Source organism: Peromyscus californicus, unplaced genomic scaffold, assembly GCF_007827085.1.
Source record: "Peromyscus californicus insignis strain IS unplaced genomic scaffold, ASM782708v3 Scaffold_14__1_contigs__length_90479793_seg_2, whole genome shotgun sequence".
NCBI lineage: Eukaryota > Metazoa > Chordata > Mammalia > Rodentia > Cricetidae > Peromyscus > Peromyscus californicus.
Genome location: NW_026294436.1, coordinates 50,156,138 through 50,228,226, shown reverse-complemented (window position 1 = coordinate 50,228,226; position 72,089 = coordinate 50,156,138). Strand labels below are relative to the sequence as shown.

General features: G+C 43.5%; 1 protein-coding gene across 1 annotated transcript; it reads right to left on the bottom strand.

Moving 5' to 3' along the window:
* Positions 1-16,987: 16,987 nt before the first annotated feature.
* Dpt (dermatopontin) lies at positions 16,988-45,634 on the bottom strand. The gene is made up of 4 exons (XM_052736607.1): positions 45,330-45,634; positions 33,834-33,959; positions 21,676-21,783; positions 16,988-17,776 (listed from the first exon to the last, which is right to left on the bottom strand). Exons 1-4 carry the CDS (start codon positions 45,632-45,634, stop codon positions 17,710-17,712), a joined length of 606 nt encoding a protein of 201 aa, XP_052592567.1. The 3' UTR covers positions 16,988-17,709.
* Between the last annotated feature and the right edge of the window lie 26,455 nt (positions 45,635-72,089).

Here is a 72,089-nt window from a genome sequence, read left to right as displayed (position 1 = left end):
AGCTGTAAGAACAGTTAGCAAGAAGCCTGCCACAGCCATACAGTTTGTAACCAATATAAGTCTCTGTGTTTACTTGGTCGGGTCTGTGAGGCTTGGGACTGGTGGGTGAGAGAGATTTGTCCTGACTGTGGGCCAGGCAGGAAAACTCAAGCAACAATGATGATGTTAGTGCTTTTGCTGTTCTTATATTCATTGTCTAAACTCTAGGAAACATGATTAGAACAGTCAGAATATTAAAAAATTAAACTAGCATTATCTCAGTAAAACACTGTAGTTAATTCACAGGCCACGCAAGAGTAGGCTGCTAATGTTCTTGATGATGGTGCATTTATGTTGTGTGTTTACATCTTACTGTTTACAGGAACACATGGTGAATGATCTACTATTGTGAACTGCATTTAATGGTTGTTAACATCAGTTAGATGTCAGCATGATGGGAAGTCATTGAAGATGGAGTCTGTCTTCAAAATCAGTAACTTGTAAAATCAGAAAATAAAACTGTGGGACTTTGATTATACCAGTCAAGAGAATGGAATCCGGTTCCTATTTCTAACCCTGGGTAGACATACAGCATTTTATACAAAGATCATAAAATTATATCCAGCAGGAGGATTTCTGGCAAAGGACAAAGACATACTACAATGTCATCCCATAAGACATAATCCAAATGGGATGTCAAGAGGAAAATGCCCCCTTCCCAAAAACCATCTGATCTAGAAATGCTAAGAAACAGTGCAAAGGCTACGTGGATGCGCGGGTTGGCACAATGGCCTCATTTCTACTCTCATCCTGTGTGAGTGTTTTTCTTCAAGTGGAGTCTTTTTCTTTTCTCTCTCTGGCCCTTGGGAGTTCCTTAACCATTTCTGTAATGAGCTCTGTCTACTCTACATTATTCTCTATGTGTCTTGTTTCCTGTAATTTGACAGAGATCATAGAGACCAGGGAACTGAGGGAGAGAGAGTAGGAGCAAGGTCCCAGGGACAATGGAACCAGCACATACCTCCATGACCATTACAGAGGGCAGGTAACCTATGTCCACTCAGTTGTCATTTTCTAAAACATTACTGGAAGGGTGTTGTGCCCTTTCACATACTGATTTTGAATAACTATTGTTATAAGGACTTTCTGAATCCCAGGGAAGAGCTCTGGAGAAGTGAAACTTTCAGTGCTCAAACTGAAAAAAATCCCCAAGTAAACTGAGATGATTGGCCATCTGGCATTAAAAAGAGGTCCTTGTACTTCAAGGGGATTGGTTCCGTTTCTTGGCAGATGAGTGTGCATTGAGAGACAGCCCCGCATTCTTAGTTACCAACTTTGCATAACTATCCTTATTCATGAAGATTCTGTGATGGAACCCTAGGGGATGCCTTTCTGTCTGCTCTGTTCCTCCCTTTGCCTCGCTAAAGCTTTTCCTATAGACAGACTTTTCTTTTTGGGCCGCCAGCTCACAAACAATCACATGGAGACTTATTAATTATGAAAGCTCAGTCTAAGCTTAGGCTTGTTTCTAATCAGCTCTTATAACTCAAATTAACCCATGTTTTTTTAATCTCTGTTCTTCCATGTGCTCGTTACCTTATCTCCATTATGCTCATCCTAATTATTCTGAGTCTGGCTGGCGACTCTGCCTTTCTTCTTCCTAGAGCTCTCTCTGTCCAGAAGTCCCACCTATACCTCCCCCTAGTTATTGGTTATTTAGTTTTTATTAAACCAACCACAATGACTTATCTTCACACAGTGTAAAGGAATATTCCACAGCACCTCCCTCCCCCTCACTGGGGCATATGTAAGCCTGGCTTTTCATCCTAGGAGCAAAAGTAGGGGAAAAAGTGCTTTCTGGTCCCCAGCTTCACAGCACAGAGGCAGACTGTGAGTGTCATCTGGAAAGCCTAGGCAAAGATGCCCATGGTCACTGTCAGTTTGAATGTAACAGAAACATGTGAGTCTTGGATAATCTGCTCACCACCTCCTTCCACACATACCTGTGTAAGATGGTGATGGCCTTGTGAGCCATGGGACTCCAGAAAATGCACCAGTTGAGGCCAACAAGGAAAAGAGGCAAATCCAGGCATCTTCCTCTGAAGTGTTTGAAGGTAAGAGGCCCTGGTAGATCCCTAAGAATCATCTTTATTTGCAATTTTGAATTTTTTTAAGGGTTTTCTTATTTCTCAAAGATTTCCCAAGGAGTGCTCATCTATGCTTGAGCTCCCCTTTAGTTTGTTAATGGCGGGGTACAAATCCTCTCCCTCCACAGGGCCAAAATCAGAGTGGATCAACAGTTTGAGCATGTGCATGGTTTGCCTAGACCGCTATTACACATGTCCCACCAGCTTCTACCAGCTTTCCCTTGGTCTACATCCACTTTTTTTTACCTGTGGTGATTGTCACCCTTCTCCACTTGACACCCCCCCCCTCTTGTCACAGGTTCACAATCAGCAGATGACATCAGAGCATAGCTTCTCCCCACCCAGTTGAGAAGCAAAGAGAGAGACCAGGGGAGGAGTCTATTGTGACACTCTGGACTCATATTTGGACAACACCTTCTATTTCTTTATATTGCATGTAGCAATGCAGTTTCCTGTTAACTAATTAAAGTTTTGACTTTAAGTGTTTGTATGTTTTAGGACACATATACAGAGACAAATTCTTCAGCTGAATACATCCGAAGAATGAATTGCTTAATTTATTAAAAGTTTTTTTTTAACCTTCTTAGAATAATGAAATTTATATGACTTGTAATCCTAATTAGGGGTAAGCTGTTTGCATTTGAAAATACTGGTAATGTTTTTCATAAGGGATATTTGCATTGGGTTATAGTAATTATATCATAAGCTTAGAAGTCAGGCCAAGGTGGAAAACAGCCAGCAGATGCAGGTGAACTTTGTGGCAACCACAGCCTAGCAATGACCTAAGGACAAGATGGCATCTCTGGGTTGCATGCTGGGAATCTCGGGAGGTCCCTCTTGCTGTGATACTTTTAAACTATTCTCATGAGCAGTACTTTGAGAAACTACGCTATATTCCTTGTCTTCTGAGGACATCACAGGAGGTATAGGTGCTGGATGGAAGCTAAAGTTTGCCTCCCAAAGCCTTTGAAAGATTCTCTTCATAGTGATTCAGGTTAATAACATAAGATACAATTAGTGCTGTAAGAAAGTAGAGAACTCTGGATGCTTAATGGGCATGATGCTCAAATCATAACAAAAACACTACACCCAGTAACTCAATATAACTGAGAAAAATATTGTATATGAGTGTGGACATATAAAGGAAGCTAGAAGAGACTCATGAATATTTCTGACTCATGTAAACAAATTTAATTAGAACATCTGATGGGCAAAATGCAGTTTTAATGAGGACATAATGTTTACAATCAGGAATCCGGCATTTTAAATATGATAACACTAAGGATGAGGTAATGTAAGCTGTGCTAAGACTCTGGCTTTGCCTCACTCCTAGTAGCCTAAATAATGTGTTTAAGTCCTCTGACTAAATGACTCAGTTGCATCATTTGTATCCTTATTGTTCTGATATGTGTGGCTTCATAGGACGAGTCAGCCCTGGCTGAATTGATGGTGCCAGCAGAGACCAGAGAGGGTGGTGTCCTTTTCAGATTAGAAGAGGTGTTACAGATTTTCAATGTGTCCAACCAAATGTGCCTTACCAGAGGTAGTCTGTAGAATTCCTGATGGAGGGAATTTGGAAGGATTAACAGTTTGGGGGGGGAAATGACATTGCTTGTTTAAAGGGACTAGAAAGCTGAGGTTTTAGTTTCCATAGGCTTGAGTTTGAGTCTTGCTCCTGTTTCATAAAGCTTTGTAAACCTGAGCACCAGAATTTCTGGATAACTAATTTGTTTGTAAAGTAGGTTGACAACAGACACCACACAAGTCTGTGGAAGAATTAGATGACTGTTGTGTTTGGGTTCGTTGGTACTAATCATGTAAGGGCATGCTGTACAGGGACCAAATGGGCTTTTGGAGAAGGAGATGAGTTTGCATTGAACTCTCAATTTTAATGCATGTTTGGTAAATGAATAAAACATAGACTTTGACACAATTCAGTAAAATCCATCTATTGTCGGCTGTTCAAGTCCTTTCCTGAGTCCTACTGTCTCCGGTTAACCTTCCTCTCATCAGGTGTGTGTGTGTGTGTGTGTGTGTGTGTGTGTGTGTGTGTGTGTGTGTGTGTGTGTGTGTGTGATTAGTTTTCCAGTTTTGTGTTTAAGTATTATCTTTTATTGCCCTTGATGTTCTCTTGGCTCTGCCTAAACAGATTGTGAGCTGTTTGAGTGTCAAAAATCTCATTTCATTATCTCCCTACTGCAGCCAGTATTGTAGTGTCCTCCCAAGACATGTTTAAGAAATATTATTGATCAGTTGGCTAGAACTTGGCCATTCAGTAGAAGCATCTCATGGTGGCTGATGTGCTGGAAAGCAATGAGTTGCTGTGTGCTATACCAAAAAAAAAATGCAATGATGTCATTGTTGTATATCATTGGTTCAGGAAATGTACACTGAAAAGTTGCTTTGTGAGGTTAGGTGCATTTATGAGCTCTTTACATTTTTATTATTATCTTTTATGATATCATCAGATTTTTGGGTTGTACTACACAGTACTGGAATATTGTCTTCAGTTGAGAACTTTTTTTATTCGTCTCTCAGACATTACATCCCGACCTCAGTTTCCCCTCCTTCCATTCCTCCTAGTCTCCCTCTGCTGCCCCTTCCCCCCAGATTCACTCTTCCTCTGTTTCCCTTCAGAAAAGAGCAGGCCTCCCAGGGAACCAACCAAACATGGCATAGTAAGTTACCATAAGGCTAGGCACAAACCCTCATATCAAGGCTGGATAAGGCAACCCGGTAGGAGGAAAAAGGTCCCAAAGGCAGGCAAAAGAGTCAGAGACACCCCTCACTTCCGCTATTAGGAGTCCCACAAGAACACAAAGTTACATAACCATAATATACGTGCAGAGGACCTAGCTCTGACCCATGCAGGCTCTATGATTGTCGCCCCAATCTCTGTGAGACCCTGTGAGTCCCTCTTGGTTGATTCTGTGGATGTGTTCTCCTAGTACCCTTGACTTCTCTGGCTCCTACAATCCTTCCTCCCTCTCTTCTGAGGGCTTCTCTGAGCTCCACCTAATGTTTGGCCATAGGTCTCAGCATCTGTTCCCATCAGTTGTGGGATAACAGTTGAGAACTTCTAATAAGAAATGCTAAGGGCCAATGAGACAGCTCATCAAGTAAAGGCACTTGATGCCAAGCCTGATACTCTGAGTTTGGTCCTTAGAACCTGCATGGTGGAAGAAGAGAACCAACTCCAACAAGCTGTCCCCTCATGTCTATAACACATCACGGTGTGTATGCACACATACACAAACACACACACCGTAAAACGTATAAATAAATACAAAAATAAAATGTTAAGTGCTTTAACATTCTGGAATACAATGAGCCTAAAGGACTGAACGTCTTGATTTTTATCTGAAAGTCTGTTTTCCTTTGCAACACTTTGAAGTATTTTTTTTCATGCCTATTCAGTATTATATTGTTAGATACTATTAGTACAATGGGTATTAAGGAGCACTCATTAGGAACTATGTAGACTATCAGGGATACAAAGGTATGTCTGACATGGTATTTCTCCATAGCAAACTCACTGTCTGGTGATTAGATTTGAAAGACATTAGCAAGAACAGAGATAGACGACTAGACGGAAAGCTATTGCCATAGTCTGGGGCAAAGAATTGATGGGCCTTCGTTGTTATTTTCCATGATGCCACAGACTCTCATTGCTCATTTTTAAAATATTTGCTAGTTAATGAGTACCCACTATATTCTGAGTACTGGGTACAAAGGGACAAACAAAGAGAACATTTAATCCCTTTCCAAACAGGAAAATGAAAGGGGTGTGACAAGTGTTATGAAGTTGATATAACCAGGTGTTTGGCAGGACACGTGAGGGACTTTTAATTTGCCTCAGAAACCAGCAAATGTAGCCCTGAGAATCATGCAGAAAAGGTGTGAGCAGAGAGACAGCCAGGCATGAAGAATAGCCCAGGAAAAGTGTGGCTCTTTCTCCAGCACTTGGATAGATTTCTTGGAGATGAGAACTAAGGAGCCTGGGAAGCAATGAAAGGCAGTAAAAGGCTCCACTGAAGGAATTCCTTAGCAGGTGAAGGCGGTAATTATGGACAGCACAACACCAGAACACACACAGATGCATACAGAATGCACTCAAGAGGATTCCAGGGCAAGGCAGGGTTCAGCTGCAGCGAGGAGGTTAAGCATGAGTCTGTGAAAAGATGGAAGATGGATGCTGCTAGATTTCTTTCCAGCCCTGTGATAGAAGCTATAAGGGCACATGCTTGGGAACATGAAGATAAAAAAACAACAGTGTACACTTACAGATTGAAAGAATACAAATAAGGAATATGAGAAATACTAGATTAGTAAAGTGGTTGTACCCTAGAGTCCAGTCAACTAGGTGATTCATTCCTCAATACCAGTGTGGGGTGGGGTGGGGGGTGGGAGGGTATGTCCAGAGAAGAACTACTAGCTCTGATGTTTTAAATGAGCATTGAAGCTGAATCGATTTGATGTTCAGATGCTGGAGACACAGTCCCCAAGGAGCCAATGGCATGACCTACAGAAGGCGGCACACCACAGTCTATACTGGAGTGTGAGGACAGAACATGATAAAATAGAATATTGTGCCTCCTACTCATCCAGGCCTGAGTCTGAATTCTGTTCCAATGTATAGGGTATCTATTCCTGAGAAAGAAACTCTCATTCTTGGTTTCCTTGTTTATATAATGGGGCTGATGGTAGCCATCTTTAAAGTGTGAGTATCCAGATGAGATTCATTTAAGTACAAAATCAGTTCATTATTGTCATCATTATTATTTGCTACATACATCTAGAGCCACAGGAGAGAAACCTGCTCTGAGTTCACTGAGGCCAGTGTGGACAAAGTTGCCCATGAAGTCAGGGTAACTTCATCAATGGCCACAGAAAATGGCTCCATGGGAAAGGATCTTGAGGTTGTGTTATCATAAATTTCCTTACCTTTTCATATTTAGTAAGAGAATTGTTCACAGTGACTAATAGAACAATAGTGTGCCATGTCTCTTCTTTAGGTTAGGAGGCCAAGTTCTTCTACTGAAAATTAAAGGTGATAAAAATAACTTACACATCTAGAATCTTTTATAATACCAAATACAAGAGATCAATATAGTTTACAATGTAGGTAATCTGTACGCTCAAGGAAAGCTTGAGAACACATCGTGGAATGAGACGTGGTGGAGCTTTGATTGTCAGAATAGCACATTCCTGACAATGGACTGAGTGTCTTGGGGTCTCAGCAGCTGAGAGGACAGGGAGTCTCTTGAGTGTGCAGATTCTCTAGGCAGAAAGCTTCACAGAGTACACACTGCAAAGAAGAACAAGGCCGTGAGTCTGCACGGAGGGCTCCGGAGTCAAGCAAGGGCAATCGTTGTCTTGGTTGCCACAGCCGTTCTGCTTGCTTGGGTTATACTGAATTTCTCAGAAATCCTTTTAGAAGGCAATCAGAGCGTTGCCACTGAAGGTGTTGAATTGTTTTGGTGGTGACGTGCTAGGCAAGGTCCACGTGAATGTGAGAAAATAGGATAGCATCCCTATGGCTTGCAGACCACCCAGCTGGCTCGGCAAACCTTCAGCACCATGCTCCAGATGACCTCACCACACCCGCTCTTTTTCCAGGGGCAGCATTTACAATATTAGAATAAACATGTCCATCATTTCTTCCTGTTGTGTATTTGGCTATAGAACCACAAAGCAGTTGAAACAGTGCCTCTCTTTACTCCCAGAGGAAACCCTCACCTCCAAGTTAGTGCAGCAGAAACAGCTGAGTTTTGGGAACTAGTAGGCTTGAGTTCAAATCCACCCGGTCTGGTGTGTGAGCTTCAGGGGGTTACCTCCTGCTTCAAGGAGCTGAGTTCATTTTAAAAACAGCAGTATGCCTGCCTACCTATCTGCAGAGGCTGTATTACATGGTGTGAACTATTTCCCTTCTTTAGGCTAGGGGTACAAGTTCTTTTGCCAAAAATGTAAGGTAATCAAAATAACTTACCTGTCTAGAATCTAACTACCAAGTTCGAGCAATAAGTCATGGGGTACAAGGACCTACTATACACGTGCCGTATTCTCCCGCCATTCACTAAACCACCAGATAGGGATTTGACAGGTTATGCTGTCATGCTCAGATCCTAAAACCATCTGTTTATGTGTTTATTTGCCTGCTTGTTTGTTTATCTATTTATGAAACAGGGTCTAGGTATACAGCCTAGGCTGGCTTCAAACCTGTAATCCTCTTGTCTCAGCCTCCTGGATCTGAGATTACAGATGTGTGTTCACACACCTGGCGCTCTAAATCTGCCACTGTGTTCTGAGTCAGTCATCCCTCTCACTTGTCTCCCAGCTGAGAGCTGGAGGCAGGAGGTTCCCCTCATGAGCTTCAAGAGTGCTCTCCCTCCCCTAGCTTGCCCAAGCGACTCGGCTACTGGCACGGACCTTCAGACCTCTTTCCTTCGCCTGTTGGGTTGGGTTGCCATCTGTCCACCAGCCGGCAGAGATCCGCCCACCTCTGAAACAGCTCACGGTCTCCCGAGCATCGTTCTGTGTGCTTGGTGTCCCGCAGCCTTCTGTCATTCATTAACAGTTCTGGTTTTTTAGCTCCTGTCTCCTTGTTTATAATTTAAAAAAAAAAAATTCAGCAAGGAAAAAAAAACCATGCTACGTGTTTTTGGCTTCTTTCAATTCCAGCCAGGAACATGGAAGTGATTGGTGACATCTTGCTGCTATTTGAAGACACATCCACATCCAGGTATCAATTTAGAACAAACAATGGTGTCAGTCTGGGAAGGGCTGAGTCCACAGTTCCATTTGTCTGCCTTTTCCACTTTTTCTTTGGACCCCTCTGCAGGGTCCCTGGAATTTCCTTGTGCAGGGGGAATTAAGAACCTGCCTTGCCCCTGGTGAATTCCTGTGAAGTACTTCTCCAGCACAGGCTGTACTGTTTTACACTGAGAGATTTCAGTTCCTTCCTCCTGGAAGCCTGTGAGCAGCACCAATCTGCAAGACATGTTCTCTTGTGGCAGAGAAAAGACAGGTGTGATGCGGGGCATGTTTGGTGTCCAAGAACATCTTTCTGTGGGGTACCGGCTAATGAGCTCACCAAAAATGAATGGATTGATTAATGTGGTTCTTGTACAGAGATGAAATCTCTAGCCATGAAGCACATCTCAGATGTGGCATGGAGCTAGTGTCTGGTAGTGGGATAACGTGGTTTTGAGCCAGAGACCCCTCAGAGAACCCAGACACCTACCCGAGCACTTCGCTTTCAAGAACTTTACTCTTTTTTTTTGGGGGGGTTTTTTTTTGTTTGTTTGTTTTCTCGAGACAGGGTTTCTCTGTGTAGCTTTGGAGCCTTTCCTGGAACTCACTTGGTAGTCCAGGCTGGCCTTGAACACATAGAGATCTGCCTGCCTCTGCCTCCCGAGTCCTGGGATTAAAGGCATGCGCCACTGCCACCCCGCAAACTTTACTCTTTAGATGTGTGAAATAAAGAGAATATTTCATCTGAGTCAGCAGGGTTAACTGAGTTCACGTGTAGGGTGTAGCTAACAGCACTGGGCAGACACAATACATGTAGCAGCCATGGTGCCCGTGAGTGCTGGTGATTTTGGTGGAACCTGTGAGTGGGAATTGTTTCCTTTTTTCCCTTTGTGTAAGAAGTTCCTCTATACTAGTCAGGGGAGGTGATGCAGCCCTCTAACACCAGACATCAGGAAGTGGGAGCAGAGGAATCACAAGTTTGAGGGCAGCTCGAGTGATGAATGAGATCAAACCACATGAAGCGAAATAAAACAGTAATTACAACAACGTGAAGTAAACAAAGAAAAAAACCCGGTGCCTCCACAGGACCTGCCAGGACCAGCTGGAACCCACCAGGACCAGTGGACCAGTGCACCAGTCTCTGCAGGAATCCTCTCCAGGTTCTTCAGTCTCTTCCTCCAGTCTCCTGTTACACTTTGTTCTTGCTTCTATGGCATTATCCCCCCCCCCCACACACACACACCCCGGCATGCGCACGCGCACATACAGTTAATTTTGGAAGCCTTTTCACATGTCTCCACTATTGGTCAGCCTGAGCCCCTTCGTCCCTCTCTGCCTTCTATTTGGGGATTACTCGATGTTTGATGTCATCTTCACCAAATGTTACTTAGATACTCATGTCAATATGACTTTTTAATTCATAAAAAGTTATGAAGTTCAGTTACCTAGGATGGTGGCATGTGCTTTCCAAGTCTGTGACAAACTGACTGTCATGTTTTCCAACTCACCTCTCATTAGTGAATAGCTTTGAAAGTGGGAATAATTATCATTATTTAATGATGCTGGAAAAGAGTCAGAGGTGGGCACTGAACCCCCAGAGCCACTGCACCATCATAACGCCTTGCCTCTTAATAAAGCGTCATCACTGGCAGACTGCTGCGACCCCAGTTTTCAACGATTGTTTAGAACTCTGATAGGTCTCAGTAAACACTGAAAACAACCCACCGTCCTAACTGTCCTAACCGTTGTCACTCACAGTGGTAAGTAGGCTCCTTCTGAGAGTGTAGGCTTGTGTTCCAGGGGAAGAGGAAGGAGGTCACACAATGGCGGAGGGAAGAGCTCGGCAGGGCTCAGTGGCATCTCACAAGCACCATTTAAAGTTAAGCATTTTAATTGGTTTTCAGGGTTTTTTGGGGGGAGGGCGGCTATTTCATTTTGTGAGAAGAGGTAGGCTCCATGCAAGCTACTTTACCGTTGAGGTGGCAGGAGATGTCCCAGGTAAGGGGAAGGAGGAGGCAGCAGGCCAAAGGCCTAGGGAGGGACTTCAGATTTGGAAGACTTGGAAAAGTGATATAAGAAAACTGAGTCACCTGATATAAGGTGACCTGCTGACGTCCCACGCAACCTAAGTCAGAAGCTCATTTTTTAGTAAAAGGGGGACCTGTAGGGTCCTGGCCCCCGTTTTGGGTAAGTGTTGCCTTGCTTGCTGACCTTGACCTTGATATCCTCCCTATGCTAATTCCCTGCCGAGTTCCACCCTGCTGAATGTTTAAGGGAAGATCCTTGTCTGTGTATCCTGCATAATGGGCATTAACAGCTTAGATGCAAGATTGTAAAACATCAGTAGTGAACTTCTGCCCTCCGGGGTTCTCCCATTGTGCTGTAAGCCTGTATTTAAGACCTCCTGCCTCCTTCAATAAATGGCATTCTGCATTAGAAAAAAAGATTTTCAAACCCCCCCCCCCAAAAAAAAAAGAGAGAGAGCTGAGTCTACGTTCGAAAATTGAACTTGGGTAAAGCAGACAAAAGATTTCTAGTTACTGCCTCAAACGAGAGTTTCTCATTGGCCACATGACAGGCTGAGCATGTGTGCTGCTCTCTCTGGGGATAGTGAGAAACACTGGAAAGAGCAAGTAATTCTGCACAGTCAATTACGGCCTACTAGGCCGCCAGTTAGATGAAAGGGTCTGGGTTTTATAATCTCATTCTTTCCATGAAGTAAACATATGGTCACCTTTCAGCTGGAACCCTGGCCTAGGGCTGCACTGTTTGGCAGTCAGCAACGGCTCTAGTTGTATAAGATTTAGAATTACTTTTATTTTGATGGTAAACGTAATGCTAAGTGTTTTAATTGGGGAAGGAAGAACGGTATAAGGAAAAACAAGGCAATAGTGCATTCCAAGGAATATCATAATTTATCCTTTCAATATTTTTATGTATGGTGTGCATGCATGCATGTATGCATACTTGCATGTGTGTAGACTCACATGTGTGTGGAGGCCTTGAGTAGATGTTTTGTGTCTTCCTCCACTGCTCTCCACTTCACTGAGGCAGGGTCTCTTGTTGAACCTGGATCGTGCCAATGCCAGCTACTGTAGTCAGCTAGCTTGCCCTAGGAATCCTGTTTCTGCCACCCAAGTGCTGGGATTAAAGGCAGGCAGCCACACCTGCCCAGCATTTATATGGGTTCTGGGAATCTGAGCTCTTGTTCTCATACTCCTTGGACAAGCACTTTATTCACTGGGTCATGCAGCACTGGGTCATGCAGCCCTGCGTTTTGCAAAACTTCTCTTCGGCCTTTGTCACTGTTAGCCATTCATTCACATATGTAACTTACCGAGCTGAGTATGCAGACAGGTACTTTGGTGAAGGAAACAAGGAGGCCACAAGACGATGGGTGTGAATGGTTAGCAAGCTCAGTGGCATCTCCTAAGTACATTTGAACGTTAATAGAGATTTGGTTGGTTTTCAGGGTCTTTAAAAATAATTTATTTATTCATGTGTATTGGTGTTTTGCCTGCATGTATGTCTGCGTGAGGGTGCCAGATCTTGGAGTTACAGTGTCATGTGGGTGCTGGGAGTTGAACCCAGGTCCTTTGGAAGAACAATCAGTGTTCTTAACCCCTGGTTTTCAGTTTTTAAGATTACAAAAAGCTGTAAGTCTCATGACAATCTTGGCTGTGTGAATAGGTTATTATTCCTTACAATGCTTTGAACTCAATCAGGGCAGAAAGCTGGAGGCAGGAGCTGATGCAGAGGCCATGGAGGGGTGCTGCTTACTGGCTTGCTCCCATGGCTTGCTCAGCCTGCTTTCTTATAGAACCCAGGACCACCAACCCAGGGGTTGTCTCTACCCACAATGGGCTGGGCCCTTCCCCATCAATCACTAATTAAGAAAATGCTCTTCAGGCTTGCCTACAGCCTGATCTTACAGACGCATTTTCTCCATTTTCTCAACTGAGGCTCCCTCAGCATGGGTCAAGTTGACATAAAACTAGTCAGTACACACAGGTTCTGCAAATAGCTGCACTTGTCCCTCCTCGCTGACTGTGGATTCCAGGAAGATACTCAAGTCCTTAACAGTGTGGTTCCAATAAACAACTAGGCAGAACTAATTTAATTAAAACTCAGAGAGGCTTTATATGGAAGGTGAATGCAGCTGATCATATGGACTCTATTCTGTGGACCACCATGAGATGAATAACTGCTTCAGTATGGGGTTCACTGGACAATATTTTGTCTGGTGAATAGAGCCTCTGTAGGCATGATGGTAGAGGGAGGTGCTGCGGAATGGTCTGTATGTCAAATGTGTTGCTGATTGGTCAATAAATAAATCACTGATTGGCCAGTGGCCAGGCAGGAAGCATAGGCGGGACTAACAGAGAGGAGAATTGAGAGAACAGGAAACTGGGTGAGGGAGACACTGCCAGCCGCCACCATGACAAGCCGCATGTGAAGATGCTGGTAAGCCACAAGCCATGTGGCAAGGTATAGATTTATGGAAATGGATTAATTTAAGCTGTAAGAACAGTTAGCAAGAAGCCTGCCACAGCCATACAGTTTGTAAGCAATATAAGTCTCTGTGTTTACTTGGTTGGGTCTGAATGGCTGTGGGACTGGCGGGTGACGAAGATTTGTCCTGACTGTGGGCCAGGCAGGAGAACTCTAACCAACAGGGAGGGGCCCTGGTAGACAGTAAAAAATCCATGAGCAAGAATGTTTGCAGAAGATGGACATGTCTAGAATTTCAAGTATTCTTTTCTTTTCTTTCTTTTTTATTTGTGCATTCACTAAGTCTTTGGTCAGAGTGCATTCTTCTGGAGGCATCAAGGAAATGCTGATACTCAATATCTGCTAACATTTTACTAGCATTTATTAATTGCACGAATAATGAGCTACATTGTGGCATTGCATGCATGCATGTAGAACACTTCGATCACCCTCAATCCCTGTTGGGATATTCTGCTCCATGTCCCACTGTTCCCCTCCCTCTATCGCCAAGCCCTCCTTCCTACTTTTATTATCTCTACTGTTTCCTTCTTTTTTCTTTAATTATTGTTCTTATATTGATACACATACATAAATATATAAATACAACCTGCTGCGCTGAGTCCACCTAGTGTTGCTCACGTGGATATATTTTTAGGGCTGACCATTTAGTATTCGATAAATAATTAGGAAGACAGATTTTCCCTCTCTCATCAGCCACAGACATCTTTTTAAAAATTTACTCCAAGATTTTTGAGGTTAGCACACAGTATAAGGGTTTCATTATGACATTTTCATACAGGTGTATCATACTCCATTCTAATTTTTCCCTGCCCCCACTTGCCTCCCTGCTTCATGCTGTCAAATTTATGTCTGAGTTAAAAAATTGGAGTCTAAAGAGAAAATGTGTGTATAAAGAGGCAAGATGAAGGGAGCACACAGGAAAACTGTGCATATACAAGTGTGTGTGCATGTGTGTGTGTGTTTTGTGTTTGTGTGTGTGTGTGTGTGTGTGTGTGTGTGTGTGTGTGTGTGTGTGTGATCCCCGTTTCCTTAGATATCATGGGCCAAGAGTTCAGGGAAATATAATAAATCTCAATAACACACACATGTAATGGCATGCCTTATGGTGTTGATAAGAGCTACCAGTTCTTGCTTAGGGCATAATGGCTGCATGCTGAGCCTCCAAGACCCCTTTGGTGAGGCCTGTTTCTTAGGAGATTCTCTTTAAGCTCATAGATTGCTTTACACTCATCATTCTGCTGCTTCTGCTATCTGAAGCGCCACTTCCTCATCTTAAACCTTCACGTCCCTCTATTGAAATGCCACTTGCCCTTGACCTAGGAAACTGTATTATGATGTTTTGGTTTTTTTGATTTTTAGAAGGTGGCTATGTTAACCACTATACCACAGTGCTGTTCACCTCATTCATTTAGTTCATGATCCTCTAAATTTTAAAGTCTAAAATGTAGAAACTGTACCTTATTCAGTGGCTGGTTTATAATAAGCATGTAATAATTTATTGTTTCAGTCACTGGACAGATGAATGAGTGAATGAGTGACTAAGAGACAAGCTTACGTCCCACCTGTTTTTCCTGTCACTGGAAAAGTTAAAACAACTCCTATTAAGATCTTGTTTTCTGAGAAAGTGTACTTCTATGTATATGCACACTGTTCTCGTTTCCTGCATTTATTGGGTTCTTACATGTCAATCATTGTGTGATTGCATTTAATTTTTGTAACAAGTCCCACGATGCGGGACTTATCTCTATGGGTAAAGAAATAGAATCAAGAAAGGTGGGTAATTTGGCCAAGATTTGATGCTGGGAAGTGACAGGGTCTGGTGTGATGTCCATAGTGTTTCTGCTCCTTCAGTGAGGCCAGATCTGGACTCCATTTTCTCAGCTTCACCTTTCTGTTTCACTTGCTCTCAAGGCCAATTATTTCCTTAGTCCATGTAGGCCCCGTTAAAGGAGAATCTCTTTTATGCTTAGGGGTCACCACAACATGAGGAACTGTCTTAAAGAGTCACAGCATTAGAAAGGTTGAAAAACACTGACCTAGATAAATATCCTCATTTTAGACATTTGACCTAGAAAAGGCAGGTTTCATGTCCAAGACATGTCAAAGCAGTTTTCATGTTCAAGACATGTAGAGAAGGTTAGTGGAAAGAAGGGAGCTGAGACCAAAACCTCGTCAGATCTGGGACTTGCTCCTATTGTTCAGTTCTTGCTGATGGACAGATAATAAATATAAAGTGTAAATGATCCATATCCAAACCAAGCTGATGCTATCTTTCCTGTTGCCATCCTTGGCTTGCATACAAAGGGTGGTTTTTCTTTTTGTGAAAGTTCCTTTTATTCCGGTTGGCACGGTCTCCCCTTACTGGATCACCTTCTGTTATTTCCTTGACTTGTGTGTTTCACAGTCTCCCGACAGTTCCTCCCAGCCATGGGCCTCTCCATCCCACATCCCATCCTCCTCCAGCTCTCTGTTGCCACCATGGATGTGGGTATCAAGTAAGTCAATCAGTATTGTTTGTCTCCCTTCCTGCTGGGCTCCACACGTACCCAACTGAGGCTATTTCCTGGTTGTCATCCTGCACCAGTACCACAGTTGCTAAAATATTAATGGCACCCTCTGTGAAAAATAACACCAGGAAGCTTCTCATTATAAGTTAAAACTGCAGAGAAGCAGCAGCAGTGAAATAGAGGAACTCAGCAAAAAACACATTACTAAAATGTTAAGACAAAGGAGGATGTCTTTAGTTCTGTCTTGCCCATCACAAAGCTGGGATCTTACTGTGGGACATGAAGCCTCTGTCGGCTGAGATTCACTATTTCGCCACCAAGCTGGGGTATATAGCAAAGTGTACCCCTTGGGCTTTACTTGTCTAGCTCATTTCCTGGGCCTACCCAGAGAGATGTTGACGGAAGGGTAGCAGAGGTAAGAAAAGAATAAGCAAGTGATGTAGATAAAGGGGATATGAGCTTCTTCTGGCTACAATTTCACATGATATACTGGGGTATGGACGGAAGCCCCTTGGGGGGGCGGGTAGTTAGATTCAAAGCCAGAGAAACATGGTTCTATCCTTTGTCCCATCCTTAAGTGACATGAACACTTGGCACTTCGTGTCTTAATTATCTGATTCCTTCAATCACATCATATCATTACCATCCTTATATTCTGCAAGCCTTGTCACAAACCACAATGTGAGGCTGTATTTTTAGAATGAGTTAATGGATGACCGAAAGGGGTGGGCAGAGAACACAAACTGACCTTTGATATTGGTAGCACAGTGAATATTGATATGTTTATTTTTTATTGTGAAGAAGAAGGTACAAGTGGCTAGGGATAGAGATATCATGGGAGAAAGAAAGACAGTGTCATCCCTGCAGAATTCACTTCCAAGCTCAGAGAAAAGGGAGATAGATCCTTCAGGACCAGTCCAGATAAGTGCCAGCAGTTCCCCCATGGCTTGTGGGGATACACCAGCCTTTCTAAGAATACTGGGCATGTTTCAAGCTGCTGATGACCCAAGATCCCTTCTCTTCTGGTCACTCTTGTCTCCCCAAGTTCCTAATCTGAGTCCCATCCTCTTATCTTTCAGTGTTTCTATCTTGAGACTGATTCTCACAGGTTCCCCTGGCCCTCATATTCATTTTCATTATTGGGTATGTTGACATATGTCTCTGAATCGAGGAAGTTCCTTCAGCCTAATGTCTCAGCTCGGTCTTCAAACCCTCCCACCTCCCCCTTTCACTTCCAAGTCACCTCTCTTCCATGGATCTTTACTTGGACTTCCAAGTACGTGTGGCTCCTGTGGAAGGAGAGAGTGGGTATGTTCCCTCAAGAGAGAGTATGCCTCCCCATCCCAGGTGAGGTCTCTGGATGTTGTCGCTCAAACAGACTTAACTGTAGAGCACCTTTATCTCACCTCTCTCAGCTCTCTCAGCTCTTCCTTTCTCTCTCTCTCTCCAAGTTCACTAAGCTGAATTTGACGCTCAAGTTATAGTGAGAACAGCAGCCAGACGTTGGCAGGTGCTCTGCGTGGCAGGCTGCAAGCATGCAGGCCCTGTATATGTGGTATGCAAGGAAGCCACCATCAGCAACTGGAGACGGTCGTTATGGAAAGTGTTGAAAGTGAGAAACATGACTTAATTGTGGATTTATTTATATGTGTAATCGTGGTGAGAAAGGCCCAGGCAGCCGACACTGAGGCTCCCATCTCAGGGAAAAAGGAAGAACTGCAGACGTTCTAATCAACACTAGCCTATATGACACGAAACCCCCGGGACGCCTGGCCCCTTGCCCGCTACCCGGATTTCTGTAGGTGGCAAATCTAAACATTTGCAAATTCGCAGTCATAATCGGTCATCCGGCACATTATGAACTTCCATTGGCGATCCCTGTGGGAGGAAAGCCAGAAGACGAATGTCAGTGAGAACAGAAAGAGTCGCTGCTGGGAAAAGCAGTGAAGGGCTTTGGCAGGATTTCAGAGCTGCGGGGATTCCTCACCTCATTTTCAATAGACTTTGCAATGAAGTCTCCAGAGTATCAACGGGTCTGTAAGGTTAGATGGCCCCTTGCCGGCTACAGACCATATGGAGGCTCTTATTGGGGGCTGGAGGTCGGTTCTCCATGGCTGAACCTCCAAGGTGCCTCCAGGATTTATGAGTTCATGGCTCAGAGTAAATGCATTTATTAGCATCATCTCCATTTCATTGTGAAGAATCTTCCTTCTAAAAAGATTTCCCTGCCAACACTTTCTTTCTCCCCAGTACTCTCCATGTGCTGGGATCCAGGAGATGCACTGTGTGTTTCCCCTTTAAAACCACATGTAAGGTGAGTGGGGATTACTCAAGACACAGAGTGAGAAAGAAAATGCCTGCTGTTCTTGCCTATTGGAAAGGGAACAGCCTATTTAAGTGGTGGGATGGATTTGAGAGGGCATAGAACTACTCCGTTTTGGAAAATATGGTGTGGATACATGCGTTTGCTAAGCTTAGTACCATGTTCTTTTTTCACCCACTTAATAGAAACGTAGGGAATATCTACAGCGCATAGCACTCCTGTGGTCTGATACTATTTAACAATGACAGCAACCATTGTCACTGTGAGGTCCCTAGCACATCCAGTGTGCCCGGCCCTGCACTAGATGCTCGAGGATGACTTGTACTCTCAATAATCCCCACAGTGACTCATTGTTTTGTGAAGAAATAGGCTCAGGGAGTAAGACTTGCTTTGAAGGATTACAAGTGATAGATGATGACATCAGATCTCAAGTGTGCTGGCCTCCAACCTCGGTCTTTCTCTTATACAACTCTGCTTCCATTGCCAGGGGCCTGTAATGTCACCAGAGGACACAGCTGTCATGCTCTTTGCATAATCCCAATAAAGTGTGGAACTGCTTTATCCATAGTCAACCAAGCAATTTCTTCCAAAGCATACGCTTTTCTCCTTCTCCCCTTTCAGTTTGCCTGGCTTCTTTCTAATTCAGTGTGTCCTAAACACTATGGCTGACAGTACCTGCATCTAGCTTCTGAATGGGAGGTGTGTGGGGATGACAACGCTAGTCTAGGTGGGGAATGAGGATGGTAAGCAAATAGCCCAAGGCCAGCTTCCTAAATCTGAGTCGGTTTTTTCCAGCTTGTCTATGCCGAGTCATTGGGGATAGCATTCTCCAGCACATCTTTGAGGGCCTGGGGGAATGAGCTGTGCATTGATATTTGTTCTTGCAAAATCATCCATAGAGGATCTGGCTTGCTTTAAATGATTAGCAAGCTGGTGCAGTGTGTGTTTTCCAAGAGAATGTAATTATCACAGCTAAGAAGGGAGTACCTATGCGTGAAGAAAATAAGAAAGACCTCGGGGCCAGGCATTTGTGTTGTTCATTTAAGGGGCAGTTAATAGATGCTAAGAGAAATTTAGACTTGGACTGAAAAGAATCAAGGGGTCCATCCAGGTTCTGTTTTCCCTCCCAAATAGTACCTTTCAACTAGGGGCTAAGTGGCTCCCATGGTATATTTGGCAATGACTGCAAAGAGTTTTGCTTATCACACTGAAGGTATCTTCCAGTGACACTTAGTGGGTAGGCCTAGTGCCTAGACTCACAGGACAGACACCTGCAACAAAGAATTATCTCACCCCGGGATGAGAAACTATTCCAGGAGGAGACTTCCATGAGTGAGTTGCATATGGAAGGGAAGACCTTGCTCTGACGGAATTTGTCCAGTGGGGTTGAGGGTGAGCATACCATCTTCAACAGAAATGAAGAAACGAAAGCTGTGCATCTTCAAACCACTGAATGTTGGTGACTACAGCAAAATTACATGGGCATGCTCGTTTTATTTTGTCTGGGAGGAGGAGGGATTCATTTGAAAACAGAGATACCCCGCATCTGAGTCTTCAGTGACTCTATACAATTTATGTAACTAATCATTTTCAAGCCAGCAAGAACTGGCCGTTTCAACTGCAAAAAAATTATTTATTTTACACCAATTTTGGGTGATATTCCTTCACTACAGTTTTCATTTCCTGTTATATTTATAACCCGAAAACTCAGAACCAATTTCCCCTTTAGCCTGGGGAATCTTCAGGAGCACTGGACACTGGTACTGTGTTCTGAACTTGGCAGCCATTGTGTTACTCAATGGTGTTAGAATTCCATGCTCTTTGAGTTCGTGGGTCTTTCTCTCTCTTCTTAAATATTTTGCTGTGTGCCACACCACTCATTTGTTTCTCCTCAGTGGCATGAGTTTATCCTAAGTACAATTCCCCTCTTAAACTGTAGCTTTAAGAAAATGGGTAACTAAGTTAAAACCCTATCTCAAACAAAAACAAGTTCCATATGAAAACTGAGACGTTCTCCTGTGGGGAAACAAGAATCTTTGTTTGTGGGGCCTGGAACACACAATGTGCTTTTCCAGAGCTATTTTATAGCTTTAAAATTTTTATTCCATACTAAATAAGTTAACAGCAGTTGAGTGAGATGCAACTTCAATGGAAAGCATATACACAAGAGACAAATGGCACTCGAATTGTTCAGTCTGTTAGCTAATGAGACTCTGCTGTCAGTTTTATTTGGTTTGCAAAACCCAAGTGGGGGATCTTCCTGGAATTCAGTTTCGTGTGACATTGTTATCACCTGATTAAAAGGAGTCGCATCAACTCTTAGCATCTGAATTTCTCCACGTTTTTTCATGTATGAATAGAGAACTAACCACAAGGTCCACATGAAGATCATGTCTACAGGAATTTTGAACCTTGTTTTCTTATTGTTTTGATGTATCTGGGAGAGGACCACAAAGGATTAATGGGAGAAGAGGGAAGGGGTAGAGGTGTGGGTGGGTGGGTTGGTGCTGTTTTTCTCCTTGTTACTCAAATCTTTTCATTAAAGATTCTTCATCATGGAATGACGTACTCCTTTTTCATTACTGGATATGATTAGTTTGATCACATGGTCTGCACATTAACGTCTGTCACAACATCTGTGTGCTGGAAACTAATGTCCAATGCAGTCGTATAACACTAAGTGGCACTAAGAGGTAAGGGTTGTGGGGCTGATTATGTCAAAAAGATGCTACTTTTGTCAAAGGTATTAGTTCCTTGGTAGGTAGGTTCAGTGCAGCTGTTTTATTTATCCCTTGTCCCTTGCTGTGTGGGGACACAGTGAGAGGTTCCATCTTTGAAGAAAAGAGTGTTCCTCATCACATGTCTGCTCCTTCCTTGATCCTGAATTTCCCAGCCTCTGGGACTGTGAGCAATAGATTTCTGGTTTTTATAAATTATCCAGTCCCAGGTGTTGTGTTCTAGCAGACTGAACATAACGAGAGAATGGATTTTATGTGTTCTTCCTTGTCAGTCTCCTCCTCTGCTTTTCTATCCCCCTTCCTACAGTTCTACGTGGGGAACGCACAGAGCCACAGGACTAAGAGAGTCCAATTTGACAGTGAATACTCTTTCCATCTTTCCAACCTGTTCTTGACATGTCAAGTGCCTTCTGAAGTTGAGTGAGGAATTGCTCAGAACAACAAGGGATGCTGATATCAAGTTTGGGACTCTGCTGTGGAGTAGGCTGGTATCTGTCCTCCTTGGAAAGGTCACACTGCCTAGTGCGGCAGGTTCCTGAGGACTCTCACTTCTCAGGCTCCTGCTACCTAACCAAACCCACAGTTAATCCTTGACTAAGTAGGACACTAACACATGGAGGTCAGTTGGTAAAAATACCCACAGTCAGGATCTCAGCAAGGAAGGAATCCACACAGCTCTAACCCGGAGTGTACTGGAAAAGGGTGACCCTCCTCACCTTTCCACTGCAGAGAAAGTGGTTGTTGCTCCTCGGATGTAGTAGTCATAGTTATAGGAAATCATGTCCATTTCTTCCCCATAGTGGCCTGGATATTCTGTTGTCAGCCTGTGTGGAGAGACAAAGGGCTGGAGCAAACAGAAGGCTAACTTGAAGAAGAGGGAAAGATCTTAGGAAATCTGAGCTGGAGTTAAAGATGGTTTCTGTCAAACCCAAATGATAGACGTCTTCCATTCCTCACCTTCCTTTCCCTAGCCATTGGACTGTACATTAAGCACATGAAGGAACAGCAACTAGAACTGAAATACATGCAGAAGACTCTCAGTCTTTGAAGACATGCTGAATTATCTCCATTCTCTTCAAGGCAGCCTGTTTCAAATTGGATCATGACTCATTATTGGATCATAAAATCAATTGAACTTATTATGACTAGTTCTCTAATAGTTTATATTGATTGTCAGCTTGAAAGAGTCTAGAGTCATAATGGAGACAAACCTCTGGGCTTGTCTGTAAGGGAATTTTCTAGATTGGGTTAATTGGGTAGGAAGAACCACCCTAAATGTAGACAGTGCCATTTCATGGGCTGGAGTCTTGAACTAAATAAAATAGTGAAAACAAGCTGACATCAGTATTCATCACTCTGCTTTCTGACTGGATACAGTCTGGAGCTGCCTCCACCTCCAGATGCCATGACTTCTCTGCCCTGATGGACTGAACCCTGGCACTGTGAGCAAAGAGCAAACCTTTCCCTCCTTAAGCTGCTTTGGTCATATATTTTATTATAGCAATGAGAAAAATAACTGATAGATGGGCATAAAAAAGAATACAACAGAAAGTATCCGGTCACCCTGCAACAGAGTTTGTGTGTGAAAACTTTATATATATATATATATATATATATATATAGATAGATAGATAGATAGATAGATAGATAGATATAGATATAGATATAGATAGATATAGATGTAGATAGATATAGATATAGATAGATAGATATAGATAGATATAGATATAGATTATGTGTATATATTATGTGATAGTTTAACACACATTTCTTATCATGACTAATAATAGTAATCGTGTTTGAAATACCTGGCTAAAATGTGAGCTTTGCAAAGGTATAGCTCTGTTCATCGCCATTGTTTCCTTGGCAGCTCAAAGAGTTCTGGCTACCATGCAAATATTTTTTGAATAAATAAATGGCTTTGGGAGAGTAATTTCATTGGTTTCCTGATCTATTGAACATGAAAGCTGTCTTAGACATTTTCACTGCAATTAGTGAAAGTCTGTGTGATATAATTATGCGAGGCAGGTGTGGAATCATTAGATAATATTCTTCTCCTCCTCGGCCAGCATCAGCACCTCCACTCCCTTTTCTGATTCTTCCTTTTTTATTCTCAAAGATTGAGTCTATCCTAGGACAAATTTGGACTCCCCTGGTTCTCATAAAGATTTGACACTGGGATTCTTCAGGACCAAAATAGGTCCTTTTAGCATAAAAAAAAAAGGCACCAGTGTCTTTCTTGAGACAGGTCTCATGTAGCGTAGGCAAGCCTTGAACTCACTATGTAGCTAGGGTAACTTTCAACTCCTGATATTTCTGCCTTTACCTCCCAAGGGCCAAGATTACACACACGCACCACCACTCCTGGATTCCATCTGTATCCCCAAGGATGCTCAGGAAACAGCTAATTTGTGAGGGTCAGTAATCCTATTGGATTTGGGTCTGCCAGGCCATTGTGTATTGAAGATAGGAAGATCTGCAGTCTCATGGCCTTTCTATTAAAACTATAAGGATTTTCACAATATCCCGACTTACGAATTAGAAGGACTGATGGAAAGGTCTACAAGGAGTGCTTAGGTATCTCGGGGCCAAGGTTAGCCCAAGGTAAGTGGGGCCTAGAATTCCAAATTCTCTCTTTGGGCTTTTCCTAGTCATTCCTTTGCCTGCACGGCTCACTCCCTTCTGTGCCTTGTCTTTTTTGAAGATATCACTAGGCCATCTTAGATACCAAGCCTGTCCCAGCATGCATGTTTACTTGGTATGTTCACAAAGGGAAAATTTCAAATCTCTTTTGTGCTTGTCAAGAGACCCTGAAACAACCCTTCTTTTGTCTAACAACAACAACAACAAAAATCTAGCAAAGTGCTTCGTAGAAGGACCTAATCAGGCCTCCTTTGGATCCCACAGGCTTGTGGTCTAAGGATTCAGTTTACCTGGAGAAAGAGGGGGCTGTTGAGAACATGCACAATGTAAGTAGGATTTTGAGAGTGTTTCCCTTATGTCATAAAACATCTTCTAGAACTTTAAAAGGCAGCATTTGGACACAATGCATAAAACTTAGTGACCATGCATTTTTATTTCTGCTACAGCAATGTTGCATTAGCCTATGCCTCATTGCCGGAACTGGTTGGATGTTGTCTCTATTGACCCTCTGCTCTGTCTTCAGATCACTTGGATAGTTAAAAACATTTGGGATAAAGTGGGAAAGAGAAACTTGCATTTAAGATAAACACCAAAAAATCTTGAGTTCCAGAGGGACAAATAGTTCCCTGATGCTTTCTCTAGGGAAGATTCATTATTCACTGTGTCGTGAACATTGGGGTCTTCTGCTCAGGTGGGCAGGTTTTTCTAGGAAGCCTCTCCTGTGGTGGCAGAGTCTGCTGTCCAGTCAATCTCTAGAATTTCCTGGAGAAGGTGAGGTGTGCGGCATTGGTATAGTTCCATCTTAGTCCCAGCTTGGTTTAGCTTTGATTTTTAGTTGTGGTTTGTTTTTATTTTCATCATAAAATCAGGAGATCAAGTTTCTATTTTCTTCCAGAACCTTGGATTAGGGGAATGGTGAAGGAGGCTGGAAACTAAAAATATGGAAGTAGAAGAAGACTCAGTCATTGGTAGATTGTGAACCAAACACTACCTACACCAAGAATTTCTGTTTTAATTCAGCCTAGGAGTCCATATTTTTAGTTCAATAAGTCTATGTTCATCTATTTCTTACCGACATCACACATACACACACAATGTCCTAATGAATAAAAGGAGCCCTGGTAACAGCTCTTCTGGGAGATAAAAGGCTTTAACCTGACAGAGCTAGAACTGAGACCAAGTTTACATACTTTTCAGAAAGTTTAAAAGAGGCCAAAGGAAACAGGATGATCATGTTTTATTGGATGTGGGGTTGGCTTTCTTGCAGGTGGGAGAGGATTCAGTGTGGTTTCAGCTTTCTTGTGAATTACTATGTAGTTTCAGACAGCTTTTTGGCAAAGTCCCTCACACAGAGCATTGCCACACATTCCTAGCCCAGCTAAAATGATCCATTAAGTCTGAGGCTTGGCAAGATGAAGGGGAGGACAATATATTAAAGAAATGAGTTTATTTTAAAAGTATTTCTGAGCAATATGGGGACCATGTTTACTCGCTTTCAGTTAAAAAAATCACTGTATGTATGTGTATGCATGTGTGTATGTGCATTGTGTGTGTGCATGTGTGTATATGCATTGTGTGTGTGTGTGTGTGCATTGTGTGTATGTGCATGTGTGTGTGTGCATGTGTGTATATGGATTGTGTGTGTATGCATGTGTACCCACATGACTGGGTATACACTCAATTTCCCTACCACTTTCAGTAAGTATCTATTGGGGTACATTTTCTCGCTTCTTGTTCCAAAGCTTAGAGAACTTGATATCTTACACCTTGTACAACTTCTTGTGTCAGATAGGAATGAACAGAATGGAGAGAAATTAAATGATATCTTAATTATGAGCAGAAAATTAGATTGAACTGAAGAAAGATTGACATAGGACTTTCGCATCCACGATACTTCAGTCACTGAAATTGTCAACAGATGCAATTGGACTCAATGAACATTTGCTGACTGCATCATCGGATGACGGACATGGAGAGCTCTTTGAAGCATCGCTGGTACATGGCACCATACACATCTTTTATGAGCTGGTGTTCACGGGGATAGAGACATCCAACAAGTTTAGACCTGATGTGTCAGGATTGGCTTACACTTTACAGTTAGATCAAAGCAGATGATAGTTTCTGACAGGTGAGTCACTGGGAACTTTCTTAAATATCCCAGTTTATTTGTGCTCAAGTCACTTGCATAATGCTTTCCTAGGCACACAGTAAGGACTGAGGATACTCCAGGGTAGGTGACTTTGTTAGTGCCCTAACATTCTTTTTTTTTTATTTTTTTTTAAGATTTATTTATTTATTTTGTATACAGCATGTACGACTACAGGTCAGAAGAGGGCACCAGATCTCATTACAGATGGTTGTGAGCCACCATGTGGTTGCTGAGAATTGAACTCAGAACCTCTGGAAGAGCAGTCAGTGGTCTTAACCTCTGAGCCATCTCTCCAGCCCATGCCCTAACATTCTTAATACATGCTATATCAGAACTTGTTTCAACTATTTTTGCAAAGACAGAAATGATAAAACCCAAATGGACTTCTGTGAAAAAAAAATAAAAATAAAAAGACGCTGGCAAAGAAGCCATGTCCTCTGCAGTCACAAAAGTGTCCTTCTTTGTGTAGACAGGCTGGATTCTGGGGACTTGGGCTGGGACAAGGAACATCAAATGTTCATGTCTGTCCTCTGTGGCATTTGGGGGTTTCTATTTCAAACAGTTCAGCTACGTATCACCGCACAGGCAAAGCATAGTTCCCGGGATGTCTGCGACTTAAATTAGAAGGGGGGAAGTCCCTGAACTTTTTTCAAATTGCTCATTTGGAAGTGAGCCTCCAGCTCTTGCTTTAAGCCCAGGCAGGGCCGGTCAGCGGTCACATTCGTTTTGATTACTGTTGACTGTCACCAGCCATATTATCTATCCCCTGGCTACCCTGGCCTGCACATCAGCAAGGACAGCTTCTCCCTCTCTCTAAATAAGCCCCTCCCCCTCGCCCTCGTCTTTTGTGTCTGCCTAGTGCCTGATCTGTGTTCGTATTTTCTTCCTGTGTTGAGAGGTAGGTAGCTGTGCACTATGCAAATAACACGGGATATGGTGGTAGCTGGACCTCTTTGAATCAAGCTCACTCCTTTAAAGAAAGTCACAACATCTGTACCTCAGTTTCTCCATGAGCACAGCGAAGATATAATAAATAAGGCAATAGAATCATACACTGTTAAGAACTTCTCCCAAATCTGTTCATTGTAGTTACGTTATATCCACTCGCCTTTGGTAACGGACTGTTTAAATGAATAAAGAAATGATGGCAGGTTCTAGAGTCCTGTAGATAGAAGTGGACTTATCTGTAATCCAGAGGTTTGCTTTGTTCTAAGGCGCTCACAGCTTGGGTGAACTGATACTCAGACAATCAGCTGCATCTCTGAAATGTCTGTCTTTGAAGTCTGAACACAGGGGAGGCATCTCCGATATGTAGGCAGCAAATAGACATCTACGTTATAAACAGGGGTCAGTAACTGTGGCAGCGACCGCAGCTGATGAAAGGGACAATTGATTTTGCTCAAGCTCAGAGGAGCTGTGTGCAGTCTGCCAGACTGAGTGTGTGCAGTGTGAGGAGCTGCTTGTTGGAGGAGTACAGGCACATCCAAACTCAGTGTGCACTCACTTAAAAGGTAACATTCTGGTTAGTTTTCTCGAGCTCTGGGTACCTCCACCTCTGCAATTATAGCTCCTAGCTCACTCAGGGCAATCAGTGTGGAAACTCCCCTTTTCACCAGGCCTCTGGGCCAGGTGTTACAGGAGGCCATTCAATCAGGGTGGAATGACAGACTCCCAGATGGAAGGAAGGCCTATAAGCTCATTCCTGACTTGAACACAGCATCATAGGAATGGTCTTGCCAACAATCCTCATCTTGTGTTAATACCTGAACAACAGGACGTGAGTTTACTATTCTCTTAGCCTGGATCATTCACAGTGGAAGGGAGGAGACAAATGCTCTCCTTAACTGAATTTTGTTGTTGTGAACTAGAGATGCCCAGGAATTTAGCGAAGCTACTCTCTGCCTTACAACACGAGGCGTGGAGGCCATGCTGGAGAATGCTGAGTCTGATTGCGATGGGAAGCCAGGCTGAAAGGCAACGTAAAGGTCATTTAAACATGTGACCTTGTCCAAATAAATCACTCAACAAACCTATTGGACAGCCAGAGTTCCAGAGAAGAATCATTTAAAAAAAAATTAGTTGCTCAGTTCAAAACCCTCCATTCCCAGGCTGCATAGTCCCCACCCTGCTGACAGACTGGCTGGGATGTGACCTGCAGCAGCTGGAGCCGCTTGAGGACAGGGGATGGATGCATAAGGTCTCTGAAGGTTTGTGGCTCCTTCGGTGACATGTGTTTGTTGTTTGCAGACCATTGGACTATGAATTTGGATTCTTCTATCTAAATAAAAATGTGTTCCATTTATATATTCAACCAGTCCAGTGGGAACTGATTAGTAACGGCATGTCTGCATCTAACAGGAATTCACTTTCTTGCCAGGTTTTACTGATGCTGTGATATCCAAGGAGACACTGCTCAGGCTGAAATCAGAACAGTAACTTGGTTCCCACCAAACAAATAAATCCCGCACGCATCTGGGAATTGGTAATAATTTTTTTTTCTCTAGTTCAGCATGATGATATTTCTGAGTCTCTAAATGTTTGGAAGTGCAGAGATGACAGCCATTCACTTGACAAACTTCACATGTATGCTGTAGGGAGCTCTTTAAAGTCGAAGGGGAGCCGGCTGTAGTGGAGCATGCCTGTGATCCCAGAGCTCTCAGGACATTGAGGCTGGAAACGTCTACTGAACATTTGAGGAAATCTTTTTTTTTTTTTTTTTTGGTTTTTCAAGACAGGGTTTCTCTGTCTTGAAACTCTTGAGCCTGTCCTGGAACTCTGTAGCCCAGGCTGGCCTCGAACTCACAGAGATCTGCCTCCAAGTGCGCCACCACCGCCCGGCCAAGGAAATCTTGATCTACAAACAAAGTAAGTTCCAGACCAGCCAGGGATGCATAGAGCATGGGTCAAACAAGCACACAGGGACTGGAGAGAGATGTCTCAGTGACTCCAAGTACCCACTGTTCTTGAAGATGACCAGAGTTCAATTCCAAGAGCCCACACAGGATGGCTTACAGCCTCCTAGAACTCCAGATCTGAGGGAGCTAACGGTCTCTGAATTCCATGAGTGCCTGGACACTCATGTGCACAAGCACACACAAGCACACACACACACACACACACACACACACACACACACGCACACAAGCACAAGCACACACACACACACACACACACACACACACACACACACACACACACACACACACACACACGAAATGAAATAAATCTTTAAAACAAACAACAATGGAAACAAAGTAGGAGGAAAGGTCCATCCCTTCATGTGTCTAGTTCTGCCGTTTAATTCAAGTCAGTGAAAGTGATGTAAGAGCAGTTTTCAGATGCAGGGATCACCAGCATTTCACTGCAGGGTGGTAGAACATAGTTGTCAATTCACTGTGCATTGCTGTTAAAAGGATCAAGCAGAATACTGAGTGCAAAGAAAGGTTTTGTCAACTATTAAAAAGTCACTCTGTCAACGTTAGTGGCACTGTGATTACTGCTCTTCAGGGCTTGCAGCATGCAGCTATTCTTTTGACAGCTTTTATATTAAGGGCCAGGCAGTACACTGAGGTGCTGAAGGAGTGAGAATTTATGACCTTGGGGCTTCCTTCAATGTAGAAAGGTATAATATAACACCATGACTCAGACAATTTAAAGATCCCACGGAAGTGTCTAGACACCCTTGGAACAGTGAGTCATAGGCTGTGTTCTATGGCGTTTAGTGCATGCTCATCCACCACTGCTCTGAGGTCTCCTTGGGAAATGTACCACTTCCATAGGCCACTGTATGAACTCCCAGGTCTGACACTGTGCTGTCTGAGGTAGAGTCAATCTGTTGAAGCACTCATTTGTGGAGTCAGCTTCAGAACTGGCTTGTGATGTTGTTCTCTTTACCCTGTGATTCTGACCAGTGGTGATATATCTGGACCTGGGGCGGGGTGAGGGAGAATGAGGGGTTGGGGGTTAGGAGCGCAGGCTGCAAGATCACTGAAGACCAAGGCTTGAGGGTAAATTTTATGAAACCTGAATGTTTCTGTCAATTCAAGCAAAGTTGCTCTTCTCATTTTGACCATTGTTAATTAACCAAGGCTCTCTGTTCCTATACATACCTTTCCATAGTCATTAAATTCTTAGAATTATAAGTGATGGGCTGCATCTAAGGAGAATTTGGGGAGTCATTTCTGAAGAGAAAAATGGGCGTGTAATATTTGTGGGGCAGCCACAAATGTCACGGTAGTCTGGGGCATCATTAGATCAACAGAGGAATTCGATACACAAAGATTTCTCTTTATCAGGCCTTGGCACCCAAGTAAACAGGGTGAGCTTCAAGCATCAGTGCTCAGCGTGTTGACACACCATACAGAAATCCTGAGAAGACTGGGGTTAGGGGAGCTTTATATGCCTTCTCCTTTGTCCCAGCCCTCTCTCCATCCATCCTCAACCTCTGTTGTCAGTCCGATTTTCTAAAGCCCGTGAGGCTCAAGCAGTTATCTGCCTGATGGCTGGAAGCCTTGGGCCCTCAGCCCGTTGTTCCCTGTTGTTCTGTTTGTCCAGGACCCCAGGCAGCAGCTGTGACCGTCTGGCCCCAGACACTGCAGGCTCACTCATTCCTCCTGGCAGAGACCCCAGGCTCTCACTGTGATGGAAAACGTGGCTGGCTCAGATCACTCTTCTTCCTCCTGGGAAAGAGTGACTCAGTGTACCCCTGTTCCTCCTCTACATATCCAACTCCTTTCGTATGTTCTGTTTTCTGCAAGGGACACTGGGCCTTGCTGGGTGTTTCTGGATAGGGTCTGCCCTTGAAAAGTCCGTTAGATGGCCTCTCCTGCAGTTGGGAAAGTGGAAGGGACTCTGCTTTAAAGCAGGCCAGCTTTGTGTAATCATAACCAGTGTAATAACAGGCTGCTGTGATCTCCTTTAACCCTCTCACTATGTATACAACCAGGAAGTAGGCTGAGTCTTCATTAATTGAGCAAATGTGAGTGCCAGCTATATACCTGACGTCATGAAAAGGCTTTGGGACCCGAGGAGAGACATCGGGCAGTTAAACGGCTCACTGCATGAGCATGAGGACCTGAGTTTGATCTCCACCACCCATGTCAAAATCTGAGCGTAGTGGCTCACACCAGTGACCCCAGCACGGGGCAATCTGAGATAGGAGGACACCTGCGGCCCACTGGTCAGCCAGTCTAGACTAAACACAGCAAGACCCAAGTCCCAGGGAGAGACTCTCTCAGACAACAAGGTGATATCTCCGTAGGAGCTGTATCCCGGGTAGATGTTTAGCATCCACACACATGTGCACATGCATCTGAACACATGTTCATTTACACACAGACAAACACACACATAGAAAAATATGTAAGGGAACTGGAGAGATGGTTGAATGGTTAAGAACACTGACTGCTCTTCCAGAGGACCTGGGTTCAATTCCCAGCTCCCACATGGCAGCTCACAACTGTCTATAACTCTACTTCCAAAGAATCTGACACCTTCGCACAGACATGCATGCAGGCAAAACACCAATGTACATAAAATACAAATGAATAAATAAGAAAGAAAAACATGTAAAAATTCTTTTTAAAGGATTTGCATGCATTAGTACAAAGATCTCCATGAGCACAGAGCTTGTACTGCAGAAGCGTGAGGGTGGACTAGAGAATAAAAAAAATCTACTGAAGTTAAAAACAACAACAACCTATTTTCTGAAAGAAAAAAAAATTACCTTCCTCCGCATGTCCTCCAGAACCACTTAACTGCACACCCAGTTGACAGGTATTAAGAAACCACTTATGACTGGGAATATGGCACCGTTCTGCAACATCTACTTTGAATGCTGGATCCCCAGCACTGTAAGAAAACAAGAAACTTCTGCCCAGGGCTCAATCTCTCTTCTCTCTCTCTCTCTCTCTCTCTCTCTCTCTCTCTCTCTCTCTCTCTCTCTCTTTCCCTCTCTCTGTCCCTCTCTCTCTGTCTCTGTCTCTTTCTCATACACACACACACACACACACACACACACACATGAGAGAGAGAGAGAGAGAGAGAGAGAGAGAGAGAGAGAGAGAGAGAGAGAGAAACAGAAACAGAGAGATACACAGAGAGAGACTAAGATCCAAGCACTCCGTTAGACAGACACTGGATACAATGATCAATGTTTTTTCTCATACCAGGTACTCAAAGTCTAGGTAGAGAGAGGCATCCATACATAATAGAATGTAATAGTATGCTGTCCCAGAGACATCTGTGAAGAGTCAGAGCTGCCTACATCTGAGCCTCCAGCTGCCTGAGGATGCCTACCCTCTCAACCACACACTGCAAACACTCATCTGGGCCAACACTTCAAACACCCCTTGGGCCACATATTGACACTGTCTATGATGTATTCCTTCGGAGGTTGAGAAAATAAAAATCTTGCTAATGTGGTAAATGCATCACTAGGCTGATGACTATTTTTGCTTGCTCATTTAGATACATCATTCACCTTTTAACTGGCTTTGAATGCCTTGCCACAAAGGATACTTATTGCAATGTTGGAAGAGCCATTCTCTTGGCAGATAGGAAGGGGAGATTGGTTCATCCCTACTCCCCCTCTCTGCTTTAGAACCTGAGTCCTCTTTGCAAACTGGTATCTGGATTGCCCTTTGGCTACCACACCTCTGGAGTGATTACAGTGTGAGGACCCACCACAGCCTCACAGATCTCTCAGTGCTTTGAATTTCAACCCACATTTCAGGGGTTCTGAGAAACATGCCCATGTTGGGGAGTTTGAAGACTCCTGGCATTCTTCATACTCTTTTGCATAAACTGGGTAAGTAGGTTTTCCTTCCAGATCTCAAACTGTCGTTTTCATCAGTTTTTGGAAACACAGTAAATAAACATTGCCATCATTTTCAATGGTGCATTGAGGTTTTCAGAAGAGTAACAGTGACCTTCCAAGGACAGGGCAGTTAGAGTGGGGAGCAGAGGAAAGAGACTGAAGTGAAAAGTAGCATGGAAGCTGCAACCAAAGATTCCCCTTGCCTTTCCCAGCATTCCTTGGGCCCAGTATAGCATGCAGATCTTTAGTCTTTAATTCGGGATCTGCCTTGGCTGAATCAGCCACCTTTGGCATGCCTGCTCACCTGCTGTGGTGGGGTAAGAAGTGCTTTACTGAAGGAATTTAGTGGCGCTAGAGATTTCTGCTCCGTCATGCAGCTTCAGACATTGGCCAACTTTGAGCTGCTAATTTACTGTCTTTAGTTCAAGAAGAAAAGTGCTAAGGTTTTGGAGTTGAGGGTCTCTAGAGACATCGTGCGCCTCTGGGGCATCTGTGGAGTAGCCCTGTGACCACAGAGAACAAACAAAACCCGCAAGGCTGTCCTCCCAAGCATCAGACTAGAGAGAGATAAATCACTTGAATGAGGCAAGCTTCCAGTGTTGAAGGTTTAAACGCCTGGATTGCTTGTGGACCAAAGAATCTGGGCTAAGCTGTGTTGCTAACACAGGGTGTGAGTTATCAGGGTAAGCAAATGTGTATGGACTCTCATAGGCAATTGGAAGGAAAGTGAGGAAGCACTTGGCTTCGGCCCAGGGAGAGATAAGCAAATAGCACATCATAGGCTGTGGCTGTCAGGTGACTCAGGAAACACCAGCCTCACTTTGTTGTTGCTGATTTTGTTGTTCTGCTTTCTGTCTCTAACTCTCTATCAGACAGTGACCCAGGAGAGACTTGGTTACTCCTGGAGGTGCTGCAGGAATATGGGTCCCAAACAGACTTGGCTGTGAGGTGACGTCAGCATGGGAGAAGGAAGAGGTACGGGCAGGAGTCAGTAGCCTTCAGCTGCTGGGTGATGTTGGCCAGCCACTACCTTCCTGCATTTTTCTGTTTCTTTCTTATGGCAAAAGAGGGGTATGGGAACATTGGGCTGGATAACCTGTAGGGTTCCTGTATGATAGTCTTCCTCAGCCATTCATTCTCATATATTCTAGCTGCTGTTTATCAAGCTGGTTTGTGACATCTTGGGCTTGCTTGAAGGACCAGAACATCATAGGCTCCCACATCCCCAGGAGCTATGAGGAATGAGGTTTAGTTCCCAGACTCACCAGCAGGAATACGGACATCTCTTGCTGTAGCGACAGCAGTAAAATTGCCACTCCCGGTCCAGCACTGACTCGAAGTAGCGGCTCTGGAAGCCGGCCACCAGTCCATTGTTGGAGCAAGTCTGGTACCTGAAGAGAAGAGAGCATCAGGGCACTGATAGATGCAGACCCCTTCCTCAGACCCTCCTGACACATTCACACACTCTCTCACTTATCCACATCACTACAAGTTACTCCATTTGATGCAAAGGATAAATGTTGTATGGTAGAAATTACATGCTCACTGTTAAGGCTCAAATGAGTTAGTACATTTCAGTGGAAGGATGTTTGGGAGACCCTGATCCTGATGTCTCTCCATAAATGTATGGTTAGATGAAAGGATATTTATGAATTTTACAGTTGAGGATGCTATAAGTCATTTTACTTGAACTTAAACTGGAAAGCTCACAAAGAGCTATGGTGAATGTTGAACTTCAAATAAACATTTCACTGTCCTCCCTTCAACAGCACACAGTGTAGATAGGGGCTGTCCAGGGGAACCTAATGGGACGTCTAGGATCATAGTTAGCATTCTCACTGTATATCCAGGAATCTTTCTACCACCTCCTAAATGGGTCTCTGAATTCCACCCCTAGGACCTACAGATGGGCCAGGGACATGGAAAAACTCCCCACAGAATATCCACAGACCAACTGAGTTCAAACTCCCTCCAAGGGCCCCTTTCCTGTCCTATCAGTCCTGATTCCTCCAGCGAGGCAAGTCCTCCCCTCTGGTCCTTAGTTGGAGGGAAGTTTCACTTTCATCTGCCTGTGTTCCTGTCTTGGAACCCGCCCTTTCATCTTTAAGGCATCCCCCTAAGTGAGGAACAGTGAAGGGTGGCTCTTCCTCCTCTGTCCCATCTCCGCACCTCTTCCCACACTTTCTCCTCATCCCACACCACCTGAAGGTTTGGCACTTTCTGCTGGGATGGTGAGCATGTTTTCTTCCTGGCTGCAGAGCTTCCTCACCTTAGGCAAAACATGATCCTTTGTAAGCTTCCCCGTGCTGTTTTCTGTTGTTATAACTGATGAACAGAGGAAGAGTGTTGTTTTGTTCAGTTCACGGTTCTGAGGGTGGGAAAGTCCTAGAACACGGTGTTGGCATCTGTTGAGGACCTGTTTACCGCACCATAACATGGCGAAGGGCATCACAGGTCAAGACAGAGCAGTGTGCCAGTTTGGCTCTTTCTTCCCCTGCTTATGGAACAACTAATTCCATCATGGGATTCTTCTCTGTTTCCTATCACCTTTCAAAGGACATACTTCCAAATGTCATCCACACATGAATTCATGGATTAAGCTTACAATATATGAACTTTCGAGAACATATTCAATACAATACAAGCCCCTCCAAACCAGGTCTTCAACTATTTCTGTGTCCTTCAGTTTCCTAGGTACCTGGATCATCAATCTATCTCCTGTCATGTGAAACAGGAGGCAGTAGCCGATGGTACATAGTCTGAAGCTTGGCAGATGAACCTTGAAAAGGGGGTAAGGAGTTCCCTGTCCTGACTACTGAGTGAGACTTTGTTGGGGCATCCAGGTGCCATTTTCTTCTTATTGCTGGAAATTAGCTCATCCATCTATCCTTTTCATTCATTTATCATTGATGCATGCATTCATGCACATGTATATTTAAATACACATTTTAATCCATTCATCCATTCAATAACTTATTCTTTATAACTATTCTGTTTTAACTCTGTACACTTTGATGAGAAAGGAATTGATAGGTGGGCGGGATGTTTGCTCAATCGTGTTCTCAAGAGTGGTAAGAAGTTCGGAGTAGAGAACTCAGCTGTATGAGATCAATAGTGAAATCCAATATGTAAATTGAGAATAATGGCTCTTAATTATCAACCCTTTTCTCCCTCAAGAGTATTGCCACTTGGGCCTTTCATATTTAACATGGACTACTACTGTCAAAGTATGATGGAAAAGTAACGTTGTGTGTCTTTTAGGTGGGTCTAACCATCTCAGTTCCACATCAGTATGGGTATGAGGAAACCAGTATAAGCTCTAAGAGTCATCGCCAAACCCCAAGGCCTTCAAAGGGAGAAGGCACAGCACACTGGTGCTCTATGTGACTTACTGTTTTGTCATCATTAAGCAAACGCCTTCCTCCAAAGCAGAGTCTTTTACTCCCCATCTGGGATGTAGTTTTATCCACCATTGTGTTTTGTGTACTCAGATCCCTACAAGGAAAAGAGTTCCCACAGTGGTAGGTTCCCTTAAAGAAAATGAGTGTAGAGAGATAAGCCGACCTGTCTCTCAGGAAGGCCCAGTTCTGAAGGCAATCCGAGTCTTCCAAGTTCTCCTCTGGCCCTCTGCTGACAGCCAGCCTCATGGCCTTGTGAGAAGAGTGCTGTCACTTTCCCATGCCACCTCGGATCACGCTTCCCTGTGAAGGGTAGTTGCGCCCTACATGCTTCCAGCCCCCAGAACATTTGGAGAAAGGTAACCTTTCCTCCCCAACTTCAGCTAGATTGCGTTCAAAGTTTGGTAGTACAAGCCTGTTGAGAGTTTGGTGGTGTGGAATTGTTCCTTCCAGACCTGGACCTTAGTTGGGGTATATATTCACAATGTAAAGGTGGGCATGACAGAGTGATTATGATCATAGGCGATGCTTCTGGACTGGTGTTCCATTGTTAGCTGAGTCATTTAGATCAGTTGTCAAGCCGTCTAATGACCTAGTTTTTCCCTCTGTAAAGTGAGCATAATAATAGCTTATACTTGTATTCCTCTGAAAACCAAATAAGACAATGCATAGAAAATTCTGAGGATGCTGGTGTTTGGATGCTTATAAATCATTTACTGTTGCTATTCTTTGAAATAGTCTACACAGCAAGTAGGAATCTACTTTGTGAGAGTAGCTCCCTTGTTGAATGTCCATAAAGCATCATACACATTTTCTGAGCTGTTGTGCCCCTAGGATGAAGCTCACTGACATTGAAAGCTTTGGTCACTCTGTACAGAGATGTCCTATTATCTCTTATCACCCAAGTAGACAATGCAGTCCTTGTGGGAAAAGGTCATTTAATCTTTATTTTGTATTCCTCGTAATGTCTGAGGCTTGTCCAGTAAATGTTTGATAGTAGAATGAATGAACACATGACTGACCGGCTGTCTCCTGATATCAGAGGCAGACTTAACTCCTAAGGGGTTATCATTTGAGTCTTTGAAAGGCTCTGGAACTCCCTCTAACTTGTTCCTGTGGAAACTGGAGCAATGGTTCATTTTCCTGTTTTTATCTTGTTTCAGGAGCAGACTTGTTGGAGGATGAAGGTACAAAACGAGTATCAGCTTGTGCAATTCTCTCATGCACTGTTTACACTCTCAGTCACCTTTTCAATAGCTTCTCATAAAACAAAGTTCCTGTGAACATCGGGCACAGCTGCAGAATTGCAGGCCCAGGTACAAGGCTGGTGAGAAGAGGTGAAGGCAACTGACAAGGCTGAGGGAGGGAGCTGGAAGGTTCTGGATTGTTCAACCAAGAAAAGGAAACAGTGGTACAATGACACGGAAAGCCTCTGGTGCACTTCACAGCACAGGCTTATCGCTTCTGAACGGTCAGAAGAATAGAGCGTCTGCTCCAAGGCTCTAGCTTTCCTGCTAAGTTGTGCATTGACCCCAAGTCCTCAGCAGACTCCAAGGAAACATTCCCCTGGCGCATGAGGGCCTGATGCCCTGCTACAGAGACTCTCCTCCCACTCTTTCCCACTGTCTCTTTGAGAATCAGTTTCAGCTTCAAAAACAAGAGTAATATCAATTCCGCTCTGCCTGAGACTGGGAGTTTTCTGGAAAGGAAGCCATAAGGCGATGACTCTTTCTGTGACAATAACATTTACAGGTGTGTTTGGAGGAAAATGGCCTTTCTGGAAATGGTTTATCTCAAGGCCATCACCCTAGCAGCAAAGAAAATTTTCCCTTGTGTCTACAAGGGTAACACAGAAATAACGGGGATGTGGGAGGACCTGTCCTGAGGAATCTACAGGTGGGAAGTCTCTTCCCTGCCTTGACCTGAGCATGCTCTGTGGAACCTCATTATATCACAGTGAGGACACAGTCAAGTGGTGTCTGAAGGAACACGGCCAAGCTAGTAACCAACTGAAAAGGACCTACATCTTGGGCTTGTTTTATACCGAAATTTTCAGGCATGCTCCATTCCAGCAAATATAAAACAAACAAATGCAGCAGTTACATTGTCTGTTCCTGTCAGTGCCTCAGCTGGACTTGCTGTTTTTATGTGTGAGCTTCATCCATTCTGGGATGGTCAGAGAGGAAGAGGATCGGGAGTCAGAGGGGGGAGGGGGAGGGAGAGAGGAGAGAGGGAGGGGGAGGGGGAGGGGGGAACACAGCTTTTCTGTTCTTCCCTTTGCTTTTTAGATGCTCTGTGGAGTTTTAGTTTTCTTCCTCCGATCTCTGCTAGCCCCTGTTCAAATGTGTAGTAAACCAGGGATCCCAAGGAGTTGAAGATGAGATGGAGTTGGACATAGAAGGGGAGGCCACAGTACCACGTCCGTCAGTGGTACTCACAAAGCTTTTAAATCAATTAGTCTGGTTGTGTCGGTCTCATCCCACTTCATCAACACACACGTATTTTAAGGGCTGTTAGCGGTCTCCAGCCTCATGGTTGGAAGGGACTAAGAACAGTAGACACAGTGGCCAACTCCCTGCACTGTAGGGACCATGTGATGCAGCCTTCTCAATTTTTCCAAATTTCTTTCCATTCCTTAAAGTGAATAATTATAACATAGACGCAAGCTTTCGATTTTAATTCTGTTTTTTCCTGGAATAATTCTTTGGTTACCATTAGCCGTTTAAAGCACAGTCCACAGAATTTTCAATCTTTCAAAAAGTAGTCATTAAAGTCTGCTCTGTACACAGTCTGGTCTCCTTCTTAGGGTACTGGTATTGACAGACAGATGCTCTGATGGTGGAGACAGTGTGAACAGGAAGCAGAGTGGGACCAAGGACAAAAGAGCAGAGAAAGGGGAGACTGGGCAGGGTGGCAAGGTCGTGACCTGGGAAAGTAATGTCAAGGCAATGGGTAGGGATAAAACTTAGGGGGCTGGAGAGATGGCTCCACGGTTAGGAGCACTGACAGCTCTTCCAGAGGAGCTGGGTTCAATTCCCAGAACCCACATGGCGGCTTACAACTGTTTGCCACTTCATACATGCAGGCAAAATACCCATCAATGCACATAAAAAATACAAATAAATCAATTAGTTAAAAAACTTAGGTGGAGGATAAGGCTGATTAATCTAAAAAAACTTTGACTTTCTGTATTCTCTTAACTTACAATCCTTGGGACCTCCTTGAGGAATAGTTAGAGCTGAATTCCCTCAAGGAGACATGCAACCAGCCTCTGAGAGGGAATACCAGAGAGTAAGAAGCAGTTTGAGCCTCCATTCCCTAGCAAGTCTTACACTTCCAATTCAGATGGATGTTTTCCTTCCTTGTGATGTATTGATGCAACCATCACACATTTCATTTAAAATAACTGGATAGTCTTCATCCAGCTGCCTCCCAGTGTAACAATGCAAGCTTTTTGAAGGTAAACAGACCCTATCATCCTGCTGTGATGATGAGGACATGGTCTTTTAAAATAATGCCTAGCTGTATATAGTCTGGCCTCTTCCTACTGTTCCTGGATATGAGTTCTGCTGTCTGACTCCATGTTTTAGGTTTGCTAGACTGTCTACTGGGTAGTAAGCAAAAATGACCTATCAGAAGGAAAGACCCATTATAGAGTAGGAGTCAGTAGAGACTACTCAAAGGGCCTCTGAAGAGACCCAGCTCATTTCATGAGATGTCCTTCTATCCTGAAAGGTTCTATACAAGGACAGCAAACGGGATTAACTGTGGGGGCTCATGACCATCAGTTATTAGAATACTTTTTTAGCCTGTTTGTCTAATGCTCCCTCAATATCTATTAAACTGTGGCGAGTATTCAAGATGCTTAAAGTTGTACATTTACTATTCATAAAGTCTAACTGAATTATACACTTCAAAAAGCCATGTGTCCTGCCACTCCAGATTTGTAACTTTCCAACTGTGTGTGATTTGTCTCAATGAGCCTCAGTTTCCACTGAATGTTCCCACTACTGTTGTGCATATCAAATAATATTGGACTGTGAGTGACTCAAGGGCACAGATTTGTGTTATTAATCTTCATATTCTCACAGTCTAGCAAATTTTATAATAACAACCACTGAGTGGGCAAATGAATGTGCAAATGGCAAAGGCTATAAGCACCAACAGAACATAAATTAGGGCATGGGTCATCCAACTTTTACTTAGTGTGATGATTTCATTGACTTTTCAGTTGCTTGATCCTGAGCTTTCATTTCTAACCACGGTGTAAGAAGATGGCTCTACATTCTCCTCAAGTCCCTTTCCAGTCTTAGGGTTCTTGGATACTGTTACATTCTGTTTGCATTTGAATTTCCCATTAAGCAAGTCGCCAGCCTGAATTCTTGTTTTTCAACTTTTCACTTTGAAATAAATTTAGATTTAAAGATGACATAAGATTCATGTCTGTCGAACTATGAACCAATAGCTGAGGAGCCCCCAGCTAGATCAGACCCTGTGGATAAGTGAGACAGTTGATTAGTTAAATCTGTCTGGGAGGCATCCAGGCACTGGGACCGGGACCTGTCCTCAGTGCACAAGCTGGCTGTTTGGAACCTGGGGCTTATACAGGGACACTTGGCTCAGCCTGGGAGGAGGGGACTGGACCTGCCTGGACTGAATCTACCAGGTTGAACTCAATCCCCAGGGGAGTCTTTGCCCTGGAGGAAATGGGAATGTGGGGTGGGCTGGGGGAAAGGTGGTGGGGGGAAGGACAGGGGAATCTGTGGCTGATATGTAAAATTAAATTAAATTATAAAATTTAGAAAAATAAAAAGAAATCAGAAGAGAAAAAAAAAAGATTCACGTCTGTCCTTCGCCCAGCTTCCCCATTGCTACCTCTAATAACCCTAAATTCTAGAAATTATTATGGTTTCATCAGTTTTCCCATTAACGTCCTTTTATTGGCCTAAGATTCAAGCCATGATATTACGTAACATTTAGTTCTTATGCCTTTGAAACAAAGAGTTTAATATGAACTCTTTTAGTTTACTGAAACAAAATTATGGGAGAATATAAATCTAACAATGAGTTCATCCTATGGTAACAATGTGTGTTAACAATGCTCCATACATGTTTCAAAGATTCTTGGGGAACCATAAAAGACCACCCTGCATGTTGGTGGATACAGTAAGCCAAAATGAAATGCTGGGCACTGTCTTATAAATTTGGAAATACCAGAAATCAAAGACTTAAGCAAAATAGTTTTCCCCAGGGGAAAATCTTCATTGAGGGTGGTGGAGATACTGTCTGGGATTCAGGCTGTGAATTCCAGGGATTCAGGATAAGTGCCAACTAGACTGCTTTGGTCTTTTGGTATGTATTTATTGGGGGCCTGCTATATGCTAGCATTATTCTAGGCACTGGGAACACAGTAGTGAATAAGACAAAGTTCCTAAGTTCACAGAGCTTATATTTAATGAGGGAAACAAATAATAAGGAAGTGTGGGTCTAGCAGTAAGTATATTCCGAAAACAGAGCATATTGGGGGTATAGAGGATGAAGGACATTGGGTCAAAGGAAGTGAGCACTGTGCACTTGAAACACTAAGGATCATGAGCTGGGACGATTGCTCTGCTCTGCACAGCACATTGCAGATTGTGGAAAACAAAGATCCTGGCCAATGTGTCTAGTGTTAGACTTGCATTGATGCTGCCATACCTCTGTGGGACAGTTGTCCTTTTGTCTCCTTTCTGTTATGTGGATTGTCATTGATTACTTAATTCAAATATTCAGCTCTAATAAAATAGATGCTTTAAAAAGTCTTTGCAGATTCTCTGAAGCGCAGGGAGTAGAAATGGTACAATATACAGAACATTCTTCCTCCACATACAGACTGCCCAAAATAAGCTTCATCAAATTCCATATTGACTAAATTTTTATTAACTACCCTTAAATAGGATGTTAAAATGATAGATGCTTGTCTTAGATGTAGATTATTTTAGAATTCCCTTCTCCTAGAAGCATCATGCCTTTTATTTCTCCCCTCTTCTCTCACTCCCCCTCACTTCCAGAAGGAATTGAATACCTAAGAGACAATACAGCTGAGAGGTGTGAAGAATCCTAGCTCAGAGAACCTTCCACCATGAGACAACTCAGCTTCACACAACTTCCCATTCCATCTTGCTGCACACAAGACTTGTGTATCCCATAGTATATGCTAACCAAAGTCAGAAGAACCCCCTGAGAACAGACCTGACCCCCCCCCCCTCCAAGGGAAACATACTCATAGGGGACTAGGTAAGGCCTCCTGGACATCTTAGTGGTGGAAGCAGGCACCCTGCTTTAGCATGCCGTGTTCGAAGCAGTGGCTTTCAGCATGGACACCATGAGTAGCAGGACTCAGCTCTGAAAGCAGCACCCTGTAAAGATGGCTCTCAGTTAGCAAGTTTTCTTCAGCAGATCCTGTGTACTGTCAAGTTTCTGTTTGTCCCTCCTTCCTCTTAAAATAAACCTGGAAGCTAATTTACTTACACAAGACAGCCAAATTGCAGAAAAGTCACCACCAACTCCTCCCCAGAACAGATTAACAGCCTGCAGCCAACAGGGGGTGGGGGTGGGGCGGCATGCAATTGCTCCCCAGCCTGTGAGCAATCTCTTTCCTTCCAAATCTTTCACTGAGACTGGAGTCTGAACACAAAGTCATAATCGTCTAGGAGAAAATGCCTGGGGACTAATTGGTACCAGTTCAGGGGCAGCTGGGTCCTGTGGTGAAGAAGCTGTCTCCCACGTTCCTGACTTTCCAGTCCGGTGATTGGTGGCGATGGGGCGAAGCAGACAGCGGAGTGTGGAAGGAGGAAAGCAAAGATCTTAGATTCCAAACATCGAAAATGTAGAGGAAGAGGAGGGGAGAGAGGCGTCGCCTGTCAGCTTCACACTAGTCCCCCACAGGCAAAAACAAAACAAAACAAACAAAATCAGTTTTTCTTCTTTCTTTCCTTTTTTCCTTTCCCTTTCTTTCTTTCTTTCTTTTGTTTTTGGGGAGCTTTTTGCCTCTCCTCAAATAGTTTGGGAGTTCATGGCAAAGCAGCTGCAAATGGCCGGCCGTTTCAAACTAGCCAGCATCTGGCTTCTCTCCTCAGCTGGGGGCACACAAGGGTCAAGGGACTGTAAGCAAGAGCCGGGCACGCTCTGAAGTGAGCAGCTGCTTGGTGGAACCTGTTGGGATCGCAAAGTCTGGGGGTTCATCCTCCAAAGGAGGCAGCAGAGAGACAGCTGAAGTGGGGGCCAAGGTCACACTGAGTTTTCTCATTAGCACCAGAACCCAAACCCCAGCTCTGACTCAGCCCAGGGCTCTCTCTCCCGTTAGTGGTTGAGCAATATTCACTGAGCGCTGTTCTTCTGCGGCTCCAACAACGGGGTTAGAAAGAGGGCCCATTACATGATGGTCCCCTGGGGTGGGTGGCTTGGACAGATAGTCGCAACTAGGTCATTTCCACCCTTGAAGCCAGGCAATGAGCCGGGCTGCTAAGGGACCCTGGGGTCTGTCCTCAAGACAAACTTGGTCTCTGAGTCATCTATGTGTCTGAAAGGTTTTGGATCATTGAATCTGGCGCAGACAGAGAGGATGCATGGGGATGGCCTAACAAAGGCTGCTCAGGCAGCCTCTGCCTTTCCTCCATCTTCACCTGTTTGTGTAATTGCTGTCTCCTCAGGCCGGCAGGCCCTCTCCTCAGATGACACAAACTGACGCTTTCCTCACTGAGGCTGGGCTTCTGCTCGGGTCTTGTAGATCCCACCTGCTCCCAGGATGACAAACTAGCTTGAGTGTGGTTCTGGGCCCCAGGCTCTGCTGACGAGAGTCCACCTGAGGTGGAGACAGCAGCCTCTTGGGAGCCCATGCTATAGCTCAGCATACATTCTTTAAAGTGGAGCCGGGCGGTGGTGGCGCACGCCTTTAGTCCCAGCACTCGGGAGGCAGAGCCAGGTGGATCTCTGTGAGTTCGAGGCCAGCCTGGACTACCAAGTGAGTTCCAGGAAAGGCGCAAAGCTACACAGAGAAACCCTGTCTCGAAAAACCAAAAAAAATAAAAAAAAAAAAAAAAAAAAATAAAGTGGAGACTTCCTGGATCTAAAGCTTGTCTCAATAGCTGAGAGAAACCCCCTTATTCCTCTACTGGAGTTTGGCTACCTACATCATGAGTGATAAGCTTGTTTTAAGCATTAAATAAGGTAATTGTATTAAGTGCTTGATGTGATGTATGCTCAAGGAAGCGTCTAATAAATGAGACTGTTTTTAATGATGCCCCCTTCTGTCCAGCTACTTCACTCACTGGTGCCATTTTCTCCTGGAGGGCTGGTAGTGTCACCACTAAGGTTGGATGTTAACCCCTCCAGCCCTTCACTCCACCAGTGCCTTGCAGGAGCCCCCTCACACAGTGGTCTTGCTCAGGAGATAGCAGAGGTGGCAGCCTTCCAGCTGGGCTACCTCCTCCCTCAGTCGGACTCTCCTAGGGTCAGTCTCCACCCTCTCCCCAAGCCCTGAAATGATGGCTCTATTCAGACAGCTGTGAATGACTGGTCTAGCCATCATTGGCTATGGAAACTGGCTTCCGACTAAATACCAGGGCTGGGACAGTCACACAGAGAAGCACAAGCTGGGACCAATTCTACTCCATTGACTAGGGCAAAGGGCAGACGGCAGGAGAGCACCTCTAAAAACCTTTGGTGAACTATACCCTGGCAACAGAGGCTGCTTTAAATCACAGGAGAGGGAAAGAGAAAGGGAGGAGAGGGAGAGAGACACACAGAAAAATCTTAGTACTAAAAATTGACAGCTCCTATTTCCTCAAAACAGCAGAGAGCTATTGGACTTCAACCCCCTCTGCTTCCATTTCTCAGTCCCTTTTACCCAATCACTTGCTCTGAATCAGTCATTTTCAGACTACTGGTGCTGAGGACCCAATTGTTTATTTTCTTCAGACTTCTGGAATAATGTTTTTGGAAAACAGTAAATCATTACAAAATAAAAACATCATTCCAACATCACAGCGATGCTCACTTACTTTAAGTTCCATTAGGAATTTCAATTTTTTTGCAGATTGATAAACATTCTACAGACACACACCCAGCCCGCAGGTCCTAAGCCTAGAGACGGCCTTTGAAGAAGTAGAACCACATAGAAGTCCATCTTCCATGGGCATAGCCTGTCCTGGTTTTCACCTTACAATGCCTTCTACCTAGTAGCAGCCCTGCTCATGAAAGCATGCAATAATAGTAAGTTTAGAATATGCCCAGGCTAAGAGCAATGCTAATCCTTGAGGACAAACTTCCTCCTGGAGGACGTAAACCGATGTTCCCATCCCAAGTGCACCAGCTGCTCCTTACCATTCCATGCCAGCCCTATTGATTTCTTCCCACCAGCATTCCGTGGGCTCCCCAAGGCTTTGGGGTGTGGGCATGCAGGCATAGTTCCATTGTCTGTCAGAGCCTTCCTTCTTGCTAAAGATGCTCCTCACGGCTACCACCACTTGCCCATGGGGACACTGGTAGCTAAAGCCTTGCCGGTTCAGATTCACCCAGCCATCATCACTATAGTCGTGGTACTGCTGATATGGGTACCCGTAGTCCCCGTACTGGCCCCAGGCTGTGGTTACCAGTGGCAGAAGTACCCACAGAAGAGTGAGGTCCATACTGCCTGGCTTTTGGCAAAAAAAATGTCACCTTAAGTTTTCAGGGCTGACTTTTATACAGCTGCCGCTGACATGTGGCTTCCAGATGTGGGTGAACTGGATCCAACTGCAGTGTGTCATTGCTCAAGCAAAAGCTTTTCCACGCTGAGAAATTGGCCTTGCTTGCGTCCAGCTCGTTTTAAGGTGGAATTCTAGGAATATGCAAGGAACATGTAAATCAAGGAAACTCTCTGGAGAATCACTTCATGGGGAGGATCCGGGCCAGCTGCTCCAGCCTTCTGAGAAACACCTAAGAAAGACCTCTCAGCCAGTGGATCCCTTCTTCTCCCTACATCCCATCCCTCTGTCCCACTGCCCTCCTCACTAGCAAACCCTGTATCCAGTCTCCAGCTTAGCCTTCTAGAATCACACAAATATTGAGACAGTGATTTCAAAATATAAGTCAGTCAAAATGGTAAGTTAAAGGGATGCAACCATGTAGATTCCCGCAAACCTAGTTACCTGGTTTCCTTCACGTTTTTCGCTGAACATCTTTGAATTTGGGGTAGAAGCGGTTGTATCAGTTTTCAGGTCTACCAGTAGAAGTCCTAACTTGCCAGTAGAAGTACTATTGGTGCACTCAGAGAGCAGCTGGGCATTGTCTCTGTACTTAAGCATCTGCCTGAGCTGCTGGAATCGATCCCTTCAGCTCTAGAATCTGCACACTGCTCTTCAATACTTAACATAATGGGTTAAATTCAAGTAACATAATGCATAATGGGTTAAATTCTAATGAATCTTACTTTTTATCTGTTGGTGCTTTTTACTTTATGTTGACTTTTCGTTGATGTACAGTGTATAAAACAAAGGTCAGCTTTTCAACCGTGTAGTGCACAGTCCTGTAGTCAGCACTGAAATCAAGCTATAGAACAAACGGGATGACAGGGCATCTCCTTATAGCCCTCTGCATCCACTTCTTTCCCAATACCTAATTCTGGTACCCAACAATCTGTTTTCTTTCTCTAGTTTTACCTGTTCGAGATTTCCAATAAATGGAGTGATACTGTGGTCATTCTTTCAGTTACCCCTGCTTTTGAGACTCACCTGCACGGTGTCAGTAGTTCACCCCCTTTTATTGCTGAGAAGGGTTCCACAGTAGGCATGTCCCATACAAATGTACTATCCGAAGCATGGATGAGTTATTTCAAGTATGTAAAAATTGCGTACAATTACATATAAGTACTTATGAATAAAGTTTCTATGAAGGCACAGGAGTTTTTATATAAACAGTTTCTTCGTCACTTCACTTTTGTAGATACTTAGGACTGGGATTTCCAGATCATTGTTAGGTTAGAATATGTTTAACTTTAAAAGAAGCTTCCTGGTATTACTATTGTACTACCCTACCAGAAAATGACCCTTTCTTTTTAAATTGTGGTCATTATAATAGGTGTATAGTGACAGTTTCAAGTGCATATTTTTATTTTCTGGCTAATGATTTTGAAAACTTTTGTTTCATTTGTTTATTGGTATGACACACATTTTTCATGTCTCAGCTATTCTAGTATTTTGAATCATTTGGGCATCTCTTTTTAACTTTTTATTTGCATTTACTTTTTTATTGACAATAGATAAATTATAATATATTTTGATTATGGTTTCCCCTCCCTCATCTCCTCCCAGATCCACCTCACTTCCCCATCCACCCAAATCTACACCATTTCTTTCTCTCTCTCATTAAGATACAAATAAAATTCTAAAAAAATAATAATAATAAGATAAAACAAACCAGAATAGGACAAAACAGGCAAACAGAAGAAAAAGAGCAAAAGAAAAAGCTGAAGAAACACAAATAGACATAGAGACACACATGTTCACACACAGAGAAATCTCATTTGGCTGTCTCTTAGGTGCATAGCATTTCCCAGTACTCATCATAGCTTTCCTTGACGTTTATTCAAATCAGAGTTGTTGACCAATGATGTCTGAAAACCACACAAAGCTTTTCAAAACATGGTTCTGTCTTAGACATGATGGATTGTAACCTTGTAGGGAACCCAGGTGTCTGCTGTGGGATGTCTTTCTGCGTACTGTGAATATACGTTGCTCTCATTGGTTGATAAATAAAGCTGTTTGGCCAATGTTGAGGCAGAATAAGGTTAGACAGTACATTCAAACTGAAGATAGAGATGAAGAACGGTGAAAGGAGGCAGAAGTTGTGAGCCACCAGGAGAAGCAAGATGTGAGAGAAGAGATAATGTCATGAAGCCACATGGCAAAACATAGATGAATAGAAATGGATTGAACTAAGTTACAAGAGCTAGTTAATAATGAGCCTGAGCCATGGCCATACAGTTTGTAATTAATATAAGCCTCTGTGTGTTTACTTGGGACTGAGTAGCTGTGGGATCAGGCAGGACACAGGAAAACTTCCAGCTACATTTGGCACCCAATAAACCCACAATCCTGGGATTAAGAGTCCTGTGCGCTTTTGAATGAGCTAGCCGGGTGTGGCCTCGGGGCTACCCTTAAGACCTGAAGGGCACATACACCTGGGTCTGTTCTCTCTTGTGGATTTGATTGGTGATGGTGGAGACTGACTCAGGCAACAGAAGTGGCATGGGACAGACCACCAGCCTTCTAGGACCCTATGACAGATTTGCCTATCCTGTTTAGTGAGCTGTTCTTCCCAAAATAATTTCTAAATAAACAGTTCCTTTATCAATAATTTTCCGCAATCAATGTCTACACTGAAAAACAAGTTTTCCAAATGGTTTGTGCTTATACTATTTTTTAAACTATTTTTTTTTTAGAATTTCATACATGAGTACTGATTTACGTTATTTCTACCCTCCCCCCTCAACTCCCTTTCAAACTCATGACCTCGTCTTTCACTATTATTACAGCTTGCTGAGTCCATTTACTGTCCTCCATGTGGTTAGAACTGATGACTCGGGGTTGGATCACCTCTGGGGTTATCTCATCTTGGAGAAGACTGATTCTCCTCTCAGCAGCCATTCGCTGCCTGTAGGTCTTCTTCGAGGGGAGAGGAACTTATGAGACGTCCCTCGTTCACGCTGGCATGTCAACCGGTGTTGCCATGGTGCAAGTCTTGTCTAGGTGACTGGGTTGTTGAGATGTCATGGGTGCAGCGTCCTCACCAAATACAGAAACCACTCTCTCACAGCAGATGTCCTGGTGTTCTGGCTCGTGCAATCACTTCCTCTTCTATGATGCTCCCTGAGCCTTAAGTGTAGGGGTTGTGCTGTAGACATGGCCAGTGGTTCTCTGCACCTTGTCCAGTTGTGGATTTTTGTAATGGTCTGTCTGCTTTGTTAGGGGTGTGTGTGAGAGCTATGCTTAACAACTACTTTTCAAAAGAGATGTACAGCTCAGAATATATCATACTATAAATCTCACTCTTGTTCTATCTATAGAACATTTACCAGATGACATTCATGCTGGACTGAAGAGAAGGCAACCTTAAAGGAGAAAGGAAGGCATGTATGAAAATAAACACACACACACACACACACACACACACACACACACACACACACATGCAGTATACTGAGTATTAAATTGCTCTTAGTTGTGGTCACTGAATAAAGGGGGAGGAGTGGGTATGTAAGCCTTGATTTTCATCCTCATCTCCATTTTCTTTACACTTCTGTATGTAACTAATTGACCAATACTGGCAACTGGAGTCACCCCAGCTTAGACTGACCACTCTGACTTCAAATGCACTGTCAGAGTTGTCCTAAGTCCTGTCAGCCCTTAAGAATCACCCGAGGAGATTTTGAAAATTGCTGTGGTTTGAGTCACTCTTAGACCAATTGCCTTCTCTTCAGTCCAGCATGAATGTCATCTGGTTGTGCAAGACCCAGTGGACACTGCCCTTTAAGACCTTCCCATGATTCTCCTGTGCAGCCAGGCTTGAGGAGCCTTTCTTTGCAAGCCGCTTTTCTACTCCAATTTGTCATTTTGATGCTTGTGAGCCGTGTCCTGCATTCTGCCCTTAGAGAGCTCAGAGACAGTACAAATCACTGTACACACTCTTCCTCCTCGTCCAACATTTGTTTTTCAACAGTTTCCAGGCTGTATTTGCCTCCCACCCACCAACTCCATTCTCTACAGAATTTCCTGAAATATGCAAATGCCAGCATCTTTATCCTTCTCGCCCCTGTGGGTATAGATTCCCATGTGGTGTCTCTGGAGATTCTAGAAACTTCTGAGGTGTCTGAAGGAGTTGTAAGATGCCTCTCAGAGGACGGTTTCCAAGAACAGACAGGCATTCAGAACTTAAGTTCAGTGTGTTGGCGATTTGCCATGTATTTTCAGGTGGGTTATTATATATTTTCTTCATAACTTCATGATCTATACTGAGGGACCTTTACTAGGTCTGTGTTTTCACATATGAGGAAACTATAGTCTAAGAATTTCTTGACCCCAATTCCTAGAGCTAGAAATATATGGCTTAGGTCTTCTGAATTCTATTCTTCAATCCTTCCTATCACTTTATCAAAAACTGCAGTAATTTTTAAAAAATCAACAGTTGAAATTTGTAATTAAAATATTTATAAAATCATCAACATGCATAACCAATTTAAACTATGGATTTCTGTGTTTTTTGCAAAGTATGTCCACAGGCCTCTGAGACTAAATATTAGATCTGATTGTGATTCCAGGACCAGCAGCATGGTTATCACCAGGGAGCTTGTTAAGGATGGGGACTCTCTGGCCTCACTCAATCCCACTGCCTCAGACACTCTACAAGTAGAGTATAACAAAGTGTATTTTAAGAAGCCCCCCAGAAGGTCTGATGCATGTTGAAGTGAGAGTCTCATACCGTACCCAAATTCCAGGATCCACACTGTCTGGGAGAACATAACAGCACAGAAACCTACCTGATCCAGCTTGGTCATTGTGACTCCAGAGCTCAGGCTTACTACTCACCATTGGACCATGTCTTAGAAGGAAACCAAAACATTTCCTCTTAGAACATTGAAGTTTATTGGACTGAAAAATATTCAAACACAGAGAACCTTTCTGGTTTTCTTACTCCTGCCTAATGACAGGACATTAATCATTCTTTACAGACGATAGTTTTATCAGCTCAGAGCCAGATGCCAGCGGGAACTGCAGACAAGCCTTGCTTTATTGAATTCTTCCGTATATTTGATCTCCACAGTTTCCCTGTGTTTAGCCATTCTCTTATGTCTTGTCTCTATCCTAAGATTTATTACCCTTTGTTTGCAAAGTATAAAAGCATCTTGCTTTGGACATTTTTCCAGACTTCACTGCCTTGTGGAAATTTCCCACAGACATATAAACTTAGTAAAACTTGAATGTCTCATCTCTTGTTAATCTGACTCCCTTGGATATCTCCCTCACATTCCTAGTGACTTGGGATGCTTTGAAGAGATGTAGACAAAGAACATTCAAAACACTGCATAAGTCTTTGTAATGGCTCCTCTTCTTTCTTTTTCTTTATTTCTTATTTGTCAATAGCTTTATGGAGATCTAGTCCATATACCACCACTTAAGGTATATCATTCAATTGCTGTTAGCCTATTGTCAAAGAGTTTTATAACCATCTTGACAATCAGTTGGAGGCCATTTTATTCATTCATCAAGAAAACCTGAACGCATTGGTGATCACTATTTCTCCTCAGCCTTTCAGCCTATGGCAACAGATAATCTCCTCCTATTTCTATGAATTTTTCTATTCTAGAATTTCAGTAGAATCATTCAAATGTGTTTTTTTGTCATGACTGAATTTTTTCACCTGTTATGTTTTGAAGGTTCATCTAAGTTATGGGATGTATTTGTACTTCCTTCCTTATTTTACTGTGTGGATATATGAGTTCTGTTTATCCATTCATAAGGGTAGCAGACATCTGGTTGTTTCTATTTCTTCACTCTTATGCTGGGCTAATGGTAACTCCACGTTTAACCTGATGAGGAACTACCAGAAAGTCTTCCAGAGCAGCTGCATCATTTTACATTCCCTAACAGCAACAGATGTTGGTTCCAGTTTCTCTCCACATCCTCGCCAGCACTTGTCATTGCCTGAGTTGTGGAAGCTGTGGGAACGCACAGGCACTTGGGTAGTACATTTTTTGGAACCTGAGTTCACTCTACTCTGGCAGCTGCTTTTTGCAGGATCCATTGCTGTTCTGTCGTAGGACTCGTCACTTGAGCATTTGTACTTCGTCCCAACAACGACCAGTGAGGGGCAAAGTGTGCATAGCGGAGGCAAGGTGAGAACAGTGAGAGCTGATATCGAGAAAGGAGAGGTGAAGAGACGGAGAAGAAGGTAGACCGACTAGGTACTTGATACCTGCTTTCCATGTGGTACACCAATTCCTCTACCAACAGTTAGACGATAACCATTTTGCAGCTGAGAAAAACAAAGTTAAAAAAAAGAAGTCAATGCTAACTTGCCGCCAGTTTTACAGGTAGAACATTGCACAGAGAGACTTGAATTAATTAGTTTGGTTCTCTTAGTGAGGAGCTTAAATTACCCCAGTGCCTAACAGTCATAATAGGACCACAGGGCACTGTACTCCTCCTGAAAAGAGCAGGAGTCCTAGACTGTCCGAGCTGGAGCCCTGTGGGAAAGCTTCATGACCTTGCATGAGGTTTTCTCCACTTCAGCGCTGCTGATGCTTTAGACCAGACAAATCTCTGCTGCAGAGCTGGTCCAGCATGTCGTGGGACATTGAGCCTCATGCCTGGCCTCTATCATTGAGATTTCCAGAGCATTTCTATTGCCTCCATTGTAACAACCAGAAGTGCCTCCAAACATCAAGAAAGGTCTCTTGGGACTCAAAATCATCTCTGGTTGAGGATCACTGAGTTAAATCAAACCCGTAACGTTGGTTTTATGATTTGTAAAATGGGGAATGATAACAGTATTTGCCTCTCCACCACAAGACTGTTCTGAGACAGGACCACTACAGAAAAGCACAATCAATCAAAATGTGAAGTTGGGTAGCCCAGTCCCAGTGGGTACATCTACCGAACATTCTTGCACTTAAGGCTCAGGGTACATTGCTGGAAAAGGCGGCAGAAAGATTGTAAGAGACAGAGAACCGGGAGTTTGCTGTGATAATGTGTCTCCTAGGAATGTCAGATGTGACACCGGTAAAATCTCACCAGTGTGACTGCCCAAATGTGAGATGAACAAGGACAACAACAGACCTGCCAAGTGGACGGAGGGAAGCCCATGAGGTCTTGACCCTAGACAAGACCTACTGGCAACTAAGGAATGCTGAGAGTGGAAGAAATAGTCTCCCCAGGGAAGAGCACACCAATTGGTTATCCAATACCAAGTGGTCAGCCCCGAAAACATACATACAAGTAACAGTATTCAGACTGAGCAGGTCATATGTAGGAATATGTATATACATATATGCATGTAGCAATTTTGAAAAGAGGTGATGAATTTGAAGAGAGCAAGGAGGTGTCTATGAGGGGGTTTGGAGGGAGGAAAGGAAGGGTGAAATAATGTAATTATAGTACAATCTCAAAAAGAAAAGAAAAAGATTGCTCTGAGAACCCTAATAAACAATAGTCTTGCAAAGACTTTGTGGACTGTATAGCTTGATGCAAATGAAAGCTGGCATTATGACCTCAGAGAAATACTGGACACTGGAGTTGAGGGCATCATCAAGCAAATCAGGGTAACAAGCAACCCTAGGGCTCTGCAGCACAGCAAAGCATTCTTATGTAGAGAGGTAACTGCAGGGTGAGCATGATTGCAGAGATGTCTGAGAGCGAACGTCTAGAGACAGCCACCAGGAAAGCAAGGAGCCAGAACTAAAGGGAGACCATGACAGAGGTCTGGAGGCTCTGGAGTAGCAGGGAGATGGAGGAGCCATCTTCTTGGAGGAGAGGAAGCAAGACTATCCAAGAATGTTGGAATGAATAGTGCTGCTAAGTCAAGTTAGCTGAGATGCCCAATGCAGGAAGCTCCTGTGACTTGCTGCTTAATAAGATGTCTGGGCCCTGTGGGGATGAATAGAGGCCAGAGATGTGTAGATGTGTGGAGATCATCACTTTAGTAAATACAGTGTTTTCAGTGGAACCACAGCGATCAGAATGCCTACAACCCGAAGCCCCTGGTGACCAGAGAGCATGCTGACAGAATGTCCCACAGAGACATCTAGATTCAAAAGTGGGGAGAGCAGGGAGGGATACTATTCAATCAGATAGCACTCCTGCAATGTCATTCCATGACAAATTTCCCAGTTCAAAGTCATCTTTAAAATAGTTTAAGTTTAAAAATGTATGAAATAATAAAATTACCTTTCAATAGTGTTTGTGTGTGTGTGTGTGTGTGTGTGTGTGTGTGTGTGTGTGTGTGTGTATCACAATCCAGCAGGCACCAGAGAACCAAGAAAAATTTATTATTTTCTGAGGTTTAAAATTATTCCAGTACATATATGTATTCATAGACACAAAAATCTACCTTTAATTATTTCCATTTTGCCAACTTACAAGCCTAGGCTTTGAGAGGTGCAGTGGTATCCACAGTTCAAGAACAATGGGTGAAGAGATCTGCACACACAGACCCATGTCCCTAGTCCAAAGTAAGATCTCAAAACACTCTCCCACGCTGTTTTGTTTATCAATCCCAGTGAATCAGACAAGTCTGTCAGAGGATGTGACATTTTGTCACTGGGTAATATCTCCTTTAGGGAGCAAAGGGGGTCCATTCCAGCTTTGGAAGAGACAACTCATATACTTCCCAGCTTCTACCCTCTGATCATTCTCTAGATGAGGCAGTGGGAGCCAGGAGTCAGTGAGAGAAGCATTCACCCCAGGGAAGGCCAGTGTTTCCATCATATCACTGGTTTTGTCTCCTGTCACTGTTCTGTTTGTAGTGTGCTCTGATCCCATCTGGCTTACCCTTTAGCTAAGACTCACACTCACCTTCAGGCCCCTTTAACTAAGATGTGTGAGCATTGTCTTCCTGTGCTAGCCATTCTCTTCCACACCTGTTCAGTAGTGCACTTTACATCGATGGGTTTAAAATGGTCCCCAGAGACTCTTCCTGTCTTTGCCAGCTCTACATTGATCACACTCTCACTCAAAGGAATTGAAGTCAACAGACCACCTCACCTGCCTGGAGGTGCACCCGAAAGACAGATTACTAGGTCCCTGGTCAGCCCTACTGAAAAGAAGTCCTCTAGTTGGGGCTGAGGAATCTGCCTTTTTCATGAGTGGCTGTTGGGTATACTAAATTCTAGGAGCACAGGGTAAGGTATGATTGCTTCCTGAGAGTGTTTCTGATCTCCTGAGGGCAAGACAGAAGGGGAAATGGCGCCTCTGCCAGTGTCCCTGCTGTAGGTCAAAGTACAGACGGTCCCGTGGCTCTCAGGAGCAGGCCACCTGTCTTGTGCTCACACGCCACCCACGCAGACAGTGACAGCAGAACTGAGGACTGCGGCGGCAGAAGCAGTGGCTCAGCCTGCCTCCTGTGTCTGTCAGCAGCCTGGAGCTCAGCACACTGCACATTAATGAGGCCTATTTTCTAGCCCAGCTTCTCTAAATGCTGCAATATTAACACCTACCAAAATAATTTAACTCTGCGTCAGGAGGCTGCCTTCACCTAAGCCTAAGCAAGAAAGCCATTTCTGCTGCTTTGCCATGGAAATTTCAACACTCCCCCATCTGTGTGTGTCTACATGTACATATGCACTTACACATACATGCTATACTTTCCTTTTATCCTGAAGATTGAAGGACACCATCCATGTGAAGTGCTTAGAACAAAGCCAGCCACTGAAACAGAAATGAAAAATCCATCTCTTCTTTGCTTTCTAGATTTATTCCCTTTCCTGGCCTGTGCCCCGGGAGGGAGGCTTTTATATGTTGCCTTTTGTGCTCTCTTGGCTTCTGGCTCCTGGGTGGGCTTCCTCCATCAGAAGCTTAGTCAAATGGAAGCACCGGAGGTTGGGGGTCCCACTGTGATTCTCCTAGCTCTCTTTGTACTGAGCCCTGCCTGGCAGTGACTAGGAATCTCTTCCTGCAGCTTTGGATGTGGTTGACAGGCTTACCCTCCAAGAGGAGTGCTTCTGCCCAGTTCCCACACCCCTGCTTTCTCACCCTGACACATAAGGACTAGAGAAGTACTTATGGTTAGAGCTGACTTTGTGGTATTTACCTTAAAACTCAGTTCTTGGAGCATCTGTTCAAATCCAAGCTGCTGTAATCTTTCCCCACCAAGAAGCTGAAGGTAAAACGTTTTCCTGAAAATACACAGAGAATCCACATGATTCATCTTTGTCTTGGTTACCGTTCAGTCCCTGTGAGGAGACACAATGACCAAGGACACCTATAAATGAAAGCTGTAATTGGGGGCTTATGGTGATATTTTACTTGTACTGAAATGTGATTTTAATTGTATGTTAATAAATAAAGTTGCCTGGGGGTCAGAGCTAATAGCAAGCCATAGCAGAGCTGGGCATTTGTGGCGCACGCCTTTAATCCCAGCACTTGGTAGGCAGAGCTAGGTAGATCTCTGTGTGTTCAAGGATACAGCTAGCATTGGAGACACACGCTCCAATGTGTGTCTGGAGGTCTGTACAGACAGGCAATGACGTGGCAGTCATGTGGTTGGGTTTACAACCAATGAGAAGGCAGAACAGAAAGTCTATATAAAGACAAACAGACAGAAAGTAGCTCTCTTTTGGAGAGGTCTCTTGGCTGAAGAGGATCGCTGCAGCAGGCGGGTAAGGCTCTTAGCTCTGACCTCTTGGCTTTCTTCTTTGCATTGGTTCTGTGTTTCTTATTTAATAAGACGGTCAGTTACATCTACAGGGGCTTGCTTACAGTTTCAGAGGGTGAGTCCATGACCATCACGGCAGGAAGCGTGTACAGCAGGCAGGCAGATGCAGTGCTGGAGCAGCTGAGAGCTTATAGAGCTTATTCACAAGTTGTAGACAGAGGTGTGTGGAGGGGGTGAGGCTGGTCCTAGAGTGGTCTTTTGAAACCTCAAAGCCCCCCCCCCCCAGTGAAACATCGCCTCCAATAAGGCCACACCTCCTAATCTTTCCCCAAACAGTCCACCAACTTTGGACCAAGCATTCAAACATATGAGCCTCTGGGTCCATTCTCATTCAAACCACCACAGTCCTGAGGCTTTTGGTCAGGCTTCCCCTCTAGGCCATGCTTCCTTGTGCCTGGAGATCTTCCTGAAAGAAGCACACGGTGCCGACCTGCTTGCTTCTGTTAGTGTATCTGGCTGTTGTGTACACTGTTATATTTGCTTTATTGAATGTCATACCCATATTCTTCAAGAAACATGTCACCCCAACTTTATAAATGAGACCACTGATGTTTAAAGGGAAATCTGCTCAAGGTCACCCAGCTAGCGCACAGGGTCTGTTTTGAAGTATTTTAGGACACAAAGCTTGGGTTCTCAAACTGAATAAGCTCTTAGAGTTGCACGAGGATCATTCTAGAAACTCACTTTGCATCTTCCCAGGCCCCTGTCACAGACTCCTGCAGGACCTGGGGAATGAGAGCTATGGTGAACTTTTCTGTTCTCTGCCTGGATTTCTGTTCCTTCTCTGTCCCCAAAACATTCTCCAGCTCCAGCTTTAGATTTGTCCTCAGGGAAGTCTTCCTAATTTGCCTTATTCAGAAAACCCACCCCTCCCACTCTGTACAAACCTCCTCAGAGCTTTTATCATAGTTGCAATTCTCTACTTATTTGTTAAATCATGTGATAACACCTGACACCTCACACTAGACTACAAGTTCTATGGAGGCCAATACTGTGTCTTTCAGGCTAGCATACTGTTCCTAGTACTCGGTTGACATTCAATAAATATCAGTTGTCCACAGGCCTGTGAGGTCATGTGAGCACTCTATACCTTTAGGAGCAAGGAATGAATTCTATCTGATGCCTACTAAGATGTGAAATTCAGAATAGAAAACAACACTGGAAGTAGAGATTTTTCTGACCTATAATTCATTAGCAAGCGATTCAGAATATCTGAGCAGATACTGCCCTCTGAGAGAGACAGTACACCACTTGAAAGAGGGTGGATGCCAGATCAATATCTTCTTGCATGAATGAGTTGACAGGTCACTATAAGTGAAGGAAAGGCACTCTCTTCTCTTTCCTCAATCCATACCTGCCTCCCCTCCAAATGATTTTAGGAGTCACTGAAGCAAGGCTTGATATAATGTGGCCTTCTGGCTAATGACATTACAGAAAAGTCATCAACAATGCGGCACACCATGTGGCAATATCAAAACTGAGATGGCTTCGGGGGAACCATTTCAGTTCGTGGGGTGAAGAAGCCCAACTACAGAGTGTCAGGCCCTGCTGGTTAGAACAGCCAGGGGCTCCATGTAGAGAAAAGTATCAACTGAACAGAAATGCAAACCTTCCCTCTTAAAAAGTGTGTGTGTGTGTGTGTGTGTGTGTGTGTGTGTGTGTGTGTGTGTGTGTTCACAGTATTCATGAAGAAGTCAGGGGACAACTTTCTGGAAGTTTTCTCCTCCCACTGTGGGTTCTTAGCATCAAACTCAGGTCATCAGGTTGGCATACAGGCATTTTTACCCACTGGCCAACCTTGCCAGATGTCTCCTTTCTGAAAGTATGAACACAATGATACCATAAACTGGGTCCTGTGAAACGCTCTTTCTTCCTGTACTTACATGTGCGCATGTGTGTGTGTGCGCGCGCGCGCATACCCACAAGTGAGCAGATGGATGCAACCATAACCCACGTAGATGGCTTGTACATCAAAGTACCTCTTTTGTAAGAGGATGATATATCTGACGGCTCATTTCAGCCAGACACCCAAAATTAGATGCTTTATAACACACAATCCTTAACAGCTAACGAGGCACTTTATTCTGATAAGTTCAGAAAACGAATTATAAATATATTCTTAGAATTTTTCATTTAAGAGTTTCTTCTTCTCTTCTGTACAGAAGCACCAGTTATCCTTGTTGTCTCTAGGGTGGGGCATTCTGTGGCATTTAAGTCATTGCAGCCAATAGCACTGATGACTTTATAAGGTCTGGGGCAGTAAGCTTGGATTTTTTTAAATAGCATCATCTCCAATTTATGTTGATTTAGGAACTCAGAATATGACCTTATTTGGCATAAAGATCTTTACCAATATGTCTAATTAACAATCTCTGAGGAGATGTCATTGTGTATTTAGGCAGACCCCCTAAGTCACTGGTCAGCACCCTTATAGAAAGAGAGATGACACACAGAGACACAGAGAAGAGCATGATGGGGAGACTGAGGCAGAGATTGGAGAGATGAATCTGTAAACCAAGGAAGCTTCAAAGATTGCCAAGAGCTAGAAATGTCAAGGAAAGAATTTTACTCGGAGTCTTTGGAGGGAGAATGATCCCCATTCACCATGGCATCACACTTATATTCTCCAGAATGGAGAAAAAGAGTAAATTTCTCTTGTTTTAAGCCAAGAAGTTTGTAACGATTTATATGGCAGCTCAAGAAAACTACTTCAGCTTGATACTGGAAGGTTCTACCATTGTGGAAACACAGTCAGCAGACTTCAAATTTCACCATCTCATTCTCCTCTATAACGTGAGGCTGTGTGGGTTGAGATCTAAAACTGCACACTTACAATGTTATGGAGGTGGAGCAGTAGACACGTGCGTATTTCCCCATAGAGGTAAACTACTGTCTCTCATCACTTGGGCACCCTGAAAGTGAGACCATGTCATTATGAAAGTAGGGGTCCCATACTCTGCTGTTGCCTCTGCACTGACTTTCTCTCTTAATTAGGAGCTACTCAAATGCTGTCACATACAAAATAGGCCCAGGAGTCATTACAAAGTGGTTTTTAGGAAGCATGTGACTTTAGACTCTTGTATGTAAAATTTCACTGCTGTTAACCAGACATACCAGTCTGGTAATAAGGTCCATGAACACCAGAACTCCTGTAGTCTTGCTCACCTGCGAAGCCAGAGCCTTCTGTCAACAACAGATGCATCCCTTGCTTAGGTCTCAGCCATCCTTTGCTGCAGGCACACCCCTCTCTGAGCCTCAGAACAGTAAGCTGTGTTATATGTGGCATCTTGTGTTGGGAGGAGCAGTAGAGTTCCTGTCCAACAAGAGCTGACATTTCTCCATGTTTAATCAGAAAGGAACCAAGAACTAAAGCAGTCACAGACCCCCTCAGTCCCCTGGGATGGAAGATGTTATGTAAGCATTAATGATTACCGCATTTGGGCAGAATTGCTAATGCGGAAGGGATTTTAGGGGCTGCAGTGGAAAGTCAGGGATGGCTACAATGCCTTTGCTGGCTTCCCTTCATTACAGGCATTGTCTTGGTGCTTTGGGTCAGTTCGCTGGATACCTGTCACATTGATGAATAGTGTGATGGACAGGAACTTTCCTTCTGGAAAGCATATTCTTAAGGCATGTCTATGAGGTGGGTTATGACATGTGAAATTACCTTGTGTGTTCGGGAAAGAGCTCCTATCTCTCTTTGTTCTACTTTTCTGAGTAGGGTGGACTGCATAACCTGAACACTTAGCTGTCACTGATGTCTAGAGTGATTTAAACAATCCCTCCAGAAGGTCTTGTAAGAAACCCTGAGTAAGTCACCAAATGCCCCTGAGCTTGTTTTGTTGTTTGTTAAATAGGGGGACTATATAAGACCGGAGGCCCTTTACAACTTTAACATTCACTGATTCTGGGTTTAAAACATGTTCCTGAAAATACGGTTTTCTTTAGTAACAACAAAGCTTTTGTTCCTGAAATTGTGTGTGTGTGTTACATGTATAGTGTATGAACACATGTGTGTACCAGTGTGAAGAGACCAAGGAGAAAGCCAGGTGTTGTACTCTGTTACTCTCTATTCCTTTAGGACAGTGTCTCTATTCCTTTAGGACACTGTCTCTCTTCCTTTGAGACAGTGTCTCTATTCCTTTGAGACAGTGTCTCTCTTCCTTTGAGACAGTGTTTCTCACTCTACCTAGAACTAGGCTGGCAGCCATCAAACACAACAGCCCTCCTGTCTCTACCTTCTGCAGCACTGAGGTTATAGATGTGAGCAAAGGTGATCTCAGATTTTCATTTTGGTTCCGGGGATACAAATTCAGGTCCTCATGCTTGCAAAGCAAGTAATCTTTCCTTCTGAACCACCTTACCAGGCTTCTGTCTCTGAGACTTTGAAGTGACATCAGCCATTGGTTATGAAAAAAGGATAAGCTATTGAGAAATGTCAGGAGATGTCTTCTCTGAGTCTAAGAAGGGATTCAGCCAAAAGGATTACTTTTAGGGATGTAAAACCTGCAATCATTCTTCTTCCCTGACTTGTGCTTGATCTTTTCATGGCACAGAAACTTCTTACTGTCCTCATCCTAACTCACATGCAGATTTCAGCTTAGATGCACAGCCCACTCCCCAGGTGACCTTGCTGATACCCCAGCAATAATATCCGTTTGCACATTCATGTTTCAGCTGTCCCTGTTAAACCACTTCCAAAGCCTTCCTGTGCTGTTCTGGTTCTTTTCTAGGAGCATACTCTAGACTGTAATTGCCCTAGAAGTAGACATGTTGGTGTTCACCCTTATGCCCACTTGTAGCACTCTATCTGCTTCCTAATGGATGTATTCATTGTTGCTATTATAGAACTCAAGCCCCAAGCAGTCTTAGCCATCCACATGCTTACATTACCTCTCAGGAACATCTAGCACTCTATCTGCTTCCTAATGGATGTATTCATTGTTGCTATTATAGAACTCAAGCCCCAAGCAGTCTTAGCCATCCACATGCTTACATTACCTCTCAGGAACATCTTGACATTCATGGCTGTCAGCTGGTTCTTTCAGGTGCACATTGTTATAGAAAGATGCTCTATAAATTATCGCATGACTGGGCTACTTGGCAGATAGTTGAGCATCACACTATGAACAGCAGAGGACCAGATTTTTTCATTTTTCTATAGTGTAGGATGAAGTACAGTTTGTAATGTTTCCCCAGAAATCATTTCATTAGAATCATGGAATTCTCTCCTGCTTCCTTCGTAGGGCCCGATACTCTGCTAAAAAGTAGGGTTGAAGGGCCTAAGATAGTCAAGAAGTGTTTTTTATTGACCCTGATAATCAATAGTTATTATTTTAGGGCTGTTTCTTTGTCATTCTCTCAAGAAGGGTCCTGTAAAAACCCCAGCTATGGCAAGATATTTCCTGAAATGGTTCTAGTATCCTTCATGAGAAAATGATAAAGATTCTTTTAAAAAAATTATTTAAGGCAAATCCAATATATTCTCCCTAAACCCCTATAGAACTAATCCTTAAATTCAAACTCTGAGGCTAGATATTAACGCACAAATTTTGATTTTAAATCCTTTAAAATAATCATCTAGACAAGACTAAGGTCATATTTGAATATAATGGATTTTGTTATTATTAAGCTCTGTGAATATTAACCAATAATTTTTATTCTTTCTTTGGCCCCTTAAATATTCTCTGGCTTTGTCAAATGTTCTTCATTCTTTAAATATTTACTAAATATTTTTATTAATCATTTGAGAATTTCAGTGTATTTTGATCCCTTCCCATGTCTTACTTGTGGTGTTCTATTGCTGTAAAGAGACACTACAACTACAACATCTCTTATAAGGGAAAACATTTAATTAGGGCTAGCTTACAGTTTCAGAGGTTTAGTCCATTCTCTTCATGGTGGGACATGGAAGCATGCAGGCAGACATGGTGCTGGAGAAGGAGCTGAGAGTTCTACATTGATCCACAGGCACAGGAAGCAACTATGCCACTGGGCATAGCTTGAGCAAAGGAGACTTCAAAGCCCACCCCACAGTGACTTCCTCCAATAAGGTCGCACCTACTCCAACAAAGCCACATCTCCTAATAGTGTCACTTCCTTTGGGGGCCATTTTCTTTCAAGCAACAACGTCCCATTTCTACTCATCCAACTTGGTGTTTTTCTCTTTTTTCCCCCATAGAATCCAGCATGGGGTCATTCACTGGAGCATGGTTGACCTGCCAGGAGTCACATAATTAAAACCAACTCTCTATTGGCCAAAGGGGTCCTGTGAAACTCCATAAACAGCACAGACTATTGCCAAGATTATTGGTTACTCTCTGAAACCCTACAGTAAGGCCCTATTGCTAAAGACAACACTTACTTATGTCCCCAAATAAGTAGAAGTTGAGCTGGTGCCTAGCTAGAGGTTTTATCTCTACTGACTAGGTTCATGTTGTGGGGATGTACTCCACACACTACCAGAGGAGAAAAGTAATCCTCAATATTACCCACCCGTGACCTATAACAGTGACTTGTCTGCAAGATATACTGGTGCAATACTGATACAAACGTTATGGGAATAACCAACCACATTTTAAAATTGGACTTAAGGATCACATCTTGAGATCAAACTGACACTGCTAAAGTGGCCAAAAACCTGAGACGGGAGAGCTCATGGGCCTAGGGGAAAACCTAGTACTATTATTCTGGTGAAGGAGCATAGCAATAAAATGACTCCTAATGACATACTACTGTACCCATAGATCAACCCATATCAGAGAAGCTCCTTCTGGAAGTAGATGTGAATTAACACAGAGATCCAGAAGTGGGCAATGTGCAGAGAGTGTGAGACTTTGGAACACTTAGTCCTAAATAAGATATCTTCATTAAACCCCTCCCCTAGAGACTTAGGGATCTATGCAGAAGAGGGGTCAGAAATATTCTAAGAGTCAGAGGTGATGGATAACTCCAAGAGAGTAGTGTCTTCCAGACACACAGAACTGATGTGAGTTCACATTTGAACTCACAGAGACTGTGGCAGCCCTCACAAGACCTGCACAGGTTCAAGCCAGGTGGGGTTCAAGTACTGAGAGAAGGAAGCAGGCATAGGGTTCTATCCCTAGCCAAGAAGCTATTTGCAGTTGATACCTGCTGGTCACTGGGTATATGAACCACACTATAGGGAAGGCCCATGGCCAGGAGTAGTTGGCCAACACAAAATGAACTCTGTGGTTTGTTTGTTTGTTTGTGGACTTTTTGTTTCATTTTGTTAATTTTTTTGGTTTTATTAGTCTTTTGTTTGTTTTGATTTTTATCTTTGTGTTTTTGTGAGTTACATTTTTAAATTTGTTTTTGAAAGAGAGAGAAAGAACATAAAGGTGGATGCTTAGGGAGGGTAGAAATGGGACTTCATACTCCCTTGTCTCATCCATGCTAGAATTTTGTTTGGCTTGCAATTGTACAAGTCTTGTGTGTGCTGTTATAATTAGTATAAGTTTGTATGGTGCAACTGTCCTGTTAAATCTAGAAACTAGTTTCATTGCAGTTATTCACTGTTTCTGGCTCTTACAATTTTTTCACTCCCCTTTTCCATGATTTTGCCTGTGCTTTGAGAGGACGGATATGACATAGATGTCCCATTTAATGCTGATCACTCCCACAGTCTCTTACTCTATGTATCTTGACTAGTTTTGGATCACTGCATTAATCATCATCTAGTGCAAAAGCAAGCTTTTCTAGTGAAGATTGAAAGATGAATTCATCTATGAGTATACCAGTAAGTTATCAGGAGTCAGCTTAATACTGTGCCATTTATCACAATAATAGTAGTATGCTCTGCTCTAGGTCCTATAACCTGTATAGTCATGGGTTCTGGGAATGGCCTCAAGTATAGGTTCCATCTTGTACAGAGGACCTTAAATCTTATCAGTCACTTAGTTGTTGCTCCAATGACACTTGTGTCAATATTGCATCAGTGGGAATATCCTGTTAGGTCAGTCATTATTAGAGTTCACAGAAGTCATAGCTGGGTACAACCAATGCATACTTTTCTCCTCTGGTAGCATGCAGAGCACTTTCTTGTATTATGAAAGCTAACAGGAGAGGATGGAGCTTCTAGGCCAATTCCAGCTTGACTTCTCCATGCTCTGTGACTCAAGGATGTGGTTTCTTCAGCAATAGGATCTTTCTTGTCAAGTTCTGGAAAGTAATTAAAAACAACAATTACCTACAATCTTTAATAAGGATTTATGTAACCCCACTGGCACACAACTCCAAAAGAAGTAACTCATTCTTGGCACTGAGAATTTTAATTTTTTTAGACTTAAACTCCTTTTCTATATGTACATACTTTAAATAATGTCTACAGCCATAGGTTTACATATGACATTTTCAAAAGATCTTTAGTAGTTTTTTATATCATAAAAATGTGAGCAGTCATACTTATTTTGGGGAGCCATGGTGAGAATGGTCTAGTTCCATTTCTTTTATTGTCTACTTATAGCCCAGCTGCTGATACTCCTGCTGACACCAGAAAGACATTTTGGGGAGTAGATCTAGGAATATTTATTTCCTTTATTCTGTCCCCCACCCCCTTGATTTATAGTCTGGTCCTACTTAGGAAAAGGAAAGAAGTGATAGTATAATCACAGCCTGAGAACCAGGAATTCTTTGATCAGTTCGGGGAACCTCCTTTCTCTCTATACTGAACTAGAGCGTTTGGAAAAAAGTCATTGGGACTTCACATCATATCCTCATTTTCAGTGTTATTTGATGTCTCAAGCAACCTGAATCTCAATTGTAAAAAGTGAGACATTAATAACCAGTCCTGATGATTATTGAGATTGAATATGATTGTATCTGAAGTGTTCAGGCACTCTCTGACACCTGGTAACCACTCCCCATTGCAAAGCACCCCTGTTGTTTCCTAGACTTCCATAGTCTGACCTTCTAAGTCTATTTCCTCTGTTCATTCAGAAAACATGGAAGCCTAGCTTAGAAATCCTCCATCTCTGCCTCTTAGAAACTTACTCAGATAAACAGGTGTGTGGCACAGTGAGGAGAAGAGCAATTCTTGAGTTAGAAGAACTGTCTGAGGTGCTGGAATTATTTGAACTCTTAAGTTAGTGTTTACTTGGTTGTAAAGTCTTGATAATAACAGTGTCTGTTTTATAGGATGATTGTGAGCATAAAATGGAAAAATGCGTATGAAAATGCTGAACACATGAATAATGATGATTCGAATTGCCTGTGTTAGGAAATGAGAGCTTCACTCAGATGCATCATCCTCTCTGGAGATCCTCCCAATCATTCCAAATGCTGCTGCTGTCTAGGATGCCAAGAACATTGTCTCTGTGTTTTCCTTTCAACACAAGAGTCTTGCTACTATGTATTAACATTAGTCCTCTGTATAAAACTCCCCAAAACTGTTTGTTTCAGCTACAAATTCCTTATATAGAGAAAAACTCAAATGTATGGTTGAGTTGAATGGAATTGAATAATTAAAGCAGAAAACTCATTTTGAAAATTATAGTAACTAGAAAGAGAGGTGCAATGTCCCCCAAACAGCACCCTAAGCATCAAGAAGCAAGCCAGCTTTGACAGTCACCCTGGAATAGGTGGCCAAGAAACTGGTGAAGAGTGAGACGAGAATGAATCATACATGTAAAACTTCCACTTCCAATGAACATAAGTAGAAAAGTGTGTGTGCCGCCATAAAATGATTAAGTCAACTTCCAGAGTCAATAACGTTAAACAAGCTGCTAAAAGAGCAAGAATATAGATGAATTTGCCAGTTTTTTCTGGGTTTGCTAGAGCAAAGGAATCAAGATCACTCAAGTGTTGACAGTTAACCTTTCAAACTCAATCTCACTTACTCTCATGTAGCTGAAAGCAAAACAATATGCATGGTGTGCCTATAAAATAAATATTCATCAGTGAATCATTCACGAGTCAGTGTGATGGACTCACTACCATCTGTATTTACATGTATGGGCAAGTATCCCATTGTCAGGCTGGGAGAAGGATGGGAATCGCCTCCAGGGAGAAGAAGGTGGAATTTAAATTTCTGTGTGTTTCCTGTCACACCAATTCTTGTTTACCTGTGAAGTTTTTGTTGTTGTTGTTGTTATACAAGATGCTGATACACCAGTGTCTCACATCTGGAAGACCCACTGGATGAGAACTGTAGTTTGAAGTTTCAGAAACTAGGGCTAGTTTTGAGGACTTTTCCATGGAGTAACAACAAAATATGATAGTGATTCCTCAACATCAAGGTTTCATAGAAGGAGACCAAACACTTGCCATGAGTACCATGTCTGTGAACAGGATGAAGTGGGGGAAAAGGAGAGAGGAAGGCAAGGTTTGCTACAGCACACACACAGCACCAATCCTGAGAAAATGCATTTTACCACCACAATACCAACCTTTCCTCAGTATTAAAGAATCAATTATAATTTGCAGCCAAAGAAACACGTTAAAAGACTAAATTTAGGGACTGGGGAGATGGCTCAGTGGTGAAAAGAGCAGCTTACTGGCTGCTCTTCCAGAGGATCTGAGTTCAATTCCCGGATCCCACATGGCAGCTCACATCCATCTGTAACTCCAGATCCAAAGGATCCTACAGTGGGCACCAGGCATGCACAGACATACATGCAGACAAAGCATTCACACACATACAATAACTATTTTTTACGAAGATTAAAAAGACTGCTTTTTCCATGAAAGGGCAAGGGAGGTGGGTACTGTCAAAGGTACTTCTAATTCTTGCTTTCTTGAAAGTCCATAGACTTTTGTATTTTATATTTGGGCTAGCCTGATGTTCATATATAAGGTTAAGCAAGTTGCTTAGGCATTCAAACTTGACAGGTTAATCTTGGGAAGGTTCTACACTTGAAAAATGGGGTGGGTAATGGGACCCTAGGTTGGAAGTTGCATTGTTAGGAGAAAGGTAGGTGTGTGTGGGTGGGTGTGGGTGTGCCTGTGCGTGTGTGTATGTGTGTGTGTGTGTGTGTGTGTGTGTGTGTGTGTGTGTGTGTGTGTGTGTGTGTGATATGTGCATTGTTTTATTTTAAAAGGGTGCAATAGCCCAAGTCCAGTGGAATCTCAGCTAATCTTTTTCTCGGCTTGCTGTCTCACCCTGAGATCATCCACAGGTGGTGGATCCCCACTCTAAAGCATTCTTTCATAATATTTCATGACTATGAATTCATGCCAAGAGGTGGTAAGACAAAAAGACTCAGGCATCTTACCTCAAAGAGATCAGCTTTGAATTCAAGACTCCCGAAAGAGCATAAGAATAAAAGATGAAAGAAATTTGAGCTTTTGGATTTTAATATATGCAGTATTATAAAATTTTAATCAGATGAATTAAAACCAGCACCCATAGGTTCCTTTCTCTGTATTCATAAATATTTTTTTTAATGAATCCTATTTTTGACTTGTTTTATGATTTCAAAGCACTTTTCTTAGGGGAGAGATTTTGACCACAGACTGAATATACAAAAAAAAAATCACATTTTGATGAGGACTGACATTCACTTGTGAAGCCTCATGGCCTGACTTGACCACCCTGATATGTCCACTGCTTCAGAAAGTCAAGAAAACAAATTCAAGGACTGGTCACTTAACAGATGCGGTGTTGACTCAGTCTGATTTCTCCCTTAAAATGTGCTGAGTGGCCTGGAGCCTTTTAAGTAGTATTCCAATGTGTCACGTGTAAGACAGATTGGGTAAGATGGAAGACAGGGTCCAGGCCATTTTAACAGAAGCAGACAATGACAAGATGGCGTCACAGGCATACAGTGGCTGAAATCTACATTTGGCGTGAAAAAGATTAACACCTCCTAAATTTTTTTTTTTTTTTGCTTAAAAATTCTTCATGCTCACTGTGCAGAATAATGGTTCATTATGACTTCTGCATATAAGTATATCATGTACTTTGATAATACTCACTATGTAACTTCCCTTGAACTTGGGAATTTGAGATCATCCTGCCTTAGCCTTCTAAGTACTGGGATACATGTGTGGACCACCACACTCAAATGCTTAAAACATATTCAGACTGTATTATCCAGTTATGTATTTTCACAGTCCATGTCAGCATCTGGCTCATTGTTCCTTCATATTCTTCTCTTTATTTATTCCAATATTTTCACAAAAAAAAAGTCAAGGAAGAAGGAGAGATACCATTCTATTTTAGTAGCTGAAATTCTGTAAGGTCCGGTTCCTTAGGCCGAGGAGATGAGTCCTCAACTGTTCTCTTTCGTACTGTGCACACGGCTGTCTGCAGTGACTCATGCTCAGGGTGATGTGGGAGAAGGTCTTCTATTCAGTTTATCACAGCTGCCTGAGATGGGGCATTGGGGGACCTGAAGATAAAGTGATAAGATACGAGCAAGGTCACACAGAGTTTGATTGTGTGTGTGTGTGTGTGTGTGTGTGTGTGTGAGAGAGAGAGAGAGAGAGAGAGAGAGAGAGAGAGAGAGAGAGAGAGAGAGAGAGAGAGGACACCTGTATTGAGACGGGACAATGGTAGCAGAGGAGGAGCAGGCTGGGGCAGAACGTGAAAAGGACAGTGGAAAGCGCCCAGGAAAACAGGCTTCCACAGCTCCCTTCAAATAATTCCAATCGGCTGACCAAAAAAAAAATTTTTTTTTGTATGCACCATACTAATCTGAATGTGTCAGTTATTTTATTTTGAAAACTTCTGCACATGGTAGGCAGCAGAAAATATTTGTGGAATGAATGAAATTATCACCAACACCCCTGAGCCATATGAGAACTAAGCTTTAAATCCTCCTCATCAGAATGCAGTTCTGGGGCTGAGGGCCCCTTAGAACTGACTCACTTTTATTGGCAACAGTGGCCATCTGTCCAGGCTAACTGCTTTGAAGGTCATCTCTGTAAGTCTGTACACTGTATTTCTCACTGCTCGTGGAAGCTTCCTATTTTTTCCTCTGCTCGTGGAATCTTCTTATTTTTTTTTCTCTGCTTTTCATTGTGACTGAAATGGTGACACACCTGTCCCTACCACTAACTGTATGAAAGTCGACTACGGAACAGCTCCCAAACCATGGGATAGTGAACAGCGCCTGGCCGCGCACTCATTCCCTTGCCTCTGCTGCACACGAACAATATTTTTATTTTACAGGGTGGAATCCTGGGACTTTGAGGTCATTCGGATAGCAGGCAGTGGAGCAGATTTCTAAACACCTGTGTGTTTCCAAGTAGGGGCACTTGAGCCCAGTGTGGGGCAGCACGTGTTTTGCCGTGAGAGGACCCTCGGTCAAGGCTGCTGACAATTGAGAATAAACATCGAAAGGCTCCTGAGGAATGAGCACCAAGGCTCTCATGCCGCAGAAGCTGTGATTGGTGTGGAAGCTGTCACCATTGGAGCCTGCTGCTTACCGGGTGCCATCAGCGCTCTGACGTGAGGAGCCTCATGCTGCAGGGGTGGTGTAAGAAAAATCTGATGTCTGCCAGCGACCTTGAGAAGAATGCTCCTTCCCACCCTTCCACTCAGGGCTTTGGGGACTGTACACAACCACCCTGCTTGCTGCAGCTCTCTGTGTGGGTGTGGGCTCCCCAGTGCCCTTCCCTGCAGTACCTGGAGTCACAGCCTCATTCCTTTCAGCAAGCCTGGGAGAAACTGCCCTCTACCAGTTGGTGAACCAGAACCTTTCCTCTCACTTCCTGCAGAGCCTCAAAGACAGACTGACTTGAGCTTGTCCCAACAGGCCCCCAGAGCTGTCCTGGGCCAAGCCTGTTCTCCAAGCAAGCGGGGTGGCTTTCTGAGTACTTTATGTGCCCTGGCCTTTCCAGCAGGGCAAAGCCAAAAGTGGGAGCTAAGAGGGGGCAAAGAGGCATGGCTACTTGTTACCTAGTGCCAGCACTGCTGTTGGCAGTTGAAACCTACATTCTTATTTAGTTATTATTGTTTTCCTGCAAGGATGATCAGAACACTCCTGTTTCCCAGCTGAGAAGCTGGGCCTCACAGAGGCAAAACAGTACTCCAAAGTGCACCCTAGACTCTACTTTTGACATCGTAACATGATGTTGTTAGCTACAAAGTTTGCACTTCAGGACTGTGCACGGGGTTATAAACAATATCATGCTCACAAAAAAATCATGTTTTAAGTAAATGTATAATTTTTGTGTTGGGCCATAGTCACAGCTACCCTGGGTTGCCTAGGGGCCCGTGGGCTGCAGCTTGGATACTCCGTCCTTAAAGAATGTCCATACTGAGTTTCAAATTTAGTCTGGCTACAAAGCTGATGTTTCTCTCACGCCACACTCCCTTAGCACCCATTGCTCCTGCTCCTCTCTGCAGAAGCTCAAACAAAAGACACCAGCCCTAACTCAGGAGATTCCATGGTCCAGCTGTGGCCTATATCCTTGCGTGGTCCACTCCACCAAGTCACAGCAGGCTTCTCAGTTTCCTCTCCCTCACCTACTTTCCATAGCAGCTTCATCACATGGATTCAACAGAACCCTGGGGTTTGTGCAGCTGCCTTTGACCAGGGTTAAATTCACTGAGCACCATGGCCTGCATTCTGTTCTCTGGAGTCCTGAAATGTTCATTACAAACCTCACAAGCCAGTGTTGCCTTCCCATGCCACAGAAAGGTCTTCTAGGCCAGCATCAGAATGTTCAGGCATGGTGTAGTCAGGAAGCCTGGGCTCCAGAGCCATGGTAGGCTGATCCCAGACTCTACTTCTCATGTCTACATGACTTCAGATAAGTCAGGCCCTCTGAACCTCAGTTTGCCATACAACTTAAGGAACTCTGCTTCTGCCAGGGCTTGGTTTTCTGTCTGTGGGATGGAGACAATCTGAGTGTCTGGCTTGTGTCACATACTGTCATCAAGGCTCTGCGGAAGAAACCTGATTCCTGTTAAGCATGAAGTTTCCCAGGGAAGTTCTAGGGCACCTAGAACTCACAGCCCTTCTGTTATCACATGACACAACACCCCCAGAGCTTATTGCTCTTGGCAAGCATTCATTCACTCATGTTCTGATCTTCCTCATTGGCGTCACATACCAAGTCTTTATTCAGCTTTTCTGAACGATGCCCTTTCTTGCCTTTCATATGACGAATTTGGGACTTCAGTTGCCTAGAAATAATCAGACCACCTCTAAGCCAGGTTTTCGGGCCATTTTTTCAGGACCATTCAGATAACTGCTTGCTGATCTAATAACTAAACAAGGAAAAATCCTTAACCTAATTATTTGAAATTGGTTCATGGATTCATTAACATTTGATGAAGACCCCTGAAGCTCCAGGTGTTTTACACGTGTTCTGACAAACACGTAAGATAAAAGAGGGTGACGGGAAAAATGGACAGATGATTGTGAGCTAATGAGTACTTCAGTAATGGCGCTAACAAAGATTTACTTAAAAGCACGCCTTTAATCCCAGCACTCGGGAGGCAGAGGCAGGAGGATCTCTGTGAGTTCGAGGCCAGCCTGGTCTACAAAGTGAGTTCCAGGAAAGGCGCAAAACTACAGAGAAACCCTGTCTCGAAAAACCAACAAAAAAAAAAAAAAAAAAAAAAAAAGGGCCAAAGAAAAGTACCTTTTGCCTGAAGCTGGGAGTGTGGAGGGTAATACCAGAGTACGTGTTAGTTGATATCAAGAAGATACGTGGCACTTTTACACACATTATCTTCTCAAGCCTTCATTTTGATTCCTCTTTTGA

Excerpts from the sequence above, each read along its gene's own strand:
- Dpt (XM_052736607.1), bottom strand. The coding sequence starts at position 45,634 with ATGGACCTCACTCTTCTGTGGGTACTTCTGCCACTGGTAACCACAGCC. Across the intron at positions 21,784-33,833 it reads AGATGTCCGTATTCCTGCTG|GCTGACAACAGAATATCCAG; the intron begins GTGAGTCTGGGA and ends CTCTCCACACAG. Across the intron at positions 17,777-21,675 it reads ACTTTCTCTGCAGTGGAAAG|GGATCGCCAATGGAAGTTCA; the intron begins GTGAGGAGGGTC and ends TTCCTCCCACAG.